Raw genomic sequence first — 72,089 nt, forward strand, 5'->3', positions numbered from 1 at the left:
TGAACTCTTCCCATTCTTTTCATCCTTTAGAGCTCAGCTCCTTTTTGACTCTTCAGGAACTGCCTCCAATCTTATACTTCCAACAAAACTGCCATTCACTACTGCCGTGTTTGGACTATATGTAAATTGACTCCTGCTGATTTCCACCAGTTTTATCTGAGCCATTTTAATGAAATAGAGCTAAGAACTCCTTGAAAATCAGATGGTGTGAAAGAAAGGTCTTATATTCTGAACTCTCATAAAAGGATTCAAAGCCTGATCTCTTTCACTTGTAGCTGCCTAAGTCTGGACAGGCAAACTCACCCCCCCCCCCCCAGCCAGTTTTCTCACCTTTAAGATATATATTATTCAGACTAGTTACGATGGAGTGATTTTAATATGAGAAAAGTAAAACACCAAAAACAATGCCTGTCACCTAATAAGTGCTGCATAAAGGGTTGGCCCTCATTACCACTGACAGCAAGCTCCACATGGAAGGGAATAGTCAATTGGTCCTCAAGGAGATCACCAATGCACCGGACAAATACCCAGCACTGTTTCTGGCATAGGCATATGTTCAAAAAATAATCTGTTGAGTTGGCGGCAGCCTTAATGACTACGATTATCATGAATATCCGCCCCCCCACCCTGAGAATCTTCTATTAAGTCTTACAGAAAAACTTAATGCCTCACAGAAAAACTAGAAAAAACTTCAAATGCAGCATCACTGAACACCCTCATCACTTAATGCTTCTGCTTCATCTCGGTTGTTTCTCTTTGCGAATTCTCTTCCCTAACAGAAGTTCGAATCCAGCACAAGCATGAACCAAACTGGCTGGTCAGAGGTGGGAGGGGGCGGGTGTGGAAGCCTGAGCGGGGCGTGGTCACCACGTCGCAGAGGCTGACTGCGCCTGCGTAGGCTGCGGCAAAGCTAACTGCTCTTGGGCTTTCGCTCATAGCTGGCTACTGCCTGCGTAAAAAGATCGTCTTTCTTATCAGCTCTCACTTTTGGTCCACACAGCTCCCGGGCATCAGGCTTCGGCTCTGTGCCAAGGTGCTAACACACCTCCGATCGTCTCTCCTATGGGTCGCTGACCTCCGCGTTCGCGTTCCTGTCTCCTGGAACCATGTCTCTGGTAAGCCAGAATGCGCGCCACGGCAGCGCAGAGACCACTGCAGATTACAGCGACGGCCAGGGTGAAATGCAGGCTACTAATGCCTCCGGGCCCCCCACCTCCATGCTAGTCTCCGAGGCTCCCCAGGGCCCTGAGATTCCAATCGATCCACAGGGGGCCAGCGCTCCCCAGGCTGCGCAGGACCCGAATGACCTCGAGGTTCTCATCGACGAGCAGTCCCGACGTTTGGGGGCGCTCAGGGTCCACGACCCTCTAGAAGACAGGTCGGTTGCTTTGGTGAATTTCATGCGCATGAAAAGTCAAAGTGAGGGGTCTATCCGGCAGTCAGACATGCTGGAGTTTCTCAGAGAATACTCAGACCAGTTCCCTGAGATTCTCAGACGAGCCTCAGTTCACCTGGATCGGGTCTTTGGGTTGAATCTGAGAGTTCTTGATCCTCAGACTGACACTTACAACCTAATCAGCAAACCAGGTCCCCAGAACACTGAACGGCTAGCAGAGACCCTGGACATGCCAAAAGCAGGTCTCCTGGCCTTGGTCCTAGGGCACATCCTCTTGAATGGCAACCGGGCAAGGGAGGCCTCCATATGGGACCTGACCTGCTGTTAAAGGTTGATGTGATGGATGAGCCTCAGAGGATCAACAACCTCTTTGAGAACGCAAGAAACCTCCTCACTACTGACTTTGTCCGTATGCGATTTTTGGAGTACTGGCCAGTATATGGCACTAATCCCCTTGAATTTGAATTCCTGTGGGGCTCTAGAGCCCACAGGGAAATCACAAAGACGGAAGCCCTAAAGTTTGCAGCAGAGGCCCATGATGAAGAACTCTGGAACTGGCCAGAAGAATATAACAAGGCTTTGGAAGCTGACAAAGCCAAAGAGAGAAGCCAGGCTGCTGGCTTAGAGTTCTGGTCAGAGGACACTATGAATGATAAAGCAAATGACTTGGTCCAGTGGGCCATTAATGTCACCGAGGAGTTGCTGCCTATACATCAGGATGAGCTATTGGCTCATACTGGTAAAGAGTTCGAGGATGTGTTCCCAAACATCCTCAGTAGAGCCACTCTCATCCTTGATCTGTGTTATGGGTTCTCTCTGATTGAGGTTGACACCAGTGAGCACATCTACCTCCTTGTCCAGCAGCCAGAATCAGAAGAGGAGCAAGTAATGCTAGAGAGCCTGGGCAGACCCACCCAAGAATATGTGATGCCAATCCTGGGTTTGATCTTCCTGATGGGCAACCGTGTCAAGGAGGCCAACATCTGGAACTTGCTCCGGAGATTTAGTGTGGATGTAGGGAGGAAGCATGCTATCACCTGTAAGCTTATGAGACAGCGTTACCTGGAATGCAGGCCACTCTCCTACTCTAATCTGGTTGAATATGAGCTGCTTTGGGGTCCTCGGGCTCACCTTGAAGTCACCAAAATGAAAGCCTTGGAATATATGGCTAGGCTCTACAGAAAGAGGCCACAGGACTGGCCAGAGCAATACAGGGAGGCCATGGAAGATGAAGAGGCCAGGGCCAGATCCGAGTCAACTGCCATGTTCTTCTTTGGCTCCATGTGAAGTCTGATGTTTCACATTAGTTGAGTGGCATCAATTAAAGGGGCTTTTGGGAAAGGGGCCCTAGTGTCCCACATCAGAAGTTGGGAGGGTTGGGGTAAAGCGTACACCTTGTGCTTACTGTGTTTCAATTCTAAGAGTGTTTCTTTCCTTCTAATATACGCTAATTATCTTCAAGATAAGTGTTTGTAAATGAAAATTGCTCAATTTCTCTTTCTGTCTTGTTTAGTATAAATGTTCAGCTAACTGTGTAAAATTATTGGTAATATTTACGTATTTGAAATAACCAGTAAAATAAGCTAAATAACAGTAACAATACACACACACATACACAAACACCCCCCCAAACACAAAGCCCCTCATTCGTGGTTGCCCTCCTTTTGAGTCTATTGTTGTGTTAACAAACAAACTAATAAAAACAAAAGACTGCCACTTACCTGTATTTAATTTGCTGTTGCAGAGTGCAGTAAAAATAAAGTATAATGAATTAGATGCCATGCTTATGTCCTCATTTCTTCTCTAAACATTCATCAGGTGCCCGTGTGCAGAGAACAATGCTGTGTGCCGGGGATATAAGGGTAAAGAAGCCCCATCTGGGCCTCAGAACTTCCATCTAAAACAGGAAAGTCATGGAAGTGAACCAGCAACTACATCGTTCTGTGGCAAGTGGTATAAGAACATGGAGTGGGTTGGGGTATACTATGAGAGTCGACATTTAACTACGGGCTACATGATGAGAGGGCAATGCAGTGCAAGGAAGGCTGGGGAAAGGTCAGGAGTATGAAGCAGGAAATGGGTGCGGGTATAGTCAAGCGAGGTGGTGGGGAGGCCGAGGTGGGGTGAAAGGCTGGGGACACATTTTGCTTTAATGGGATCTGCGGAGTGGGTGATACCTGAGACTGAGCTGAAGGACAAAAGGAGAACCTGGTGAAGGTATAGACTGTAGGTAAAATACCCATGGAAGTGGGGGGGTGAGAGTCACCCAGAAAGACAATGTTGAGTACAGAAGGGGAGTGGGAGAGAGAAATCTGTGGCAGGGGGTAACAAAGGTCCCATCTCCTGGGGGCGGCTCTTAGGAAATAGTAAAAGCCTTCTCAAATACAGCTGGTCTAGTATTCAGTCAGATTTAATCCACACCCCTTACCCCGCGCTAGCACTGTTTATTTCAACACCCAAGCTGTTAACGTAAAAGTTAACATTTTAGGTCTATTCATCCTGGTTCCTCTGACAGTTTCTAACCTGGCTCACACGCTTTCCTTAGAAAGCTTGCTGGTAAGTTTCTGAGAGGCATTCCTGGCACCGGGGTGGGTATCGTGCAAAAAAAAAAAAAAAAAAAAAAATCTCCTCTGACTAGGGAAAGACAGTGGTGCCTTCCAGTACTGAATGCTGTATGATGCTGTATGCGTTCTCATTTCCTGGCATCCTCAAGCTTTCTCCCCTTTGTATCCTTTTAATTATCAGAGGTTTCTCCGAAGTGCCACCTCCGAGCAGATGGTAGGGAATAAGCAGACATTTCTCACATTTTTCTTAGCCCCAGAAAGATAACAGTATAATTCAAACTCAGGAATTGGACAATGAGGGGAGAGATACATCCTTTTGGCCCCCAAGTCTGACCTGCGGTGGCGCAGGAACCCAATTAAGAGCAGTCGGCTAGAGAAAAAGACTGCGCAGGCGCACTCAGCGGTTGCCAGGGCGATATAAACCCCGCCGGGTCTCAGTAATCTCTGCTGTAGTAGCATTCCAAGAACTAAAGGCTTACAGGCAAGTGGTGGGAGTAGAGGGTGGGATTTCTGGTGACCAGAAAATTAATACCTGGAGATCCCGAGTTGATGGAATTCGGAGAAACGGGGTGAGGAGGGTTTGGGGAAGTGGGGGAGAGTATACAACTCAGAATTTGCAACCATAGTCCTACCGAGGCAATAAACTGCAAGGGTCTCTTCAGTTTTCTTAGACCCTAAATTGGTTTATGCTAGCAGAGTGAGGGAGAGAAGGGGAGCAAGTCGATCAAGGTGCCAAGTGTTTCTTGCTGTGACTTTTTGGATTGGTGCAGAGTCCTCAGCCACATCAGCTTTTCAGGGATCTCCAAGACAGAAACCTGACAAGGGAAAGTTGTGGCATCTGGATGGGCCAACAGTCCATATAAAGCTCCAATTGTTTTAGCACTAAATATGTGCCAGGAGCTGTGCTGGGTTTTTCACGTGCTTCACTCTCTAATCTTTCCCTCCTCTCTTCAAGAGCATTTAAATGTTTGCATTTGACACGAAGGCAGACTGAAGTTTCACTAATATTCCCAGGGTAACTAATACTCCCAATGTCACTCAGCCACCAGTGAGACCTGAGCTTCCAGTCCAAGAACCTATGTTCTCACTCAGATTTGCAGACTCTCAAGACTCATGTCCAGGGAGTGGAGGCAAAACAATATTCTCCAAAGGAGGAAGGAGGATGAGAGAGTGAGGCTGGAATTTCTCCAGGCTCATTCTTGTGCTATCACTAGGGCTGCACTGAGCTGCGGAGAAATAGACTCCACATTTCTGTGTACTCTCCCTATTCTGTCCCGTTATTCTTGCGCATTCTGCTCTCTGTAAGCCCCAGCCTTATCTACTGCTTTTCACCCAGACGAGTCAGCATTCCTGGACCATCAGAAGTCTTTAGTGGTTTTTTTTTTTTCAACTCTGAAGGAACAATAACTTGACAGAACTTCCCACTTGTCAGGAGCTGCTCAAAAGCACAAGAATAAAAGTAGAAAATAGCCCTGTCTCACAGCTGCCACATGCAACTTTCCAGAAGTGGTAAATATGCCGCACGCATGGCGGGTGTCGATGGTGAAGGAAAAGATGTAGTATCTCTGTGGTCACAGCTCTTTCTTTGCGGGCCAAGAGATAACCAGGAATTTTCCCTCTTTCAGGCACCAAGTTAGAACTGACACGAGTAGGAGAAACACTTAGCAGTGGAAATAGACAGTTGGTAAACAAGGCTTATAGAAGCCACTGCAAGAATCACCCCAATGGACATCAGCCAGCAGGCCTCAAAATCCCAACTCAAGTACCTTTGTCATTCATGCTAATTAATTTGAAGAAATGGGCCTTAGGAGAAAGCTAAATTGGTAAAGTGCTTGTTTTGCAGGTATGAGGACACAAATTTAATCCCCCAGCACCCATGTGAAAAAGCCATACTAGTAATATCAGTACTGGGGCGGAGGAAACAGGAGGATCCCTGGCACTGGTTGACCAGTCAGCCTAGCCTAATTGGTGAGCTCTAGGCTATAGATATCTTTATATTTACATATAAATATATTTGTGAAAATATTCATTTTCAGTATCTGAGGCCCAAGAGTAAATTCTTTTTTAGATTAAGGAAGCCTTTCCTGACATTTCAAAATATCCACCAGTTTCTGTATACACAAGCCATCCACAAGTAAGCATGCAATTAAAGGAAAATCTGAGCTGGACTGGCATGTGTGGATTTGAAGGCAATTATTTCAGGTCTCTGAACTGCTGCTCCTATGCCCTCTGATAGTGATGATCTAGAGCAGGGCTCCTTAAGCCCTTTCCATACACAATTGTTTATGACCCCAGAAATGTTCACATGACCACAATTATATAGGCATAGAAAATAGGTATGCACAAAACAAACATTTGTTGATAATAACTCACAAATTTCTTTTAAAATAAACTTATTGGTATACATATAATTTTACCAATATTTGTAATTTTTATGGTATACATAAAATTTACAATAAATTTTAAATTTATTGGTATGCATATAATTGACATACATATAAAGACAAAAGTAAATTTGGATACTAATAAGATAGAAATGTTTGTCTATTTTTACATAAAGAAATCCTGCTTGAGAGCTGGAGATGTGGATTAGTTGGTAGGGTGCCTATCTAGTATTCATGAAGGCTTGGGTTCTATCTGTAGCACCACATAAAACAGGACGTAGTGGTGGTGCCTATAATTCTGGCACTTTGAAGGTAGGAGGATTAGAAGTTCAAAAATACCCTTGGCTAATTAGTGAATTCAAGGTCAGCCTGTGCTACAGTGATTCTATCCCAAAAATAAAAATCTTGACCAAATATTTGATACTATAGGGCACAGAACATCTTCAATATTTTTCAGAGGTGGTCAATATTTTGATTTAATAGCTAGCCATCAATAGTCAGAATACCACTTTACATAAACACATAGTGCAAAGAGCCACAAAGAAGCATGTTGTAAGTTTTAAAGGGACGAAACAGGTGGCTCAGTCACTAAAGTACTTGCAATGCAAGCATGAGGACCCCAGTTCAGAACCTCAACATTCATATAAAAAAGCCAAGCACAGCAGCTTGCCAAAATCTCAGCATTGGACAGTTTGAGACGGGGATATCCTGGGGCTCACTGGCCAGCTAGTCTTGCCAAATTAATGAACTTCAGGATCAGTGAAAGAGCTTGTCTCAACAATAATGACACACTGGAAAGCAATAGAGGAAAACAACTGTTGTCAAACGCTGCCTCTCTGCCTACATGCACACATGTGCATACACACGCTCACATGTGTATACCAGAAACATGTATATAAATACACACAAGAAGTATGTCTATGGCCATTTCACAAAGTTTGGAATCCTGTCTTAATACCAAGCCAAATATCATTTAATGGTTTCATTTTTATAAAACTCAACTCAGAAATGCCAATGGCACCATTTAAATACAAACATTCTGCTGCTGGAGAAAAGGCACATTGGTTAAGAATATGTACTGGTCTTGCTAAGGACCAGAGTTCAACTCCCAGGACCCATGTCAGGAAACTCCATCTCCATGGGATCCAGTACCTCTTGCATCTGTACTTACATGCGCGCGCGTGCGCGCACACACACACACACACACACACACACACACACACACACACTCCAGAAAAAAAAGGTATTTTAAAAATAAAATAAAGCATTCTAACATAATAAAATCCAAAGATGCACAAGTCTGATACTTACTGCTGTGGGAACTCCTTCAGCCAGTAGGCTTTAAGATACAAGTCTACTTGGGTGTGTCTCTTATACTACAACTGCAGCCTTAAAGCTTCAGTGCACTCTCTGCTGCTGGATTCAGTTCCTGTTTTCCACTCATTCAGAGGACTGTGATCTGTGAGTTTCCCCTAAGTAAAGAACCCTTCATTATACTCAATTCTGAGCTAGTGTGGAATAATTTGATTCGTGTTCACTTACATCTGGGGCCCAAATGACTGGGGCTTACCTGCATGGCCAGCCACATATTTGGGGTCTGGGTGATGTATCCCTGCTTAGGGTTAGGAGGAAAGTAGATGAGAGCATGCCTGCTGCTCAGCACCCTGGCCTAGGAAAACTGCAAAATCGGGTCTGCTAGGTGTGCACTGGCAGGAGAGCATGGCAGATTCCCACAGCATACATGGAGATATTTTCAGGCTCCACAGCATGCTGCATGGCAGATTTAGCTTTTACTCAGATAAAAAGGGTTTATGTACTGCACGCTTTTTCCCAGAGTTAAAGTAGTGAGCTCAACTTCTATCTGGTGGTTCCAGAGCTGGTAGTAAAGGTACCTCCACCATATTAAAAGGCCGTGAGAGGCAGAACCAGCATCCAGGACCACTGCAACCAAACTGCTTATTATTTTTAAAGCATTCCTGGTCAAAAATGATACACAATAAAGACAGATTGAGACAGAAGTAAACCTCTAAACGGGTCATAGTGTGTTTAAAAAAATGTATGTAGGCTTGGGAGAGAGAAGAAAAAGTATAGAGTTATAAAAAGAAATAAATCATTTAAAAATAAAACAAAATTTTTAAAGAAACAGAATACAGACAGTCATAGATTAAAGGAGTAAATAAAAATAAGCTACATAAAGATGGAATATACACAGAGATGCTGACTGAGGTTTCTGTCCGACCCGGTCGTTCAGTCCCACAGAAACACACAGAGGTCTACTTTAATTATAAACTGGTTGGCCTATTAGCTCATGCTTCTTATTAACTCTTATAACTTGTATTATATTAGCTCATAATTTTTGGCTGTGTTAGCCATGTGGCTTGGTACCTTTTTCAGCGAAGCAGTCAAATCTTGCTTCCTCTGTGGCTGGATGATGACAGCAGACTGAATCTTTTCTCTTTCCAGGAATCTCCTCTTCTCCTTGTCCTGCCTCTACTTCCTGCCTGGTCGCCCAACCTATACTCCCTGCCTGGCTACTGGCCAATCAGCATTTATTTAAAATACAAGTGACAGGGTACAGACCATTGTCCCACAGCACAGAGAGTCTGGGTTATGCATATTATTGTGTTCTTTTTAATTTTTTGACATTTGATTTTGGTGACTGCTAAACTAAATACATATATACGTACACACACACACACTATATATATATATATATATATATATATATATATATATATATATAATCTTGACTTCAAAATTTGAAGGATAATGATATGTTACTTTGGAAAAGAGGTTCTGCTTTTGCTTCCACAGAAGATATGAACCTGTAGATTCCTTCCAGGATAATGTGGTTTGATGAACTAAAACCCCCTGAAAGGTCTCTATGAACCTCAAAATTACTTCACCCAGCAAAAAGCAGGAACTAGTCAGAGAGAACTATGACCAAATACCCAAATATTGTTTATAAATGTTTATTTACATTTAAAGGGGAATATGATATAGAGGTGAAGACTTTGCATTTGTATGGATCTTGGTTTATTTATACAAATTTAACATCAGTTTTGTAATATACCCATTTCTTCTCTTGATTAAGGTCTTGTGTTTGTGCATGTAATTTAAAACTCAAATGTATAATTAAGAAATACAGGTTACTAGATAATCATCAAGTTTGTAGTCATGTTAGTTAGGTTTTCTATATATACAGAGTTATAGTTTAGATGGTTAGTTATTATTCAAACCTTACAAAGACTAACAGAATATGGCATTTAAAATGTTTTAAAAACTTAGGACTTTTCATGACAATGAGACACATCTGCTCCTGAAAGTACCAATTACTTCAAGAGGATGATAGGCATCGAAGAGGCTCCTTATGGAGTTGATTAGCCATTTGGGCAAGAAACTGCCCTTGCCTGGATTGCCTGATGTTATACTGTATGAACTAGATATGCAGGACCCACAGAAAAATGACTGCTGAACTTACCTAAAGGTGAGATGATCCTTTGGGGTTCCTGCTTCATAAAAGAGTCTGCCAGACATTTTGCAGGACACAGAAGAAAGCAAGTGATAGACTTTGCCATTACAAGGCAGAACATATTTCAATTATCCTTCTTCATGGAAAAGTCTGTCAGATACCATGGGCCTGTAGGCTGAAGATTGGATGCCCCAATGGTACAGAAGAACTTTGGGTGACTGTCAGGGAGTGAGATATCTGTCAATTCTCAAGTTTTGGAAGTTGCTTACAATGCACTCCCTGTTAACTTAGGTAATATTATATCCTTCTGGAGTCCTTGATGTAGTTGAAGAATTTATAGTTATAGTTTTCCTTAGTTATGATAAAAGATAAAGTAGATATAAATTTTGTAACTGCAATTCTTGCTTGATAACTGTTTTGTTGTATGTAATTTTACTATGTGATGGGTGAAGCTCTGTTAACCAATTACCTTTAGAAGTGGAATCTAGTTAAGGCGTGGCTACCCGGAGCCCAGGAAGAAAACTGGGATGGACCAGGTGCGTGCTCCTTGGGCGATTTCCGCCGGATACAGTGGAACTCGGATTTCCCATTCTTGTGGCGTGAGTTTCCCCTTATAACAATTAAAAATATAATTGTTTATCTTTAAACTGGCCTGGTTATTTCCCAAATTGAGCAAACAGTTACAGTTGGTGCCCCGTTCGTGGGGCCGCTTGATTCTTTGGCGAATCTGGCCAGCCATGGCATAGAATTCCCACACAGCAGCCCTGTTTAGCCACTACTGGCTGATTTTGGGGTCTAGTTATTTCTGCACTCGTGGAAGCTCAGGCAGTGCAGGGACGCAGGAGGCTGAGGCAATGATGATAATCATACAGGTGGTAACAAAAGCATATAGGATGGGGGCAGGGTGCTGTCCTTATCTTTGCAGGAAAACACTCATCTTCAAAGATTTCAAGGGACCCTAGATGTTTGACTACTGACTGTTGGAACAATAACTACCCAATAAGGATCATCAAGAAAACCAAATATGTTCCATAAGCATAAATATTGACAATATATGTTTATATATGTATTAATGTATTTATATTTATAAATATATAGAGATGGTTTTGGAGTTGGACACTGGCTCAGTCCCTCTCTAATTCCAAGCCTGATGTTAAGAGAAAAGCCCAGAATTTCTGCCTCATATCAGGAGCCATGATATGGGACAGAAAGAAAAAAGAATTTAGAAAAATCTTTACTTTTTTTCATGTCTATTTCTGTCTTTATCATGCCCTTCATTGAATATATAAGTTTGTATATGTCTATATAAATAATGCTTAAGTTTTCCACAATACACAATGAATTTTTCTGCAGTAATCTTTGAAGTTTCCAAGAAGATGATGGGGCCCCACAACAACAACTCCACCTGATTGATATGACGTCATGAATCTGATAGCACTACTACAAGACCTGTTTGGGGTACCAGCTACACAAGATGGTTCCAACTTGGTTAGCTAAAGTAGTGCACATTTTTTACAACATTCTGACCAGACCTCTACAAAATACTCAGAGACTATTTGCAATCTTACCAGACATTAATCTTAAAATTTAAATCATCATTTCACTTTCACAGGATCCCGTAGAACGAATGTCGCCCCCATGACAGCTGGAAGTAATTCTACAAGAGGACATCTCTTCTCCCAGCAAAGTTTGTCCACAGGGTTAGGGACATCATTCAGGGGTTGATTATAAATGGTATGGGGTTGAGGGTTGGGATGAAATTTTATAAGCTCAGGGATCTTTTTTATTTTAAAAAGGGAAAAATAGATGATGGGATAATAGATTTGTTTGTGAGTTATTTATAGACAATTACATTTGTATAGATTCCTGTATATTGATACAAAGTTAAATAATATTATTGTATGCATACATGCTTCTACCTCTGTTTGAAACATTTTTTATATATTGATATATATATTTACAATATTGCAGTGTACATTTCTACCTCTGAGAAAGATACTTATACATTGCTTACATTTGGAGGTCTTTGTCCTCATTTATTGTCTTAGTCTTTAAGTTATATAGATCAATATTCATCTATGTTTGTCATACTTATAGTTAGACTAATCAGTTTCTTTAGATACATAGAGATTATATTCTACATAGATAGATAATCTTCAACCACTTCAAAAAATATAAGAAAATGGCATTTAAATAACTTAGAGTTTTGTTGAAGTGAGACATAATTGCTCCTGGCAGCACCTATCTTTTCCCGAGAGAATGTTGAGCACCCAACCTGGAGCTTGTTTTCTTCTTGGCAGAACTGGCCTTTGGGCAAAGAAATATCCATACCTCAGTCACTGACAAAGATACATAGTATCCATAAATGGATAAAACAAGACTGTCAAATCCTGCCAAGACTGGGTAAGATAGTGTTGAAAAGTTTCTTGCCTTTAAAAATGGTCTGTCAGTCATTTTAGGCCTTAGTCAAAGTTGGTTGCTTTGATGTTGCAAATGAGACTTTGGGTGATTGCCCAGGTAGCCAGTTGTCTCTGTCATTTGTTGCACATTTTGGAAGTTGCTTGATTGCACTTCCTGCCTACTCAAGTAATATTGTTTCCCTTCTCAGATCTTCAATGGGGTTAAAGGTTAGATAGTCGTAGGTACCTTCCTCATGATTTAGCCAAGCTTAATTCTGATGCAAGATTTAGACTCCTAAAAATAGAATGCTTGTAAAACTTTTGTTATGTGTTCCTTGCTTAATATTGCTTATATTATTTGTAATTTTATATTTAGTATCTGTTCCTGTTGTATATAGTTGTATTGGGTTTGGATCGATCGAGGTGATGGGGGAAGCTCTGTTAACCAATCACCTTTAGAAGTGGAATCTAGTTAAGGCGTGGCTACCTGGAGCACAGGAAGAAAACTGGGATGGACCAGGTGCACACTCTCTGGGTGATTCCTGCCAGACACAGTAGAACTTGGACTTCCCATTTTTGTGGCATGAGTTTCCCCTTACAACAATTAAAAATATAATTATTTATCTTTAAGCTGGCCTGGTTATTTCCCAAATTGAGCGAACAGTTACAACTATGTTAAAGTTAAAACTTTCCTTTTTATTTAGACAGAAAAGGGAAGGTGATGTGGGATTCCCCTCTGTATGCTGTAACTACCATTGGTTAAAAAAGAAGCAGCTTTGGGCTTATTGCAGCTCAGAATAGGACAAGGCAGATATTCTAAGTAGATAGAAGAAGACGGAGTAAGTGGAGTCAAAGAAATGCCATGTAGCTGCCAAAGGAGTCAGATGCCAGATGTTGGATGGAACCTTACCAGTAGGCTGCAAAAATGTAGCAACATATAGAAAAGCAGAAATGGGTTAATTTAAGATATAAGAGCTAGCTAGGAATACATTAGAGTCATTGGCCAAGCAGCATTGCAATTAATACAGTTTCAGTGTGATTATTTCAGGTCTTGATGGCCAGGAAATGAACAAGCAGTCTCCACCTACAACTTTCATACTGAGGAATAATTGCAGGAAGATATTAATATTAAAAATCTGAAATCGTATGGTGAAATATGAATACATAGTGCCAGAAACAGTTCAGATTCATTCTGTTTGCTTTTTAATTTCAGTCATCTAGGCTGGCCTCAAATTTTCTGCGTATCTGAAAGTGAACCTTCCTGTCTCCACCTTTGGTGTGCTTGGTTTACATATGTGTGACACCAAGTCTAATTTATGCAGTGCAGGAGAGCCAACCTAGAACTTCATGCATGCTAATCAAACACTCTACCAACTTAGGTAATCTGCAGCCCTGTGTTTGATTTTGAATTAATTTGTGCTGTTATGTGTTCAGAAACCTTTTACTGTTGTCAAACTTTTAGAAACCCACACATTCAATTACAGTTTAAAAATCTGGTATATGGAGTGACCCATAAACACCTTGTAGGTTCAGGCAAAGACACCCTAGTCTATTACCTTTGTCAGAGTTTCTATTGCTGTGAAGAGACACCATGATCATGGAAACTCTTACAAAGAAAAACATTTAATTTGGATGGCTTTCTTACAGTTCAGAGGCTTAGTCCATTATCATCATGACTGGGAGCATGGTGGCATGCAGGCAGACATGGTGCTGGAGAAAGAGCTAAGATTTCTACATCTGGATCAATGGAAACAGAGAGAGAGACACTGGGCCTAGCTTGGGAATTTGAAACCTCAACCCCCCTTCACACACATCACTTCCTCAATGGGACCACACCTACTCCAATAAGACCACACTTCCTAATAATGTCACTTCCTATGGGCCTATGGGGGTAATTTTTATTCAAACCACCACATTCCACTCCCTGGCCCCCATAGACTTGTAACCATAATCATAATACAATAATGCATTCAGTTCAATTTCAAAAGTCCCCATAGTCTATCAATTTCAACACTGTTTCAAAGTCCAAAGTTCAAAGTTTCTAATGAGATTCATGAAATCTCTTAACTGTAACCTCCTGTAAAATCTAAGTCAAAAAACAGATCACATACTTTCAATGCACAATGGCACAGAATATACATTACCATTCAAAAAAAGAGGAAAGAGAATATAATGAGGAAGTACTGGACAAAGAAAAACCAAAAACTAGCTGGGCAAACTCCAAACTCTGATGTTTGATGTCAAGTACTCTTCAGATCTCCAACTCCTTTCAGCCTTGTTGACTGCAACACACTTCTCTTTCTTGGGCCAGTTCCACTCCCAGTTAGTAGTTCTCCTCAAATGTTCATAGCAACAGTTTTGGTTTTTCTTCTTAGGGGAACTTATGACCCTACTTCCAGTTAAACAGTGTAAAAACCATTGGTCATGGTGGCATACAAGACTATTACAAACAATGAACGATGGTCAATGCATATTGTTAAGACAAACAACAAGCTGTGGACAATAATACATTATCGGTATTGCTTTATAAATGTGTAAAAGCAGGGCAGTTGTATGTATTTTGCGGGTGCTTTGAATAGTAGCTTAGCAGGCATAATAACAGTCCCTCACAGATGCCCCTGGCTTTATTTAAATGAACAAAACTTGACCACCATCTAAATCATAAGACTCCTAGTGGGCAGAATGATGGGCAATCATTAGCAGTAGGAGATGTAACACTGGAAGCAATAGGTGGAAGTGATATGAGAAAGGGGTCACAAACTGAACAATTTGGGATACATGTAGAAGTGGAAAAGGGCAATGAAATGGATTGTCTCCTCAGAGCTTCATCAATCCTGATGACAGCCTGATTTTAAGATTTTAGGACGATAGTCCTGTGAGACTGATTTTGTACTCCTGATCTCAGAAATAATAAGATTATCTATCTTCTTTGTTTTAATCCATTAAGTCGGTTGCTGTTACATCAGCAATGGGAAATGGTTTATCACAGGGTTAAAAGAATTTGAGTGATTTAAGTTTTTGCTCTTGCTCGAAATCAACACTTAGATGAATAAAATTCCATATTTAAAGCAGCAGAATCTGTCTATAATAATTAAACTCTAGGGTAATCTTGCAGCAGTGAAAACATAAAAGTACTATAATAACCAAGGTAATTAAGTGCAGAAAGGAATAAGCACACAGGTACTTACATGTAGGTTATGTTATGCTAAATAGGGCATATTAAATATAGAATAAAATGTTATGCCATAGCACATTGCAGTTTTATTTTTATGGCACTGAGGATAGAATCCAGAGCTTTGTGCATGCCAGACAAACACTCTACCCCTCAGCTATCACTAGAGCCTCAGTTTCTAAGAATGAATTAAAAAGAAAAAAAACTTGGATGGACAGTAAATGTCTTTCTCAAGTTAGTTTGTTGTTCTGATTGAGCTGAGACTTTGCAAGAGAAAATGCTTGATTTACTTTAAATTTCTTGGTTTTATAAGGTGGATTTGGCTTTAAGCATCTATCCTCTACTAAGAACTACATCCGTAGGCAAGTAGTTCTTTCCACATGCAGCTCGTAAATTTTCTGGGTTATTACTTTTATAAGGAAGCTGTTCATAACATCATCATCATACTCATCATCATCACCATCATTATTATTGAACACAGGTGGTTGTGAAGTATTTTCATTGAAAAAACTAATTTTTTTTCTTCCTTTTCTGTTGAATGAACCCAGTGGAACTATGGCAGAAGAACCAATGCTCTCCAGGCATTGCAGCTGATGTTTATATGGTGTGCTCTTAGCTCCTGGGTTACAGCATTTCTTTGTAAATGCAATGGCTGAGGCCTATGTTAAGAACAGCTTTACCACTATACATAGTGGCCTTTGTGGCAACGGTCCACCTTCCCTGGTCCTATAGGTTCTTTTTGCCCTCCCCTCTACCCTTCCCCACCTGCAGTACTGAATGGTGTTTTGTAGTACACTTCACCTCAGGGAACATGTGTCTGTTTGGCCAGCAGCACCTACCTTGCCCCACAAGGTTCCCTCACATCCTCATCCCATCAGTTTATGAAACAATGGGAAGAAGTAAAATGTCAGAGGAACCAAGGGGGCTGACTGCGTTCAGTTTTCTTTCTTTCTTTTTAAAAATTGTTCTCCCAAGTCCTCCAGTATCTGAGATTAGAACAACAGGTTGGCATAAGGTCTAGTCATGTGCTTCTCTTAGTGGAGTGCAATGCTTTGCCTCCATGAGACTGTTTAGATTCTGTAATCACACAGTGCACTGTCACTCAAATTCCAATTCCATGTATTTTTGTTACAAATGTCCTGGAAAAATATGAAATAGTAAAAGGTGATAATGCACAAAATATATAAAGCCATCCTATAATCTCCTTTTCTCATTAGATGCTTATTGTTGATTTTATATATTCATTTGCACTTCCTTAATTCTTCACAGTGAAATGACATTCATTCTTGTGAACTGAAGAAATAAAAAAGAAGGACATACCATGTTATTACCACTTCTTTTAAAGAGAGAGTGAGGAAAGAATCCTAACATTCTCAGTGTGGGTTTGTCACCATGATTCTAGAGGTAGTGAGACCTGGGAAAATGGAGCCAATAAATTATTTGGTCTAAGGTCTCAAGAAATAGTGAATTGTATCAGAGTCTTGGACAATTTATACTCTGAGGCTTTAGAAACGTCACATGAGTAAAGTTTTGATGAGTTCAAGCTGTATACAATCACAAGGACAAGCTGCACGTATGTGGCAAAAGCATGTTCTTCCACAGAGACATATAAAGGATAGTTTAAACATATAATTGAATAACAGTCCTATCTACTATACCTGGAAGGGGTACTGAAAACACAGTCCAAGAACAATTCTGTGTTTTTTGAAGAAATAGGTCACAAAACTCTTGACTTGTTTTCTTGGGGTGTTTGCACAAGCATTCAGATTTCTTATCACATGACTGCATTCTAGAACCACGTTCTGACATGGCTTAGATTAGGAAATAACTCCTTATGCTGTGGGTGAGAGCATGCCCACACCATTCCCATTTAGTGCTCTCTCTCTCTCTCTCTCTCTCTCTCTCTCTCTCTCTCTCGTCAGAAATAAGGTCTTAGCTACTGTTCCACAACTATGCCTACCTACCTGCTGCTACGCCATGATGATCATGGACTCATCCTCTGAAATTGTAAGCAAGCTCACAATTAAAAGTTTTCTTTTAAAAGTTGCCTTCGAGCCTAAACTAAGGCGACCCACCCAGAGCCGTGAGTGCCTGCCTACCGGGCAGGCCTCAGGGTCCCCTGTAAGGGAGCCGGGCACCTTCAGCTCTGGCGCCAGGCTTCCTGCGTGCTCCTGTTGGCCCTGGATCATTGGGCTACCGGCGGCCCTGTTTAGTTGCTGAGGAATCCCATCAGGACAGGTGAGTGTCTGCTATCCAGGGGCGGACTGTCCCGGAAGAGAGCACAAACCCCCTCCCCCAGCTCCTTCTGCAGGGCTGTCTTTCTTTCGCAGGACCCAGCACCCCCAGCACCCCTCCCCAACCCTGCCCTGCTGTATGCTAGGACCAGTGCTCAACTACAGTCTTAAGCTCCTAAACTAAGGCGACCCACCCAGAGCGGTGAGTGCCTGCCTATCAGGCAGGCCTCAGGGTCCCCTGTAAGGGAGCCGGGCACCTTCAGCTCTGGTGCCAGGCTTCCTGCGCGCTCCTGGATACCACCCCCCCCTTGCTCCATTCATCCTGTTGGCCCTGGATCATTGGGCTACCGGCGGCCCTGTTTAGTTGCTGAGGAATCCCATCAGGACGGTTGCTGAGGTTCCTGCTTCTACACTGAAGAGATATACCCAGAGAGTCAATCACAGCAAAGACTGGGCCAAGAGACCAGGCCTCTCCTGGCTCCATTTGAAGGAAGAGATGGGAAGGCGCCAATACAAGAATTCCTCCAACAATCTGAAAGGCAACATGACACCACCAGAAACCAGGGATCCCGAAATAAGAAGAATTGTACACCCTACTCCTGAAGAAATAGAAGAAATCGACTCAAAAGTGAACTATATGAAAATAATAGAGGACCTTAAACAGGAGGTGAAAAACTGCCATGAACAATTAGAGATTACAAACAAAAAGGTAGAGGAAATGAATAAATCGCTCAAAGACACGCAAGAAAACCAAGAGAAACAAGAAAAAGCAATCAAACAGGTTAGGGAAGCGGTTGAAGACATGAAGAATGAAATGGAAGCAATGAAGAAAGCACAAACGGAGGGAAGAATGGAGATGGAAAATCTGGGTAAACGAACAGGAATGACAGAAACAAGTACTAACAACAGATTACAAGAGATAGAAGAGAGAATATCAGACACTGAAGATACCATAGAAAAAATAAACACACTGATCAAAGAAAACAGCAAAACCAACAAATTCTCATCACAAAACATTCAGGAAATTTGGGACACAATAAAAAGACCAAACCTAAGAATAATTGGAGTAGAAGAAGGAGAAGAAGTGCAGCTCAACGGTACAGAAAATATACTTAATAAAATTATAGAAGAAAACTTTCCCAACCTGAAGAAAGAGGTACCTATGAAGGTTCAAGAAGCATACAGAACACCAAATAGGCTGGATCAAAAAAAAAAATCCCCTCGCCATATAATAATCAAAACACAAAATATACAGAATAAAGAAAGAATATTAAGAGCCTCAAAGGAAAAAGGCCAAATTATTTATAAAGGTAAACCTATCAGACTTACACCTGACTTCTCTATGGAAACGATGAAAGCCAGAGGGTCCTGGATAGATGTACTGCAAAAACTAAGAGATCATGGATGCAAGCCCAGACTACTATATCCAGCCAAGCTTTCGTTCACTATAAATGGAGAAAACAAAATTTTCCAGGATAAAAACAAATTTAAACAATACGTAGCCACAAATCCAGCCTTACAGAAAATTATAGAAGGAAAATCACTATCCAAGGAGTCCAACAATGCCCACAATAACTCAGTCATCTAGAGAACTTTCACCAGCGCATCTCAAAGAAGGGAAACACACAAACTCTACTACTAAAAAAGTGACCGGAGTTAACAACCACTGGTCATTAATATCACTTAATGTCAATGGGCTCAACTCACCAATAAAAAGGCACAGGCTAAGGGATTGGATACGAAAACAGGATCCAACATTCTGCTGTCTATAAGAAACACACCTGAACCACAAAGACAGGCACCTACTAAGAGTAAAGGGCTGGGAAAAGGCTTATCAAGCAAATGGACCTAAGAAACAAGCAGGTGTGGCCATACTAATTTCTAACAAAGTTGACTTCAAACTTAAATCAATCAGAAGAGATGGAGAGGGGCATTTTATACTCATAACAGGAAGAGTTCATCAGGATGAAGTCTCAATCCTGAATATCTATGCCCCTAATATAAAAGCGCCCACGTATGTAGAAGAAACATTACTAAAACTCAAGGCAGCCATCAAACCACACACACTAATAGTAGGAGACTTCAACACTCCTCTCTCACCAATGGACAGGTCAATCAAACAGAAACCTAACAGAGAAATTAGAGAATTAATGGAGGTAATGAAGCAAATGGACTTAACAGACATCTATAGATTATTCCACCCAAAGAGGAAAGGATATACCTTCTTCTCTGCAGCTCATGGAACCTTCTCGAAAATTGACCACATACTCGGTAACAAAGCTAACTTACACAGTTAAAAAAAATATTAGTAACCACCTGCGTCTTATCAGATCACCATGGATTAAAGTTAGAATTCAACAACAATGCTACCCCCAGAAAGCCTACAAACTCATGGAAACTGAACAGTCAACTACTGAACCATACCTGGATTAAGGAAGAAATAAAGAAAGAAATTAAAGTCTTCCTTGAATTCAATGAAAATAAAGAAACAACATACTCGAACTTATGGGACACCATGAAAGCAGTGCTAAGAGGAAAGTTCATCGCACTAAGTGCCCACTTAAAGAAAACAGAGAAAGCACATATTGGAGACTTAACAGCCCACCTGAAAGCTCTAGAAAAAAAAGAAGCAGACTCACCTAGGAGGAGTAGAAGATTGGAAATAATCAAACTGAGGGCTGAAATCAACAAAATAGAAACACAGAAAACAATCCAAAGAATCAATGAAACAAAAAGCTGGTTCCTGGAGAAAATCAACAAGATTGATAAACCCCTATCCAAACTAATCAAACGGCAGAGAGAGAATACGCAAATTAATAAGATCAGAAATGAAAAGGGGGACATAACCACAGACACAGAGGAAATTCAGAGAATCATCAGATCTTATTACAAAAGCCTGTATAACACAAAACTGGAAAATGTAAAAGAAATGGACACTTTTTTAGATAAATACCATATACGAAAGTTACACCAGGACCAGGTGAACAATCTAAACAGACCTGTTGGTCGCGAAGAATTAGAAGCTGTTATCAAAAACCTCCCTACCAAAAAAAGCCCAGGACCAGATGGTTTCAATGCGGAATTCTACCAGAACTTCCAAGGAGAGCTAATACCCATACTCCTTAATGTATTCCACAATATAGAAACAGAAGGGTCATTACCTAATTCCTTTTACAAAGCTACAGTTACTCTGATACCAAAACCACACAAAGACTCAACCAGGAAAGAGAACTACAGGCCAATCTCACTCATGAACATCGATGCAAAAATCCTCAACAAAATACTGGCAAACCGAATCCAAGAACACATTAGGAAAATTATCCATTATGATCAAGTAGGCTTCATTCCTGAGATGCAGGGCTGGTTCAACATACGAAAATCTATCAATGTAATCCAGCATATAAATAAACTGAAAGAAAATAACCATATGATCATCTCATTAGATGCTGAAAAAGCATTTGACAAAATTCAACATGCATTTATGTTAAAAGTCTTGGAGAGATTAGGGATACAAGGGTCATACCTAAATATAATAAAAGCTATATACAGCAAGCCGACAGCTAACATCAAATTAAACGAAGAGAAACTCAAAGCCATCCCGCTTAACTCAGGAACACGACAAGGATGTCTACTCTCTCCATACCTCTTCAATATAGTACTTGAAGTCCTAGCAATAGCAATAAGACAACATAATGGGATCAAGGGGATTCGAATTGGAAAGGAAGAAGTGAAACTTTCGTTATTTGCAGATGATATGATAGTGTACTTAAGCGACCCCCAAAACTCCACCAAAGAACTTTTACAGCTGATAAACAGCTTTAGTAATGTGGCAGGATACAAGATCAACTCCAAAAAATCAGTCGCCCTCTTATACACAAAGGATAGGGAAGCAGAGAGGGAAATCAGAGAAGCTTCACCATTCACGATAGCCACAAACAGCATAAAATATCTTGGGGTAAATCTAACCAAGGAAGTGAAAGATCTATTTGACAAGAACTTTAAGGCATTGAAGAGAGAAATTGAAGAGGATACCAAAAAATGGATGGATCTACCTTGCTCTTGGATTGGGAGGATCAACATAGTAAAAATGCCAATTCTACCAAAGGCAATTTATAGATTCAATGCAATCCCCATCAAGATCCCATCAAAATTCTTCACAGATCTGGAGAGGACAATAATCAACTTTATATGGAAAAACAAAAAACCCAGGATAGCCAAAACAATCCTATACAATAAAGGATCTTCTGGAGGCATTACCATCCCTGACTTCAAACTCTATTACAGAGCTACAGTAATGAAAACAGTGTGGTACTGGCATAAAAACAGAGAAGTCGACCAATGGAATCGTATAGAAGACCCGGATTTTAACCCACAAACCTATGAACAACTCATTTTAGATAAAGGAGCTAAAAGTATACAATGGAAGAAAGAAAGCATCTTCAACAAATGGTGCTGGCACAACTGGATGTCAACCTGTAGAAGAATGAAAATAGACCCACATCTTTCACCGTGCACAAAACTCAAGTCCAAATGGATTAAAGACCTCAATATCAGCCCGAACACACTGAAAAGGATAGAAGAGAAAGTGGGAAATACCCTAAAACAGATGGGCACAGGAGATCGCTTCCTATGTATAACCCCAGAAGCACAGACATTAAGAGCAACATTGAATAAATGGGACCTACTAAAACTGAGAAGCTTCTGCAAAGCAAAGGACACTGTCACTAAGACACAAAGGCAACCTACTGACTGGGAGAAGATCTTCACCAACCCCGCAACAGACAAAGGTCTGATCTCCAAATTATGTAGAGACCTCAAGAAACTAGACTTTAAAATGCTAATTAACCCAATTAAAAAATGGGGCACTGATCTGAACAGAGAATTCTCAACAGAAGAAGTTCAAATGGCCAAAAGACACTAAGGTCATGCCCAACTTCCTTAGCAATCAGGGAAATGCAAATCAAAACAACTTTGAGATATCATCTTACACCGGTGAGAATGGCTAAAGTCAAAAACACCAACGATAACCTTTGCTGGAGAGGTTGTGGAGGAAGGGGTACCCTCATCCATTGCTGGTGGGAATGCAATCTTGTGCAACCACTATGGAAGTCAGTGTTTTGGTTTCTTAGGAAATTCGGGATCAACCTACCCCTGGACCCAGCAATACCACTCTTGGGAATATACCCAAGAGATGCCCTATCATATGACAAAAGCATTTGTTCAACTATGTTCATAGCAGTATTATTTGTAATAGCCAGAACCTGGAAACAACCTAGATGCCCTTCAATGGAAGAATGGATGAAGAAAGTATGGAATATCTACACGCTAGAGTACTACGCTGCGGTAAAAAACAATGACTTCTCGAACTTTGCATGCAAATGGATGGAAATAGAAAACACTATCCTGAGTGAGGTATCCCAGACCCAAAAAGATGAACATGGGATGTACTCACTCATAATTGGTTTCTAGCCATAAATAAGGGTCACGGAGTCTACAATAGGTGAATCTAAAGAAGCTAAGTAAGAAGGGGAACCCAAGGAAAAACATATAGTTATCCTCTTGGCTAAGGGAAGTAGACAAAATTGCCGGGGAGAAAATTGGGATCTTGGGGTGGGGTGGGTTGGCTGTAAGGGGAGATGGGGAGAGAAAAGTTAGAAGGGAAGGAGGGGGGGGCTTGGGGAAACAGGAGGATTGGGATAAAGGAAGGTTGGACAGGGGAGCACGGAACCACAATTCTTAGTTAAGGGAACCACTTTAGGGTTGGCAAGAGACCTGACCCTAGAGGGGCTCCCAGGTGCCCAAGCTGAGGTCCCCAATTAGTTCCTTGGGCAGTTGAGAATAGGGAACCTGAAATGACCCTATCCTATAGCAATACTGACGAATATCTTGCATATCATCATAGAACCATCATCTGGTGATGGATGGAGATAGAGACAGAGACCAACACTGGAGCACTGGACTGAGCTCCCAAAGTCCCAATGAGGAGCAGAAGCAGGGAGAACATGAGCAAAGAAGTCGGGACCACGAGGGATGCACCCACCCACTGAGACAGTGGAGCTGATCTATTGAGAGCTCACCAAGACCAGCTGGACTGTGACTGAAAAAGCATGGGATAAAACTGGACTCTCTGAACATGGCGAACTATGAGGGCTGATGAGACGCAAAGGACAATGGCACAGGGGTTTGATCCTACGTAATGTGATGGCTTTGTGGGAGCCCAGCCAGTTTGGATGTTCACCTTCCTAGATATGGACGGAGGTGGGAGGTCCTAGGTCTTACCACAGGGCAGAAAACCCTGACTGCTCTTTGGACTGGAGAGGGAGGGGGAAAGGAGTGGGGGGAGGGGGAGAAGGGTGGGAGGATGGGGCGTAGGTGGGGAGGAGGGGGAGGGAAATGGGAGGCTGGGAGGAGGTGGAAACTCGTTTTTTTTCTCCTTTTCTCAATAAAAAAAGAAAAGAAAAAAAAGTTGCCTTCGAAATATTTGCATTATCATAGCAATAGAAAAATAAGGAAGACAGAAATTAGTACCAGTAATAGGGTGTTGCTATGAAAGACCTGATCATGCTATTAGGGCCTTTGGACTAGAAAAGTGCTTCAACACTGTCAGCGGGGCTTAATGGGCCATCCTAGTAGGAGCTTGGAAGACAGTAGTGCTGAGAACAATGTGAACTATGGAGGCCACGTTTGAGGTTTCAGGGGAGAAAAATATCAGCAATTAGGCTAAAGCCCTTTTTGTGATAGTTTTCAAAGAATATATACTTCCTGCTTTAGTCCTAAAAATAAGCAAAATTGAAAAATAATGGATTAATTTCCTTGACTGGGATTTCAAGACAGCCTAATACTGACTCTGTTGCATGGTTACTAGTGATCATTTTTATGTGGGTCTACAATGAAAAAGAGCAAACAAGGAAAAGCACAAAATGTATAATTTGAGAAAAAGAACACCAACAAACTTAAAGTTGGAGCTGGGGTTTGTTTTGAAGAAGATAGGAAAGACAAGATGAAAAATGGAATAAAGGGAGTTTCCACTGCACTAGGTTTCCACATTGCCCCCTGAATGCCCCTCAATTCCAATCATCTTTCCTGCATTCTTCCCCTCTATCCCCACCCTGTTCCTGATCTGATTCCTGGAATCTATAAGGGTGACTCTAGTGAGGACTTATAGTCATGGAGGACACAGAGCCTGAATCGGCCATCTCCTGTGATCAGGCAAGGCTTCCAGTGGTGAGGCTGGGATGCCAACCCAGCCACAAAACTTTAACCTACAGGCTGTTGTCCTTCCTGTAAGATGTCCTGGTGTAATGATGGGGCAGAACTTACAGAGTGGCCACTCAATGACTGGTCCAATTTGAGACCCACTCCATGAGAGGGTCCATAACTGATATTGCCTGGAGGTCCAGGCACCAGAGACTGAATAACCCAGAGACCTAGGAGAGAACCAAACTTGACTAGCAAAAAACAAAAACAATCAAACAAACAAAGCAAAACAAAAAAACACAGTGAAATAATACCTAATGATATTCTGCTATACTCATAGATTGATGCTTAGCCAAATTGTCATCAGAGAGGTTTCATTTGATGGAGCAATTGAAATGAGGAGATGCAGAAGACCACAGCCAAACAATAGGTAGAACTTGGGGAACCCCATAGAAGATGTGGAGGGAAGATTGTAGGAACCTGAGGGGTCAAGGACACTAAGAGAATAGGGCCCACAGAATCAACTAAGCAGGGCTCATAAGAGTTCACAGAAACTGATGCCACAATAGGGAGCCTGCATGGGTCTGAGCTAGGCCCTCTGCATATATTTTATGGTTGTATAGCTTGGTGTTACTGTGGGATTCTTAACAGTAGGAGTGGGGGAGTGTCTCTGACTCTTTTGCCTATTTTGCGGACCATTACTTCCTTTTGGGTTGCCTTCTCCAGCCTTGATATGTGATGGTATGTGGCTGGTTTTATTGTAACTTGTTATTTGTGTTTGATTGATATCCCTGGGAGGCCTGTACTTTTATGACGGGGAAAAAGAAAAGAAGTGGATTTGGGGGAGAGGGATGGTGAAGGTGGGGGAACTGGGAGGAATGGAAAGAGGGAAAACTGTGATCAGCATGCATTGTATGAGAAAAGAATGCATTTTAAAAATGAAATAAAGGGAATGGTGCTTTCAAGGCAAGACTCCACCTAACTAAATCCTGTAATTTGAGAAAGAAAAAGACCTGAGGAATTTTCTGCTAAAATGCAGCAACAAATCAAATCTTATACAAATATAATTAAAGCTGGGGCCCAGGCTTGATCCCAAGTCGGCAACAAAACTTGGCAGCATTGGCAACGTGATTCTGGCTTTAGAATGATAAAGAATACACAAGAAAAGAGCTTGTGGAATCTTTTTCCATAGTTAAGGAGAGTTGCTGAGGTCTCTGGCATGTAACAAAAAAGTTTCTGCATGGAAGGTCTGATGTGGGAGTGATTTCTTATTAATAAAGAAACTGCCTAGACCCATTTGATAGGCCAACCCTTAGGTAGGCGGAGTAAACAGAACGGAATGCTGGGAGAAAGAAGCTAAGTCAGGGAGTCGCCATGATTCTCCCACTCCAGACAGACGCAGGTTAAGATCTTTCCTGGTAAGCCAGCTCGTGGGCTACACAGATTAATAGAAATGGGTTAGATCAATATGTAAGAGCTAGCCAATAAAAAACTGAAACTAATGGGTCAGGCAGTGTTTAAAAGAATACAGTTTCTGTATAATTATTTCGGGTAAAGCTAGCCATGCGGGCGGCCGCGTGCCAGGGACGCAGCCCTGCCACTCGTAACACAACAAAGGTCGAAGATGTTGTTGAATGAAACTGTGAAAAGGAAGCCTGGATTACATTGGAGATCCCAGAATGTTGGTTATGCCAGAGCCTTGGGATGTCTGTCAGGGAGAGCTGCATATAGGGAGTAGAACCAACCCAGGAGAGAAAAGTATGTTATAGTCAGCAAAGCTGGAAATGGCAGAGCCATCTAAGCCTTTTGAGATGGAGCTACAGGGTTTGAAATTAGCCTCGCTGGGTTTTGGTCTTGTTTTGGTTCAGTATGTCTACATTGTGCCCTGGTTCCTCCCTTTTGGAATGGTAAAGTACATTCTGTACCATTGTAAGTTGGAAATATATAATTTGCGTTTTGATTTTACAGGATATAATTAAGAGATTGCCTTGAGTCTCAGGAGAGACTTTGTACTTGTACTTTTAAATAATCTTGAGACTGAAAGACTATGGGAACTTTTGAATGTGGACTAAATGCATTTGTATTATGATATGGTCATAATCGAATGGGGGCAGAAAATAGAATGTGTTATTATGGATAAGAATGGCTCCCACGGGCTCATATGTTTAAATGCTTGTTTCCCAGTTGGCAGAACCATTTGGAAAGGATTAGGAGGTGTGAGTTTGCTAGAGGAGGTATGTCATAAAAGGTGGGCTTTAAGGTTTCAAAATCCCATGGCTCGCTGCCTCATGACTGTGGATCAAAAAATCAGCTACTGCTCCATTACCTTCTTGCTTTCATGCTCCCTGTCATGTTGGTCACCAACTCTAAACCTCTGAAACTGTAAACACCAAATAAGTGCTTCTTTCTCTAAGTTTCCTTGGTGATGGTGTCTTATCACAACAATAGAAAAGTAACTAAGGCCACCTATTTAAGGAAATACTACCTGCAAACCTCCTATAACTGGAACCAGAAACTAACATCCATCACCATGAAGTCTAAAGAAGCCCCAAAATGAAGTAGACAAAATTGCCGGGGAGAAAATTGGGATCTTGGGGTGGGGTGGTTTGGGGGTAAGGGGAGATGGGGAGAGAAAAGTTAGAAGGGAAGGAGGTCGGGCCTTGGGAAAGCAGGAGGATTGGGATAAAGGAAGGTTGGACAGAGGAGCACGGAACCACAATTCTTAGTTAAGGGAACCACTTTAGGGTTGGCAAGAGACCTGACCCTAGAGGGGCTCCCAGGTGCCCAAGCTGAGGTCCCCAGTTAGTTCCTTGGGCAGTTGAGAATAGGGAACCTGAAATGACCCTATCCTATAGCAATACTGACGAATATCTTGCATATCATCATAGAACCTTCATCTGGTGATGGATGGAGATAGAGACAGAGACCCACACTGGAGCACTGGACTGAGCTCCCAAAGTCCCAATGAGGAGCAGAAGCAGGGAGAACATGAGCAAAGAAGTCGGGACCACGAGGGATGCACCCACCCACTGAGACAGTGGAGCTGATCTATTGAGAGCTCACCAAGACCAGCTGGACTGTGACTGAAAAAGCATGGGATAAAACTGGACTCTCTGAACATGGCGAACTATGAGGGCTGATGAGACGCAAAGGACAATGGCACAGGGGTTTGATTCTACGTAATGTGATGGCTTTGTGGGAGCCCAGCCAGTTTGGATGTTCACCTTCCTAGATATGGACGGAGGTGGGAGGTCCTAGGTCTTACCACAGGGCAGAAAACCCTGACTGCTCTTTGGACTGGAGAGGGAGGGGGAAAGGAGTGGGGGGAGGGGGAGAAGGGCCGGAGGAGGGGGCGTAGGGGGGGAGGAGGGGGAGGGAAATGGGAGGCTGGGAGGAGGTGGAAACTTGTTTTTTTTTTCTCCTTTTCTCAATAAAATAAATAAATAAATAAATAAATAAATAAATAAATAAATGAAGCCCCAAAATAAATAAACTTAAAGTCTGAGCAGGAGCACTTTATAATTTGCTGAGAGTTACTGAGAAGGAGAGAATTTTGAAAGCAAGAAGAGAGTGGTATCTTCAAAGTGTGGGAAAACAATCCTATATTTGGGAGCAGTGAGGCATGCCTATAACCCTAGTACTTGGGAGGCCAAATGCCTTCTGCAAGAGCAGGAAGTGCTATTAACTATTAAGCTATCACTGTAGACCCCTCTTCCCTTTGCTCCTTCTTTTTCTTTGTGATGCAGTTTGCAGCCTGGTTTGTATTATTAAGAATCCAGCAGAGAAAGGTATAACAACGATGAGTGAAAAGCCACCAGATATATCAAAGCATGGGTCCTGGTTTTGACAAGAATATATATAGTTCACACAAAACAACAAGAAGTAAGGTAGTGTATGTACTCACTGATAGAGATGGGTGGAAAGTTTTGAAAACATTTTGTAAAGATTGCTTACATCTACATTCTAGGTATCATCAACCAATATTTTTGCTATTCGAGGAGGTAGGTACAGTTTTACAGAAATAGGTTAAGGAGTGAACTGTGATGGACATAGTAGAGTGAGCCAGAGAGGTGTACTATCTTGTAGTTTTTATGAAATATATATATGACAATTCTAAGTGAAGGAGATGCAGCTATGGAAATTCATCTGTGGAACATATGTTCATTTATGTATTTGTTTGGTAGCAGGAACTGGTGCCTGGTATCCCTGCACAGCTGTAAGGAAAAGAGCCATGTTCTAGTGTGGTGTGGGTGGTCCTTCTGTATATGTGTTGCTTTTATTGGTTAATGATAATGAAGCTGTTTTCAGCCAATGGCTTAACAGAGTGTTGCCAGGCTGGAAAAGATAGTGAGAGTAGGCAAAGTCAGTGAGACGTCATGTAGCTGCCAGAGAGGAAAGATGCACACTGCCAGCTGGAACCTTGCAGGTAGGCCACAAGCCTCATGATAAAATATAAAATATTGGAAATGGGTTAATTCCAGATATAAAAACTAGCTAGCAATACACATAAGTGATTGGTCAAGCAGTGTTTTAAATAATATAGATTCTTTGTGATTATTTCGGGTTTGAACTGGCAGGAATGAACAAGCAGCTTCCTACAACAAATTGGCATGCAAACATGGCCAACTAGGCAAAAAAGAACCGAGTTTAGCACAATTTCTTGGTAGTCACAATTTTTTTCCTAGATGGACTCGTGGGGAGCAGGGGTGCCATGGCTGCTTTAAGAGGGTACAGTAAAACCAGAATGGCTTCTTTAAAAACGGTGGCTTCCTGGTCCGCCAGCACAAGTGGATCTGACTCTTTTGGGAGGTCCAATGATGGATCATTTAAATGGGGTTTGTGAGCAGAGTGCTACAACTTGCTTAATGGCAACATAGACTGGTTGTATACCTAAAAATGGGGCTGTGAACATGGCTCTCAGAGGCAGCAAACAGCTCCACCATGATGGACTGGGCAGGACAAGCAGCAAGTGCTGTATTTCCTCTAGCAATGGCACTGCTTAAGCTCATAAGAAGGACTTAGCATTTTACAACGCATTTCTGGTCAGAAAACAATTTCAGATACACAACAACAAATTCAGATGAAAAAGACCTCTAAATGGGTCACGGTGTTTGGATAAATGTATGTAGGCTTGGGAGAGAGAAGAAAAAGAACCCATGTAAAGATGGAAAATTCACAGAGAGTCTGGATTTTGTATATTATTGTGTTTTCTTTTAATTTTTTGACTGTGAAAGAGCTAAGTAAACAACACATATATTTTAAAGGTATTTTGATTCCAAATTTTGAGTCTAAGGATATGTTGCTTTCAAAAAGAGGTTCTTCTTTTGTTTCCACAGGGGATGAGAATCTGTGGAATCCTTCCAGACTAATGTGATTTGATGGACCAAGACCCCCTAAAAGGTTGCCTTGAACACCCCTCAAAAAATTACTTTGCCCAATAAACAGCAGGAAGTAGTTTGGATAGAGCTATACCCAAAATTCCTAAATGATTGTTTATAAATGTTTGTTTACATTTAAAAGGGAATATACTATAAAGATTTGCATTGGTACGGATCTCGGCTGTAGATGCAAATTTCAGGTCAATTTTGTTATATGTATATTTCTTCTCTTGATTAAGGTATTCTGATTGTGTAGTTCATTTAAAATGTAATGTATAATTAAGAAATATAGGTTAATAAATAATCATCTATAATAGTCAAGCTTGTAATCATGTTAGATTTTCTAGATGGACAGATAATGTATTTCAGATGGATAGGCATTCTTCAAACCTTCCTAAGACTACAGACTTTGGCATTAAAATGTTTTAAGAACTTAGGACTTTTCATGACAGTGAAACACATCTGTTCCTGGCAGTACCAAGCTGCTTCAAGAGGAAGATGGGCATTAAAGAGGCTCCTCATAGAGTTTGCTAGCCACTGGGCAATAAACTGTTCTTGCCTGGACTGCTTTGATGGTATGCTGTGCAAACTGGGTATGCAGAACCCATAGAAAAATGACTGCTGAACTTGCCTAAAGGTGAGACCATCCTTCAGGGTTCCTGCTTCATGAAAGAATCTGCCAAATATTCTGCAGAACACGGAGAAAGTGACTGACAAACTGCCACAATAGGCAGAACTGTCTTTGAAATTTTCAGCTTCATGGAAAAGTCTGCTGGATACTATGAGCCTGTAGGTTGACTATAGATGCTCCAATGATGCAAAAAAACTTTGGGTGACTGTCCAGACAGTGAGATGTCTCTGTCATTTCTAGAGTTTTGGCAGTTACTTACAATGTACTTCATGTTTACTTAGGTGGTATAGAAGGTCCTTCTGTATTTGTATTGATTTCATTGTTTGAATAAAGAAACTGCCTTGGCCTTTTGATAGGGCAACACTTAGGTAGGCAAAAAAGACAAAACTAAATGCTGGGAAGAAGGGCAGAGTGGAAGACACCATAAATCTCCTGCCTGAGACGGACATAGGTTAGAATCTTGCCGGTAAGCCACAGTCACGTGGTGATACACAGATTTAATAAAAAATGGGTTAATCCAGATGTGAGAGTTAGCCAATAAGAGGCTAGAGCTAATGGGCCAGGCAGTGATTTAATTAATACAATTTCTGTGTGATTATTTCGGGTGTAAGCTGCCCGAGGAGCTGGGACGACAAATAGCCCACTCCTCCTGTTACACTTAGGTAATATTATCTCCTTCTGGAGTCTTTGATGGAGTTGAGGAATTTATAGTTATAGTTTTCCTTGTATACATGATTTGTTCAGAGTTCTTCACAAAAGAGTGCTGAATTTTACTGAATGTTGTAAACAGATTGTCCCTTCATTTTCCTGGCTGCCCAGACCTGACACAGAAACTATTTTAATTACAACACTGCTTGGCCAATTGCTTAGGTATATTTTCCACCTAGCTCTTATATCTTAAATTAATCCATTTCTATTCATCTGTGTATCACAACAAGACTGGCTTACTGGAAAGGTTCTGGCAGCTTTCTCCTTCAACAGCTACATGGCATCTCCCAGACTCCACCTTTTTTCTCCCTGCATTCAGTTTAATTCCCCCCCCCCATTAGCTCTGTTCTGTTCTGCAATAGGCAAAAACAGATTCTTTATTAACCAATGGTAATAAAACATATTCAGAACATACAAAAGGGAATACCACACCAGAATGTTTTCCTACATTTATTGAGATTATCATATGACTGTGTCATTTGTGTTGTTGATGTGATACATGTATTGATTTACCTATATTGAACAATATTTATTCATGATGTATTTTTAACTTGCTATTTGGTTCAATCTGCTAGTATTTTATTGAGATTTTTGCATCTATGTTCTCTATAGCTTTTTTTCTTTTCTGTGTACTTTTCTGGCTTCAGCATCAAGATAATTCTGGCTTCATAAATTTAGCATTGAAGAATTTTCTCCCTTTCAGTTTTTGGAATAATTTGAGAATTGATATCACTTTAGTATGTCATTGCTTTTTCTTGTTAAGCTCATACTAGGCAGTCATGTTCCTGAGACTCTATTGTAGCAGGCTTTCTTGGACCACCAGCCCCCAAACCATGACACAGAGACTCATTAGTAATTATGAATACTCACCCTACTTAGTCTTGTTTTTAGCTAGTTTTTTTTTAAAAACTTAAATTGACCCATATCTACTAATCTATATCCTACCCCGAGGCTTGATTACCTCATCTATGTACTGTCTATCCTGCTTTCATGCTTCCTCTGAGTTTGCCTGGCCCCCTCATGACTAGCTAGCTGGCTTCCTATTGCCTGGCTGGTCTCCCAGCTGGCTGCCCTCCTTGCTGATTGGCCAGCTCCCCTTTCCTCTCTGCCCACAAACCCTGTCTATCCCTCATCTGCCTATCTATTGGCTGTTCAAATTTTTATTAGACCAATTGGGTATCTTGGGCAGGTAAGGTAACACAGCAAAACATCTTTACATAGTTAAACAAATATTCTATTTCATAACTCTCTATGGGTGCAGCTTCTGACAGTTTTAGGAGACATAGTCTCCCAGCAAGTTTACTGGATCCCCTGGCTCTTACAATTTTTCTGCTTTTTCTTCTGCAATGCTTGCTAAACCTAAGCTGCAGACATTGATTGTAGATGTAGCTGTTGGGACTGTGCTCCACAACTCTGCATTGTGATGTAGTTTTCTATAACGGCCTCTGTTTGAAAGAGAAGTATCCCTGATGAAGGGTGGTGACTACACATGTCTGTTGGTAGAAAGACAAATGTTGAGAATGTAGTTAATGATTATACTGGTTTAGTAAAGTGGTGGTTATATGTTTTCCTCCAAAATTCATGACTTTACTAGCTCTGGGTAATTGGCTAGGTTTCCAGGAGCAAGCATGATTTCCCTCTCATTGAGCATGTCTTCAGACAAATTAGAAAGCTGTTGGTTACCACCAACATATATGCATGTCACTACTGCATCATTAGAGTTATTGTGCCATCCTAGTCATTGATGTAGTTCATATGCATCAAAGTTGAGTAGGACTGTTGGTTTCTTCCTTCATCTGGAAGCCTGCAAAATGCATTCTGATATATGAAATTTATTCCTCTGGGAGAAGGTTTTCATATCATTTCCAACTCAGGGGTCTTGGGCCCCGATTTCTGAAATGAATGGTATCTATAGAAATACTCACCTTCCACCTCTGGCAGGCAACCAAGGGCAATAGCAATAGCCTGCAACATTTTAGGGGGTCACTTTGGACAAGGATGATTGACCATAACTCAAAAGAGGATTTCTGGTGCCTGGTGTTAGCATTTTTTGTTAGATAGTCTTTAGCTTTTGGACGAGCATTGCCATCCTAAATGGGAAATTTTCATTTAAGGTCTATATATGTATATTCATGTAGAGACTTGTATTACGTTGGGTTTTTAGGTAGATAGTTAATAGTATGATTCCTCATGACTTTTCAGACATCCTTACTGATATTTTACCACCTTTCTCCATCTTCTGTATTTATATCCCTTTCCTTTCCTATGTAGACCCCCTTTTTCATTTTCCCCATCATATCACTTGTACCATACTTTAAGTTTTTGATAGAAATCAACATAGAATCTTTTTAGTCTGGACTTTTTTTTTATTTAGAGACTGTTACTGATTCACTGTACTTCTTATTGGTTTATTTAGAGTCTATGACTTCATGGTTTAGTTTTGGTAGGTAATACATATCTAGAACTTTATCTATCCGACATTTTGCATTTTTTGGAATATAGTTATAATAAGAAGTACTGATCTTTTGTATTTCTGTATAAATTTCTTTTTTCATTATTAATTTTATTTATATTGTCACATTTTTCCTAGGCTAATGATTTATTAATTTCATCTTTTCACAGAAATACTTTGTTTCATTGATCTATTGTATATGTTTAGTCTCTATTTTATTTTTAAATGTATTTGTAAAAACATTAAATCATTTGTAATGTATAATTTTGGAATTATATGAGATAGTAAATAATCATTGATAATTTCAAAGTAAGATAAATTGTGAAAGCACTTATTACAAGTATAAGTTTATGTTGAGGTACTTTGGGTTTCCTTAAATATAATACAGTGAAGCTAAATATATCTGTGCTTGATAGTTTTTCTACAATGAAAAACTTAACATAAAGAAACATAACTCTAGGAATTGTGAAACAGTGTTTTCACAAATTTATTAATATCATAAGGAATGCTGACAAATAACAGACAGCTATACATTCACATTTTTTCTAGAAATTAAAACCACTAGGTTACAAATTCTAATAAATGCATGCAAATTAATTAGTAGGAATAGTAAAGTTAAAGGAAAAAGTCTCTATATACAAGATTTGTAAGGAAAATAAGATGTATTTTGGTAAGGAAATGTATACAAGGTATAAAAATATGTCTTTTTAAGGAAAAGGTGCAATTTTCTATTAAGATCTAATAAGAGAGGGAATAATAGGTGAAACTAAATGGATATAGAAAGTTATAAAAGGTTTACAGAAAGGGAATTTCATGTGTTATGGATTCAATAATGTACTAATGTAAATGCAGACTTTAATTTGGTTTTCTTGGATTGTTTGTCTGTTTGTTAAAGTTATTGTAAACGGTTTTTCTTTACTTTAAAAATACCTGACTAGGAAGCTAAACTTTTGTGTTTTATCACAATAATCTCCTTTATCATAAAGGATCCCAGATTTCTTTTTTTTTTCAGTTCAATTTAGGTTATTATATTCACAACTATCAATGTTTTCTCTGATATGATAATAACTCCAAATTCTTCTCTTGGTTTGTTAACTGTAAATAAATGATATTTTAACCTTTACCAAGAATAAGTATTGAATTTGAGGATTGAATTAGATAGGGGTAGGGGAATCACCGTTGAGTCCCTTCTTGTTGTGGGAGACCGCCTGTTGGTTCCTGGCTGCTCAGCCCCAAAATAACCAAATAGAAACTGTATTAATCGAATCACTGTTTAGCCCATTAGCTCTAGCTTCTTATTAGATAACTCTTACATATTAATTTAACTCATCTCCATTAATCTGGGCATCACCACAGGGTCATGGCCTACCAACAAAGTTTCAGTACATCTGTCTCCACTGGCAGCTCCATGACCTCTCTGACTCCGCCTTTTTTCTCCCAGCATCCAGCCTAGCTTTCCCTGCCTAAGTTCTACCTTGCTATAGACCAAGCCAGTTTCTTTATTCATTAATGGTAATCACAGCATCCAAAGGGAAATCCCACCTCACCTTCTAAAAATGTGGCTACTGTTCTTTAGAGCTCGAGGGTTATCACTCATCACTGTTTGAGGGAAAAACCCTATTCATTTTCTCCTGAGGAACTGGTAGGGAATGGACACACAGAACAGCATATGGAACCCAAATTTCTTATTTTTAAATGAGATGAGGCTTTTAAAATTTTGTTTTGCTTGCATTTGACAATTTGCTTTCCTAAAAATCAAAGCTTAAGTGGGTCTTTTTTATACAAAAGTGACCCTAAGATTTATCAGTGTCCCCCAATCTTGGATTAGTTTCTTCCACCTTGTGAAAAGACAAGTACTAAAATAATTCACTTTTTTATATGTGCTCAATTACATCATAAGTATTACTAAATTTTAAAAAGCTAGCCTATTCCCCTTTGCCCCCTAAGCCTAAGACCTGCCTCTGTTCCCCTCTTCAGGTCCAGTCTCCTATGGAAGGTACCTGTGTCTGGCGGAGCCAGTGTGAGACAGATAATAATTCCCTATTCCCTAACACCCAAAACTTAAAGTTCTTCTATCCATTTGTTTGTTACTATATTATGCAAACCCAGATGATCCCCCTCATGACAGAGATTGTGCAGGCACATAATCCAGGCAGAGAAACAGACAACAGAATACTTTGAGAATGAACTAAGAAGCATGCCATATCGTGAAACCTTAATGTCAGAACATGGTCCAAGAATGGAATCATGTGAGGAGATTTCTGAGCGCTTTTGTGAAAACTCCAGAAAACCAAGACAAGAGTCTTTTGACCTCAGTTTCTTCAAAAAGATGGAACTTTTTTCAGTCTATGTTTTCTTGTCCCTCCCAAGTGTAGCAGATAGAAGCAAGTTTACTACAGATTATCTATTACAACTGGCTATTGCTTATACCTCAATTTGTTTTTACCTCAAAGGAAAAACTTTTTTTTCTCATGCAGCTTATCTTTGTGATTGTATGCTTTATTCATATGACTCAACTTAACCCACAGAGTATAAATTGTCTGATGCTCTGGATAAAGCTGGCTATTTCATGACACTTTAGTCTACCTCATTTATCAGCTCCACTCTCCCAAGCCCCACCACCTTTACAGCAGTAAACATTTAAAGACAGAATAACCTGCATTATAGTTATTGTTCCTTTTTTATTTTTTTATCTAGCTGCTCTCTCATCAGACCTCATCTTTTAAAATTTTTTCCTCTCTTGTTTTTTTTTAATTTTATTTTATTAAGCTAGACATTTTTTCTCTGCTCCCCTCCCTTCCTCTCCTCTCCCCTTGAATCCTCTTCCATGGCCCCCATGCTCCCAATTTACTCAGGAGATCTTGTCTTTTTCTATTTTCCATGTAGATTAGATCCATGTATGTCTCTCTTAGGGTCCTCACTGTTTTCTAGGTTCTCTGAGATTGTGATTTGTAGACTGGTTTTGTTTGTTTTATGTTTAAAAACTACTTATGAGTGAGTACATATGATATCTGTCTTTCTGGGTCTGTGTTACCTCACTATGTGTTACCTCACTGTGTTACCTCAATATAATGTTTTCTAGAACCATCCATTTGCCTGCAAATTTCAAGATGTCAATTTTTTCGGCTGTGTAGTACTCCATTGTATAAATGTACCACATTTTCCTTATCCATTCTTCACTTGAGGGACATTTAGGTTGTTTCCAGGTTCTGGTTGTGACAAACAATGCTGCTATAAACATAGCTGAGCACATGTTCTAGTGGCATAATTGAGAATCCTTTGGGTATATACTCAAAAGTGGTATTGCTGAGTCTTGAGGAAGGTTGTTTCCTAATTTTCTGAGAAATCACCATACTGAAATCCAAAGGGGCTGTACCAGCTTGCATTCACAAACCCCACATCAGACAGAGGACTGATGTCCAAAATATACAAGGAACTCAAGAAATTGGTCATCAAAAGAACAAATAATCCAATTTAAAAAAATGGAGTACAGAGCTAAACAGAGAACTCCCAATAGAGGAATCTAAAATGGCTGAAAGAGACTTAAGGAAATATTCAACATCCTTAGCCATTAGAGAAATGCAAATTAAAACAACTGTTAGATTCTATCTTACACCTGTAAGAATGGCCAAGATCAAAAACACTGATGACAGTTTATGCTGGAGAGGTTGTGGCATAAAGGGAACACACCTGCATCTTGTTAAATTTTATTTTTGTTTATACTCTCCATTTGTCTACATGCGCATCTGAGAAGACTCGAATTCTTCCAGTTTTGGGTAATAACTTCTATTAGAAACTGAAAAGTAGTTAGTTACAAGAGAAAGCTTCCTAAAAATCTGAAATTTTAAAGAGAGATAGTTTCCTGTTTGCTCAATTAAATGTTCATAGACATATGTCAATACTCTTGTTATGATGCATCTAGTATAATACTGTCAGTTGTAATCTCAGTTGCTACTTTAAGCATTGTTTTGGTACAGAAAGAAAACTCAAATTTCATTGTAAAATTAACTTTCATCAAATACATTTTCCTTCAAAACAGGCCCTTGACATGTGGCATATGGCCCAAACTGACCTGGAACTTTAAATCCTTCTGTGTCTGCCTAGTGCTAAGACAGGCATTTGCCTCCATGCTTGACTTGAATCAGACGTATCTTTGTTTATATTTATGGTTTTTTGAGATAGGATCTTACTATGTAACCACTAATCTAGACTGGAACTCACTATCTATACCATGCTGGCCTTGGATTTACAGTAATACTTCTGATTCTGATGCCAAAGTACTGGGATTACAAGCATATGTCACAAACCCTGGCACTTAAGCATTTTGTTATCTATAAACAGCTTTTATTTCACTGTGGTTTGTATCTGAAAATATTTGTATTCAACCATCACCTAGACTGTTTCATGACTATATTGCTTGCATACCTGTGAGTTCATACCATTGAAATGAGTAAGGATTTTTAAAACTCTGAAGTATAAATCGACAAGTTCATGAAACTGCTAGCCTTAGATGAAGCAAACAAAAGAATTAATCACATAGGACTGACTCAATTGATAAAAGATGCTTATAGCTTTGTTTGAAACGTTGGTAGCTATATAATGAGACTTTTTCTAAATATAAGGAGCCTTTCTCATTTTCTTTTAAGTATCTATACTTATACCAGCTTAGTAGTTTATACTTTTGCAAATATCAATGAAATATTTATCTTTCCTCTGCACCTGGCCCTTCCAAATTTTAGAAATTCATACTTAATATTCTTATTTTCATTGCAATATAATTATTTTCAAAAGTTCAATAAGATTCTATCCTTCTAACACAATATAATTTAAAATGTTATATAACCAAAGTTTTTATTAGAATGTCAGATTTAAATAATTAAAGATGACTTTATGGATTCAATGTTTACCATCTTCTCTTAGGAAAAGTGCTCTGGTTTGCAGTCATACAGAAAAGTAGGAAAAATCAAATTAACTAGCAGAACCAAAAAATATACAATATTTTAGAGACCTTGGGAAGAGAGTCACTCAAACCAAAGCTATTGCTAATGAAATCCATTAGCGGATGCTTGGCTTGAAGCTCTAACCTTGAGAGGCTTTTAGAAGTCTAGTATTATATTGCATATAAAATTTTCCAGGAAATGAAACTGAAAAGGCCTCTGGGTCCAATTGTCATTCTCTCTCTGCATATGTATTTTTAGGTCAATTCTAGTATGATCAAACTTACCTTTTAAACAAGAATATTTTGGTCATTTTTGATCAAAAGAGCAGGGTAATTTTAGTAAAAATTTTGCCTCATTTGGAAAACTTCAGCACCTCCCATGAGTTCTTAATTATGCTTTCCTTCCATTTCTGATTGTGACTCTCCAAAACAATATTTTTATTTCCTTCCATTTCCTGAATTGGCATTAGCCAACCTCTTTACCAAAATCCTGCAAGCTAAAATTGAACAGCTTAATATAATCTACAGAGAAATTCTGCAATAGACCAGAAACCAGTAGACTTTGTACGTGCTATTTCATATTGTATGAAGGGTACATAACACTGAATCTCCTCACCAAATGCATTCAATTTGAGAAACCAGTCCATTGGTATACCCTGTCTTATGGCATCAGCTAAAGATACAGGACTCAAGTCTAAATATCCCTCTGACTAACCTCTGGAATAAAACATGGGTTTCCATTAATAATCTTGGTTTAAGTTAATTTTAGATGTTCCACTCAATAAATACCCGACTTCTTCTCCCACTACCTTCCCTGTAATTTTCAATGTGAGTGAAGCAAGGGCTCACACATACCAGGCAAGTGCTCCTCCACTGTGCTGTATCTGCAGACTCCAGCTAATCCTCTTTACTATAAAGTGCCAAGAGGTGCTCTTTAGTGAAACAGGGATACGTATGTTTCTACACTTAAGAAATGGACTTATATTCCACAACAAAAAGAGAGACTAGTGAAGATTCTCTGTTTAATTAAACAGAAGTCAGAAGTCAAGCTCCTTTAAGAATGGTTACACCTATCCTTGCACATACCTTCCAAGAGCCAAGTTTAACCAAGTATTAATCCTCTTAGTATTTTTCTCTCTTATCTACACACATATTCCTACCTGGTCCTAGAATCTAGGACCTAGATGACACATTACCACTTTCAATTTAGTATGTGGAATTGAGTGCTATGTCTTCTCCTTATACAAAAATCATCACAGAACACCTCATAAAATCATGAAGCATCCTAAATTAATAGATGTCAGATTTCTTATATCATTTTTATTTTAGTTTGTGGTGTGTGTGTGTGTGTGTGTGTGTGTGTGTGGTTGTTGTTTCTCTTGTTTTGTTCTGGTATTGAATTCAGGTCATGAGGTTTGAGAAGCATGCACTTTTACCCATTTAAGCCATCTCACTGACCCTGATAGAACATTGCAACACACACACACACACACACACACACACACACACACACACACGGGTGGGACAGAGACAGACACAGAGAGAGTGAGTAGGAGTAGTATTTTAACAAGGAGAAGAGCAGGTTCTTATGACAGGGAACAGCTAATAACTGTGCCTTTACTAATCAAAAGACAAAGGCATGCATCTATTGCTAAAACTCAAATCAATCAAAATGTCAGACACTAAACAAGGAAATTTAAGCCAGAAAGCTTTGAGGTTTCATTAGTGTCCTTTTCCAAGAACACTGAAAATGAGAGAGGCAGTTTGCACTCTTTCATATTCCAGAGTGGTTTAGGTGTACTCTGTGATGAGACTACTGATCAGCAATCATTAAGATAACTAAATTGACTTGCTCAGTCACCATCAAAGATAATTCCTCCTGCAGCAGATGGGAACAAATACAGAGATCCCCAGCCAGACATTATGCAGTCAGTGAGAGACCTTGAAACACTCTGTCCTAAATGGGATGTCTCTATCAAATTCCTTCCATCTGGGTGCGGGGAACCCTGCAGGAGAGGAGGCAGAGTGTAAGAGTTAGAGGAATGGAGGACACCAAGAACAAGATCCTCTAAATCAACTGAGCAAAGTTCATATGAACTCACAGAAACTGAAGCAGCAAGCACAGAGCCTACATGGATTTCCACCATGTCCTCTGTTTATATTATGGCTTCCAATTTAGTGTTTTTATGGAAATTCTGAGTGTATGAGGAAAAGTACTTCAAAAACCAAGGCATTAAATTCATTAGAAAATTTGCTGCTGACCATTTCAATCAGGAAGTCCTGCCCATATTCCCGAGTGCCAATAAGAACTAGACTTTGCAATTTGCTAAATTGAAAATGGAGGTGGAAAGAATGGACTTCACCAGAAGATTCAAGAGGAAGACATGGTGCTACTAACTGCTGGAAGGAAACACAAGAAAACATTCTCCTTGTTGGGAAAGTTACCAATGGAATGCACAGAATTTTTGGAAATGAGAGGACTATTACTCCATAACCCAGCACTGTTTTCTTCTTTTTTGGTGGTGAATTTCCCACTCTTCCTTGCCAAGGAAGAAAGTCCCACGGAGCTGGAGTCAGCCCATTTACTGCTCCTCACCCCAGTAACATTCACCTTCTTTATACTGAGCCTGAAAAGATGTGTCGCCAACATTATGACTTGCTTTAAAATGGCAGAGAGAGAGGAGGCAGTTCTATCCAAATGAATGCTGCACAGCACAGTTACAGGGCTACAGTCTGGTGGTACTTCAAACGAAACATGGGAAATTGCTTTCCCATTTGCTCCAGACATTAGACTATGGGACACCTCATGGAGGAATTGCCTTAGGGATAGACAGATTGATATGCCTTGTTGCTGGAATGCTACGCATCAGAGATGACACAGACTTCCCCAAATCCTACCATGGACATGACCTCATGAGCAATGACCCACATCCTCTGCAGCCTGAAGAACTGAAGCCCTACTACATCCAGATCTCAAGGCCAAAAGATACAGTGCAAAAAGAGAGTGCAACAGTCACACTTTCCAAAAACTTCAGCTCCTAATTCTTGTCTCCTTTGCTTCGCCAAATCTAAATTAAGATTCAGATCTACCACAGACTTTAGAATCGGGGCTGTGCAGCAGCACTCACTGGTCACCACGGTGAAAGACAGAAATTGCTCCATTGTGATTCTTCTTTAACATGTACCACTAGTTCTGTCTGTGGCTGGAATTTTTGTGCAGGTTTTTAATTAGAAAATGTAAAACAAAACTAAAAAAACCCTTTATAAGTTTCGCATATATGCATCAAGTAACATAGGAGTTTGGGATGTCATTAGAACAAGCTATGCTCAGAAATGTAAGGTTATACCTAGAAGGGAATATTTAAAGGGTCATGTCTTGACATCCTAATTAAGGCAATCACACTTAATAACAGGCACTCCACCTACAACTGATGTTGTCTCATTCTTCCCCTACCAAAGCAAACGGGACGGAATGAAGTCAGGAGTCGGGGTTTGAACCAAGGCCCGAGATGGTGAGCTGCCTCTGCTCTCCAGCTATGAGCCTCCTTGTCCGAATTCCAGGATTCTTGCTCAGCCATCCAAGTTTCCAGAACCACAATCAGTTTTGAGTGTCAGTGTCCAGACCCATAATGGTTTAATCTGCCCAGTGGCCTGTTGCTATGGCAATTCTGCAAGAGATTTATTCAGTAGATGAAATGAAAGGCAGCAGGAAACTTGGGCGGGGGCTTAGGCACATAGGAAAGGGGGTCCAATTATAATTTGAATGTCTTAATTGCACTAATTGGTACATGTGGGATTAAAAACGCACAAACACAGACCAGAACAACAGGGGACATGTTTGGGACCAGCAAGTTGCAAAAGGTCCTTTCATTGGCGAAAATGCCACAAAGTAACGGGGAAGGTGAGGGAGGGGCCAAGAAATTAGGACTCAGGGTGAATTGTGTGACTGCCCTGTCTGTCCCGTTGAATGGTCTTTAGCACTGCAGATTCCAGTTGCTGCTTGGGGCCGGTTGAGAGGGACTCATTCAGAATGGTTGCCCTGAGAAGGGAAGAGGTGACCTTTCCTGGCTTGGAGGCCTAGGACACAGGGCACAGAGATGACACAAGGGCCCACAGCTTGGAGCCCAGGTTGCGAGGGTTTTCAGCATTCACTGGCCGTGCCCCTCACATCGCTGCAGCCAGGACCTGCCTTGTTTGTCTCCTTTTCGCCAATATTTTGGACTCTTTAATCAGCTTAGGTGTCTAATGGCTCAGTCATGGCTTAATTGGCCCTCAACTCTGGTTGCTATGGTGATGCAGACAGGAGCTCTTCTCACTAAGTTAAAATAGGAGAGAACCAAGGTGGAGGGAGGCAGAAAACGACACAGGCCAAGACTGAAGATGAGAACACGTTAATTACACTAACTAACATTCTTCGGTGATTAAAAGCCCATAAGCACAGTCCGCAGGGCCAGGACGAGGGGACCTGGAGGCTTACCTGGGCACAAAAGCATCCAGCACAGAGGAAATCGATCCATAAGACACGGCCAAGAAGAAATCCAGAGAATGACAGAGACTCTGTATCTCTGGTGGGGATCTCTGGTGAGCGGTTCAGAAAGACACGGGCATAGGGGTTGGGTCAAGACCCTCACCTGAGGACTCCATGACTGACTCCTCAATTATCAGCCATGCTGTCACCCGGGGAAACTGAGGCTCAGGAGTGAAGAGACTGGAATTCAATGCATGCTGCAAAAAAAGCAGAACTGCATGGACTACTGGGTTCTGGACCACCCAGAACTCTGGCTCCCATCAAGCCTCCAGTTGAAGCCAGCATGGTCCTGCCCCTCATTTCACAGAATACTGAAGCCCTGAGGGGGAGTGGCCTGTTCATAGTCACAGAGTCCAACATGGCAGGACACAGCTGTCCTTGCACTTAATGCAGACTCAGACAATGGCACATGGCCAAGGGCGACCGTGGGAACACGGAAGGATCGCTGGGTTTTATAGACAGTCTGCGTGACTTGAAAGGCAGGATGAGAATTCTCCCAGGGACTTTGAGTTCTGGAAGCAGATAATGCTCCTTCAGAGGGAGGTGAGAAGCCAAGGAAAGGGAGGAAGGACCTCCTTCCTGCCCACTCCTGGGAGTTCGCTGTGAACTAGCTCCTTCCTGAGCAGTGTCTGGAAAGGATTTCCAGAGACTTTTCCCTGGGACATCTTGCCTGGGGACACCTGGTGTTAATTTGAAGGGTTCTGATAGCCTTTCTGCAATAGGGTACAGGGCAAAGGCATATTCCACTGTGAGGGGATCACATCCCAAACACTGACCTCTAGGCTGCAGGCAAAGCTGGAAGTGAATCCCGGGTGTCAAGATGAGGAGATCTGGGCCGTGTGTATGGGGTGCACAGCTGCAGTTAGAGCACCTTCCACATGCCCACCCTTCTCAAGCAATGATCCCTGGAACATGCACTCACTTAGGTGTTAGCGGACATGGTGGGAGCAAGGCAATCTGTGCGCTTTCCTAAGGACTGAGGACCCTGCTCCTGACCAGAGACAAAGGTTGTGTGGCTCTAACCAGGATGCTTTTCTTCTCTTCTTTCCCTCTGGGTGTGTTTTATTCAATTAGCTAACAAAGCACAGGTTTCCTTCCAGCATTCCCATACATGCTTTGCTTTGGTTGACTCTCGTCTGGCCTTGCACACTCAGAACACTCGTAGCCCTGACTCTCATTTCCACAGCTGTGCCCTTTTGCCCCCAATCTGCCTGCATTTCACTTTAATATCTCATGTTCTCCCCACCCCTCAATCAAACCCTATTTTAATTTTGAGACAGGGACTCGTGTTGTCCAAGATGACCCTTAATTCACTGTGTAGCCAGGGATGACTTTGAAGTCCTGGTCCTCTGTTGTCCACTTCTCAAGTTCTGGGATTACTGGTATTAGCCACCACATCCTAATCTTGGAGGCTCTGAAAGGACAGCTGGAGAGAATGGCGGCTGCACTCAAGGGCAGCACAGAATGACTCAAAACCAATAGTGAAGAATTAGGGGAATCTGTGACTCACCAGCTGGTTGTAGAAGGGCCGGCGAAGTTTGCAGGATTACTTTAACACTGATCTTTGGATTTTTGGAGTTGCTGGACTCTTGGCAGCTGGGTCAGAGTGAGACTTTCTGAGTGGACCAAGAAAATGTTTTAGCAAAGAGCAGACATGACTCAGGAAGCCTCCACCGTGCCAGGCCAAGCAGAGGTATCAGGAGCACTGAGGTGGTTGGTAGAGTGGAATCCTAAGTAGACACCTGGAGGAGGTTTGGGCTGGAGAGGGAATGAAAGTGAAATGGGAAGTGAAGATAAAGGAGACAGGGAAGAGGAAAGGAGGAGAGGGCAGACGGACCAGAGAGGAAAGACGAAAAGATGAAGAAGCAATTGAGAAGAAGCAGAAAGAGTCGAAGGGAGACAGAGAACTGACAGGAAGATGAACCTTTTCCACCACTGCGTGTTGGTCTAATAAATGTCAGACAGGCTCTTGAGACATGGCTCCATTGGTAAAGTGCTTACTGCACAAGGTTGAGGACTTGAATTCAGTCTCCAGCACCCAAATAAGAGCTGGACCTGCTGATGGCATCTTTGACTCTGCACTGGGGAAGCAGGGTCAAGAGGATCCCCAGGGCTGTTCAGTGAGAGACCCAGTCTCGAACAATAATGGAGAAAGTGACTGTGGAAGACACCAGAGATATCACACACACACACACACACACACACACACACACACACACACTACACACGCACAAACAGAAAGAGAGAGGGTATGGTGGGGACCTACAGTACTGCCTTCCCCGTGAGAAGCTATAGCTGATGGACAACACACCCATGTGGTCACACACCTCCACAGTGTACCACTCTCACGGGAGTACCAAAGGTATCAGTTGAGAGAGGATGACACCCCACCTGTGTGTGTGCTTGCCCAATAGTTGCCTAGACCGGTGACTGGAGCTGACCTCCTCTTGTCCCCTTGTGCACAGCTGTGTAGCCTTGATCCTCACCACCTACAAGAAGCACAGCTGCATCCTGACCCATAGGAGGAACTTCCATGCCCAGTGACAACACGTACTCTTCCCTTCTAATCTGCACAGGGGAAGACATTGACAGCATCAGTGCTGGCTCCTTTGCAGATGTATTTTCATGTGGGCATGGGGGGGGGTGGCCCGCTAGTCCTTTAAGATCCAAACTCACATTCTCAACCAAGCCTCATGTCCCAGCAGGAAGTCTGTGGCAGCCTGCCCTTTTCCCGAGTGCCTTCAGCTGTCTGTCACACAGGGCTTGGGGACTTTGCTTCTCCTGGGACCCTCAGTGTGATCTGGTGCACTATATGCCTCTAGGAAGGACAGTTCCTGACACAGGTTTTATTTTGTCACCTGACTGGTCTCTGGGGATTGATTCATAGAGGAACCTGTCCCAGAGATGCACAGGTGTGTGCTCAGTCAGCTCCCAGAATGAGACTCATGGAAGGTCCTCTGTTCTGCAGGGTACCCAACAGCTTGCTAGCAGACAAGGGGAGAACTTGGTGGAAGAACACAAGCCCCTCCTCTGTCACCTAGAGGAACTGCAATTCCATTTTAGAGCTGCACATCCACCAGGAAACTGCAAATGAAAGCAGCCTCTGCTGTGGGGTCACAGGGTGTGTGCGCACACCATTACCGAGAGGCTGAGTGTGGGAGTCGGGCTCGTGCCCCAGGCCTGTCTCTGTAGAAAGCAGGGATCTGTTTTTTCGGGAAAAGTCTTGCTGCATCCTGCAGCAGTGGCCAGTGATAGTGCACAGTGGAGAAAGCCAGGAAAAGCAATTTTACGAGGTTCACAGACACAGCTAAAAAAGATTGCTGCTGGAGAGGCATCTGCACATGCACAGAGACAATGGACAATGTGTCCCTGGGGGCCAACAAAACTTTATCAGCTCTCTCATAATTAAGCATCGGATACGTGTTAGCTAGCCCTGATCTTTGCATAGAATTCCTTTCCCCGTTCCTGTCTCTCTGCTGCTGTTTCCCCAAGGAAGTTGCTCCTGGAACACTTTGCTCTGCAACAGAAATCTTGCCTTTTACAAATATCCAAGTAATTGAGGACACAGGATTTAAATGAATACAAAAATGAAAAGTGAATGCTGGTCATATTTTTATTCATATAAAACCAAATAACAGCCCAGAAAATTTTCACACCTTGGAAATTAAAAGCAAATTCAAAACTGCAATCAGGTTCTATATAAAAGTATTGACAAAACACTTTCCAAGACCTATCTGATGATGATAAAAAGCCTTAAAGAAGTTATTAGGATTTTCCACCAATGGAAGAAATGCAATTTTGTATTCAAAATGATGGAATAAATGTATAATAATCAGTAGAGTACTATTATAAAAGCAAAAATATGTATCTTTAAGGATTGTTGCTGGATATGGAGAACCAGAAATCAGGTGTGTTTTATGTTGTAATTGGGCAAATAAATTTTATTTTTAATAATTGGGATTATGGGATTTCTTAATGATTGTCTATGTAAGACTTACAAAATTCAATTTTGCTCTTTTCTTGTATTAACTTCCTGAGCTGCATTTAATGTGTCCATAAGTTAGATATGATGGTGCCTAACGGGCTTAGAGCTGAATTAATGTGTATAAGTGGAAAATTAACCATGAAACAGATGTCCAGAAGCATGTGGCAGGGAATTTTATAAAATGTGTAATGGTTAGTGCTAACTGTCAACTTCACATGATCTAGATCCCACTAAGAGACCTGTCTCCAGGAACAGCTATGAGAGATTTTCTCTATTAGGTTAATTGAAGTGAGAGGACCTGACCAATGTGGACATAGGCATTCCGTGGCCTGAGATTCTATACTGAATAAAAAGAAAAGAATGTGAACGCAAACATTCATAGCCCTCTGTTTCCTAAGTTCAGATGCAATGTGACTAGTCAGCCTCCTGTTCTTACTACCATGCCTTCCCTGCCTCATGTCACATCCTTTCTGCCATGATAAACTGTGTCCCTCTGGAACTGTAAGCCAAAATTAAACCCCTTTCCCTTTAAGTTGCTTTTGGCAGGGTATTTTATCGCAGCAAGGGGAAGTAACTAAGACAATATGGCTATGATGGGAATGTCCCATCTCTAACTTTAAGAAACCAAGTGTTTTACACTCTGTATGCTTTGAAGCAGAAGTATTTTATGCTTTCCTGAATATATTTGCCAAGCCCTGATTCTGCTCTTCTAGATCTTTTGTACATATAGGCCAGCACAGGGAGACAGAATGTCTCTATTACACAAAGAGATCATCCAAGGGTATCTCTAGGTCTTGGAGTTCTAGGGATCCAGTTCCTTTTTTAAAGTTCCTGAAGACATGGTGGTGACAGACCTGCCAGCCTTCATCCTTGCACTATTCCTTCCCTGATATTCATTTCACTCGACATGACTCAAGGGGTAGAGTACACAGGAGAGAATGTGTGTTTCTATTTATAATGTGATGACACTGTCATAAATACTGCATATATATTATTGCATGTTTCAGTATTGCTGTGTGAATATTGGTACCATGACAGAAATGCTTTAACTTTCATTGAGGAGCTTGAACTGTGTGGAGTATTAATATGGAAAATTTCACCTATACTGTGTCAAATCTCTGTGCTCTCCATTTATAGTACTTGAACTTATTTCATAAAATTCTTCTGTTGGCTTTTAAAATATAGTCCATATATGTTCATGTGCTGGGGAGGTTTGTGTCATCTTGACACAAGCTATAGTCGTATGGAAACAGGGAACCTTGAATGCAAAATATGCTTCCAAATAATTGGCCTGTAGGCAAATCTGTGGGGGCATTTTTCAAATTAACGATTAATGTGGGAAGACACAGATCACTGTGGGCTGTACCATTCCTGGGCAAGTAGTCCTGGATTGTCTAAGAAACCAGGCTGAGCAAACCAGGGAAAACAAGCTGATAAGCAGCAGCCCTCCATGATCTCTGCTTCAGCTCCCACTTCTGTGTTCCTGACTTGGCTTCTGGGGGTAATGAACTATGATTTATAAGCTAAAATTCACCCTGTCCTCCATAAGTTGCTTTTGGTCATGGTGCTTTACACACACATCAACATAAAGCAAGCTACAACACTTTCTTTCTCCACTTCTGGTTCTTTCATCATTGATGTATACTAAACATGAAGAATGTCAAAATCAAAATGCAAGAAAGTCCCAAACATATCTATGTGAGTTTTTTAACCCTTTTTAGTCCATCACTCCTGTGTTTCCATTCCCAGATATTGATCTATATAATATCTGTTAATCTTAGGAATTTTATAGAACCACACAGCATGTTTTCTTTATTGTTACTTCAATAACATGGTATAGTACTTTTAAACTTCATCCATGCTATTGAATGCATCTGAGATTCTGAGTATTTTATGGTTGAGAGCTAATTATTATATTAATACATACATTTTGCTTTTTCTATTTTTTGTTGATGGATAATTGAGTTATCTCTCAATTTGGGGTCCTATGAATCAAGGTTCTATGAATACATGTACATGTCTTATATAGATATATATTTTTTGTTTAAGTCAATTCATGACAGAATAACAAAAAAGATATATTAGGTAGCATAAACAATAGAAATTTATTTATAACCATCCTAAAGACTAGGTTATAAAGGTACTGTCAGTTCAATGTTAGATGCAGTGTCACAATGAGGGTCATAGACAGCCTCTTTCACTGTGATTTTGCATGGTGGGAGTAGTGAAATCTCTTTTATAAGAACACTGCAATAGTTTGGATGTTGAACATGCCCCCAATAGTCATGCACCAAAGGCTTGGTTCTTTGGTGCTACTGAGAGGTAATTGAGCCTTTAGAAGTTGACCTAGTGGGATAGAGGTTGCGATGCTGAAGGAGATTGAGGTCCTGGCTTTTTTCTCTAAGTTTGGGTCCTGGCCATGAGGTGAACAGTTTTGCAATGCCTTTTGCTTCCACTATGGTGTGTCTCTTTACCACAGACCTTTTCATGGGGACCACTTTATCATGTACTAGAACTTCTCAAACTGCGAGCCACAGTAAAGCTGCATGATAAAGCTATTGCATTCATGAAGTCACGTCAGCTACTGCTATTAGAGAACAAGAGCTGCATGCACATGACTGAGCCCTTCAACATTTCATTTTGGACTGAGGAGAGGCTCATGAAACTCCACTTGTCTCTGAGTTATTGGCAGTTAATGGTTGTTGGGAGAGGGAATGTCATTTTCTTTAGTGGTGCTGCCATTAATAAGTAGCATTTGCTTCAGTAAATAACCACTCACCCACACTTGGTAAAAAAAAATAATTAAATTCAGTGAGTTACAGCCACAAAAAAAGAAGAGATGAAAGTGGAAGAGGGACTTGTTGGGAAGAAAGTTTTCATAAGGGACAAGAGGGTAATGGAAGAGTACTGCGGGGGTGAAAACAACAACAAAAATAATTATATAAACATATGAAACTGTCAAACAATAAAAAGAAGTACTTACTGAAATTAAACCCAAATACCATCTTGCCTATCGAACAGTGATTGATGAAAGCAATAAACAGTATTGCTAAAAAAATAAAGCCTTTATCTTTATAAGTTAATTAGTGCCAGTATTTTGATATAGTAGCAGAAAGTCAACACTGATACCAATCACATTCATGATGGGGCTGCCTCCAACACCCAATTACTCCCTAAATGCTCAGCCTCCTACAAGAATCACTGTGAAGGTTAGTGTTTAAGCATAAATTTTAAGGCGATATACATTCAGTTCATAGCATTTTTTTTGTTTCCTTTTGGTAAATAACTAGGGATGGGATAGATAGAACATATGATGGTAGGTATGTGTTCCAGTTTATACAAATCTTGCCAACAGCATTCACAGTCTTGCATTGTTTTAAATCCTCACCAACAGTGCATAAACATTTTAGCTGTATATCTTTGCCAAGGGTTCATATGGTAACACTTCTTTTTTTCATTTTAATCTACTTGGTATATTTATGATACTGCTAGAGGAAAAATATTTTAAATCTTAAACCCTTCAGTTCATGATTTTCCACCAGCTCTTAGCATTTGTCAACATTTTCAAGAAACCTTGACTTTGGCAAATGTCACAGACAGGTTCTTCTACATTTCTATCTACAAATTTATGTTTCTAGCATTTACAAGTTAGTTTTAGATCCAACTCCAATTGTTATAGGAAGTAACAGGTTTGATTTTTCTTTTAAAGGAAGTTCCTCAACTCTTTGGTCTAAAATTAATCGACTATACTGTACATTTATATTTCTGCTCCCTTTTTTTCTGTTCCAGTGAATACTGACTGGTATATCTATATGCTAGTAACATACTATTATATTACTATAGTTTGGTTAGTGTACTCAGAGGGAAGAAAGCCCACACATCACTATCTCTGTTCATATTGCTCAGAAGAAAACACAGGCGATAAAAAGCAAATTGGTATTATATAATCTATGCAGAAGAAATAGGAACAAGTTTGGAGTTCATTCACCCTCTTTTCTATGTATACCATGAATTACAATCAGAACACATCTCCAGCTCATCAGTTGATGAGCCTACTATCCTAAAGCCAGGGGATCTGATTGTAGAAGCAGTGGGTGGTAATTTTCAGAGCTTGTTTTCTTTCTGGTTGAGTTTCAATTAAAGTTTATAGGAACTAAAATTTGAATTTCAAATAACTATCACATGCAATGAAATATTGTTCCTTGATTTGTTTCAGTTATTTGAAAATGAAAAAATTAGCTAAACTTGGTACCACACAGCAGTAATGCCAGCACTCAGTTGATGAAGAAAAAAAATATCAGGAATTCAAGGTAATTGTCAGCTACATATATAAAAAAAAACCCTGAAGGATCGTCTAAGCTTCATAAGACCCCCATATAACCAAAAACAAACAAACAAACAAAACACAGAAAAAATGAGTCTTAGCAACAAGAATGTACTTAAAAATAGCTAGGCCAGTTTGGGCCCATGGCTTGTAGTCTGTTAGTATGTATGCAAAGTTGTCTGTGAATCATTAACAATACCATATCATCTAGATTTCTATAAATGTACCAGAACCATATAATTGTTAGCTATATAACTTTGTCATTTTGTCATCATTTTAGCTATTCTATTATTTTATGTTTCCATGTAAGCTTAATAATTAGTTTTTCAATTCCTTTAAAAAGCCTGATGGTATTTTTCTCGTCATATATCTATAGGATTGAGGATACATCTTAAGTATCCTGAACAAGGATAACACCAATAGACATGCTTGTTGAAAGGAGAGTGGGCCTGCTTTTTGACCCGGCTGCCCCGCAAGCTTAACCCCTGAAATAACCACACAGAAATTGTATTAATTAAATGACTGCCTGGCCCATTAGCTCTAACTCTTGTTGGCTGACTCTCACATCTTGACTAACCCATTTCTATTATATCTGTGTATCACCACGTAACTGTGGCTTACCGGCAAGATTCTAACCTATGTCCATCTCAGGCAGAAGATTCATGACATCTCCCTGTCTGTCCTTCTTCCCAGCATTCAGTTCTGTTTACTCTGCGTACCTAAGTGCTGCCCTATCAAAAGGCCAAGACAGTTTCTTTATTCAACCAATTAAAGTAACACATATACAAAAGAACCTTCTATACCACATGCTAACAAGAAAAGGAAATTTTTTTATGGAACCTCAGCCCTAGACAAAGAACTTTAGGTAACTAAGAAATTCTAAGAATAGGAAGGAGAAATAATCTTTCCCAGAAAGGAGCCTTCTAATTAGTTATCTAATACCCAATGATCATCCTGAAATTACATACATGCACGTAACTCTATACAGACTGAACAGATTGTATATGTATATATTAACATATAATATATTAACACATATATGTGAACATATTATATACTTGTGTGTGTGAGAGTGAGTGAGTTTAACAATGAAAGAAATAAAGACCATGAACTTGAGAGAGAATTGGAGGGAAGAAAGAGAAGGTAGAAAATGATATCATTATATTTTAATATTTGAAAATTAAAAATTAGAAAAGAATATAGAGTCTTTCAATCCATAAACATATCACTCTATTTTTGTAAGTATTTTTCTTACCTTGGAAATAATTTCTCTACTTTTCAGTCTAGTAGTCTAGTTAAAGGATTAGTAAAAGTTCTAATAGGAATGCGATCTGTGGCACATACATTTCTGCCCCAACTACTTGGTTATAGTATCACAGTGCACAAATAGACACACAGCACAGGAACAAATAGGCATGGCTGTGTTCTTAGAGAATTATATTAACAAAAATGGGGCATGAGCTGGTTGCCCTACAGGCTCTAGTTTGACAACCAACTCTTTGATGCAGTACATCTGTTATACTTATTCTCATTGTTTTAAATGTGTTTATCATCTTCAAAGACATTTAATTTAATTTTACAGTTATGTACTATATACAAATATATTACTTCACCATTGACTTTGCTATAATCAACAACTGTTTTAGTAAAATGTCACTTCATTAGTAGCTTCATTCTATACAATGATGCCGTCTAAAAGTGACAATGTTAATTAGTCCTTTCCAACCTTTATGTATTTTATTTCTTATCTCAGTAACTGGGGCGTACAATGCAATGTTTCCAGTACTGGTATGAGAGTAGCCATCCTTGCCTTGCTGCTATCATAAGCAAGAAGTGTCCAATGTTTCACCTTTAACTATGGAATTAGCCTAATATATATATATATATATATATATATATATATATATATATATATATACTTGTTATCAGATGAAAGGCATTTTCTTCTATTTCTGTTTTTGTTGTTATGCTTAAATAAATAAATGGTTGTTAAACTTCCTGTAACTTGTATTACAATAATATTGGAGAAGAGAATCTGGTTTTTATTCAGGTTAGAGCTCAGGAACACTAGCCTATCCAAAGTCTAAGATTTGGCAAGAACATAGATGCTTGTTTTCTTTCACATCTTACCACCCTACAAATGGGCTCCAGTACAATAACAGTAGAAAAACAGCTGGAAGAATGGCAAAATGCAGACTCTAGCTGACAAAGAATAAGGAAATCCAAACACAGCAGATGATACATAAAACACGAGAAGAAAGTAAAGCTTTTGATACATGCAGCTACAGCATACACTGAATATAGGCTGGAACTTAATCAGATTGGTACAAAAATCTCACATTTAATGGTTTATTTTCCTCAGGTCTAGTTACCCAAAATATCATGTCTAGTTTTGAAGAAAAAGAGGAAGCATTTTGATGTCACACATAGTTTGAAGAGACAAAGCAAGCTTTAAGATTACATCTGATATTATGTATTTTTAATTATCTAATAATCACTATAAAATAATTATAATTAATATGTTAAGGGCGCTAATGGAAAAAGTAGACAAATTACAAGAACAGATGGGCACTGTAAGTAGAGAGATGGAAATTCTAAGAAGGAATTAAAAGAAATGTAATAGAAATTCTGAACACTGTAAGAGAATTGACTTGCCTTTGATGGACACACAAGTATACCTGACACAACCACGAAAAAATTATTATTCTTCAAACCATAGACATACAAGCCTCTCAAACTTAAATTTAAGAAGGAAAAAAATAAAAGAAAAAAACAGAAGAGGACATTTGAGTACTGTGTGATAATATAAAAAACAACACAGCATATGCATAGTTTGAATACCAGAAGGAGAACAGAGTGAGAACAGTACAGAAGGAATATTTGAATAAAACTAGAGAATGTGTCAAAATGAACGACTGACTCCAAGCAATAGCCATCAGCAACTCAGAGAAGAACAAGAAGGATTTTAAAAGGAAAAAGAGTATTTAGATATATCACATTTAAATTGCAGACAACAAGACAGAAAGGAAATCTTAAAATAATCTAAAGAGATTAAAAACGTATTCCATATGGATGAAAGAGATTAGAATTATAGTGGAAAGCTTGTCAGTAAACACATAAGCAAAGGGTAAAAAACTAAATTTTTGGAAGAAAAAAATAAACTTAGAATTTGATATCCATCAAAATTATCCTTCAAAAGTGAAATAAAAGATTTTTCAGACAAATAAAAATGATTCATTGCCACCAGACATGTCTCAAAAACTATTAGTTCAAGTTCTTCATAAGAAATATATAGGTCAGAATATCGAATCCTCTGTCCACTCACTTTCTCTCCCCTCAACTCCTCTCTTCTCCAGATTCGCCCATCTTCCATCTCCCCTCAGAAAAGAGCAGGCCTCCCAGGGAGATAAACCAAACACAGCATAATAAGCTACAATAAGACCAGGCACATATTATCACATCAAGGCTGAAAAAGGCATCCCGGTCGGAGAAAAAAAGGACACACACGTGAAAGTCAGAACATAGTTTACAAGAATTGATTCTCTGCTTTCACCTCTTATGTCTTACAACTTGAAGTCACGTCATCAGGCTTCAACAGTCAAGTGTTTCTTCCCTCTAGGACATTTCCTGTGTGAAAAAAGCTTATTTTCCTCCTTTCCGAAGCCGGTAGGTCTTCATCTAGGGTGGGGCCTTGTGAAATTTCCTCAGTTCATGTCCACTGGTACTGTCATAATGTAAGTCTTATTAGGCTTGTTGTGATTTTATGCATGCAACTTCCTTGTCATGTTTAGAAGACATTGTCTTGTAGCAGTTGTCCTTGTTCCCTGGCTCTTATACTCTTCCCCCTCCTCTTCAGGGATTTTCCCTGAGCCTTGGGTTGCACTACATATGTATGTTTTGGAACTGGGCACGCACAATCACTTATTATCTGCACGTTTACTTGTTGGGGATCTCAGGAACAGTCTCTGTCTGCTATTAACAGAAGCTTCTTTAATGAAGGGTGAGAGCTATACTTACATTTTTAATGATATGTCCCCCATCAGGCATTTGATTAATTAGTTTTCAGATGGTGGCATGGTTTGGGTGACTTTAGGAGGTGTGACCTTGCTGGGGGAAGTATATCACTAGAGACAGACTTTGAGGTATCAAAAACCATACAACATCCCCAGTGTAGTCTCTCTGTTTCATGATTACAGTTGAAGATGTGTGCCTTCAACTTCCTGTGCATGCTGCCATGCCTGTTGCCTGCTGTTAGATTCCCTGGCATGATAGTCTCTTATCCCTCTGGAACTGCAAGGCCAGATAAATCTTTCCTTCTATAGGTTCCTTTGTCATATTGTTTATCACAGCAATGAAAAAGTAGCTGTTATAAAGAAGTTTTAAGGGTAAGTATTTAGTAGATAGCGAGAAATTCTATTTGTTTAGGAAAATGATAGTTGTAAATTCTCTTTTAGGGTCTATGACCTCTCAATGTCAGCAGTCGGATAGGTTGCAGGACCAGGTATGAATTCCTCTAATTTAGCAGTCCTTAAGTTCAATTAGACAGCTGTTTGTAACTCCCAAAAATAATGATGCCACTATTGCACTATTGAAGACGTGTAGATGGGCTGTAGCTGGATAGAACTATTGATTACTTTGCTCTATTGGCAGCTTGAATAGCACCTTTCAATACTGTAAGAATTAGTCTGCAGGAAGGTGACTTTTAGGTCAGCTCCTGTTTGATTTCTTCAGGTTCTTTGTCCAAAGTGTATGATATCTTCAGCAACAGTGTCTTCTCATCAAGTTCTGAGAGGCAATTAAGAGCAATGGCAACAGCCTGTATTGTTTTGGTAATCACTGAGATGATCCCCTCCAGCCCAGCAGCTCAAAGGGACGTTTCCCACACCAGACATTAAGGTTTTGCTAATCTATGGTTCTCAGAAGCACCATTATCATCCAGTGTGGTGTAACTCCATAATATATGTATATACATATTTATTTTTATGTACTTAGGATTTGTTTTTATGAATATGAGTATTCCTCTCTCTCTCTCTCTCTCTCTCTCTCTCTCTCTCTCTCTGTGTGTGTGTGTGTGTGTGTGTGTGTGTGATACCTGAAACTGAAGTGAACTCCAGTCCTCTGGTAGAGGAACAAGTACTCTTAAGTGCTGAGCCATCTCTACAACCCTTGTCTGTCTGTCTGTCTGTCTGTCTGTCTGTCTATTCATCTACCTATCTATTAGGCGATCTTATAAAATCATATGACTCCTTGTGATTGTTTCAAATATCCCTAGCATTTAGTCTCTCCTTTCTTCCTCTCTCTCCATGTAGTAATGGGGGCTGCGGGGCTACGTCCCCAGCACCCCGGCTGCCTGCTCGGCTAGCTTATGCCCCAAAATAATTACACAGACACTGTATTCTTTTAATCACTGCTTGGCCCATTCTCTTCTAGGCTAATTCTCACATATTAATTTAGCCCATTTCTAATCATCTGTGTGTAGCACCCCAAGGTGCGCTTACCGGGGAGATTCTAGCCTAGTCCATCCTGGGTCGGAGCTTCATGGCATGTGTCTGCCCGGGAGCGGGGCATGGTGTCTCTCCCAGGCGTCAGCTCCCGAGAGGACAGTGGTCGAGTCTGCGCTCACTTCCTCTTCCTCCCAGCGTTCTGTCCTGTTTACTCCTCCCACCTATCCTCTAACCAATAAAATGGGCCAGGGCAGTTCCTTTATTAGCCAATGACCTTCCTCCATCATTTACCCTTTTTCGGTTTAAACAAAAAAAAAAAAAAGCTTTAACTTTACCATAGCAAAATTACATATAACAAAACAGTTATCAAGTAAAAGTTACAATAATCTTTATCATAACTAAGGAAAACTATAACTATAACTAACTATTCTTAACTCCATCAAAGACTCCAGAAAGATATAATATTACCTAAGTAAACAAGAACTAAGAAACTGCAAACTCTAGAAATGACAAAGACATCTCGCTGCCTGGACAGTCACCCAAAGTTCTTTTGTACCGTTGGGGCATCCATCTTCAGCCTTTAGGCCCATGCTATCCAGCAGACATTTCCATAAAGCAGGAAAATTCAAAGTCAGTTTAGTCACTATCTGTTGTGTCCTGCAGAATGTCTTGCAGACTCTTTCATGAATCAGGAACCCCGAAAGATCATCTCACCTTAGGCAAGTTCAGTAGTCCTCTCTCTGTGGGTTCTCTGTGTCCAGTGTATGCAATAGTCCAGGCAAGAGCAGTTTCTTGCCCAAATGGCTATCAAACTCCATAAGGTGCCTCTTCGAAGCCCACCTTCCTCTTGAAGTAGATTGGTGCTTCCAGGAGCAGAGTGTCTCATTGTCATGAAAAGTCCTCAGTTATTAAAACATTTAAAATGCCATATTCTATAATCTTTGAAAAATACGAAGAATGCCTATCTAAAATATATCTCTATATATCTAGAAAATCTAACTAACATGACTACAAGCTTTACTATTATCAATGATTATCCATTAACAACCTATATTTCTTAATTATACAGTACATATTTAAATGAACTACACAATCACAATGCCTTAATCAAAATCAGAAACACTTATACATATAACAAAATTGACCTTAAATCTCTATCAATAAAGCAAAATCTATATTAATGCAAATTATTCATATCTATATCATATCCCCCTTTAAATGTAAAAGAACATTTATAAACATTTTTTGGGAATATGGCGCAGTTATGTCTCTCCAAACTGCTTCCTGCTGAATGGGGGCGTTGTTAATTAGGTCTTTCATGGTATAACCTGTGAGCTAGTTTCATCTCAGTTGGCAGTTGAGCGAAGCAATTTTCTGAAGATGTTCACTGCAACCCTTCAGGAGGGTGTGGTCCATCATACCAAATTGGAATAGAAGAAATGAACAGCGTCTCATCCTCTGTGAAAACAAAATAAGAAACTCCTTTCCAAAGTATCATATCCTTAGATCCAAACTCAAAATATCTATGTTGGATTAGTTCAGAAGCATTTATAAACAAATATCTTTTAGTAGCTTTTGCTCTTTCCTCAGCATTCAAATATTTCAAAGAGAGCATAATAGCATACAGTATCAAAATTCTCTGTCTGTTTTCCATCTTTGTACAGCTTTGTTTTAACCTCTATTTCGTTTATTTTTTCTTTTAACTTTTTGCTTTTTGAGACAGGTTCTCTGTATCTTTGACCTGAAGTAACTCTATAGACCAGGCTGTCCTTGAGCTCTCATAGACCCGCCTGTCTCTGCCTTCCAGGCATTGGGATTAAAGGTGTAAGCTACTACACCTTGAACTCACAGAGATCTGTTTGCCTCTGCCTTCTATGCACTGGGATTAAAGGCGTGTGCTACCACACACAACAACTCTCTTCCTTTTTTTGTTTTTTACTTTAAGAACTTCAACTTTTAGTCTGCATATATTTTTAACACACTTTAAACCATTCAGAAATTTTCTCTGTCTTTGAATCTCTCTTTACTGTATATCTCTCTTTTTCTGACCACACGAGTCTTTAATTTACCAAGCAATATCAGTAGGATTAAAGGCTTGGCTTTGCCAGCTAGATCCAGTCCATTCCTTAGCTTTCCAGCCTCATGGCTGAGGTACTGGCTGTAGCCAGCAAGCAAGCTTCAGCAGCCTGTGCTTGCAAACCACACAAACCGCCTGCGTAAAAGAGTCAGAGTTTGCCCTGGCAGGACAGCCCAGAAAGCCGGCATTCTTAAACAGCGCAGCTTTTTTCCTGCTACGGCTGAAAGCCGAAAAGCATGCGTTCAGCTTTTCGTCAACACTGTTTAAGTGTTTCGTGGCAGGACCTCTTAAAGAGCTGCAGGCTTTGCAGCTAAAGCTGAGTCAGGAAGCTTCTCTTAGATGAGGCGCTTGCTTGCCTCTAGCAAGCAGAGTAGAACCGAGAAATTGCTGCTACCAAGAAACCAGGCACAATGCTTTCATTTTGTTCTAGAATTACTTCCCAAGCTGTCTCAGGCTTTATGTGGAAGCAGTTGTCCACGTGGGCACCATATGTAGTAATAGGAGCAGCGGGGCTGCGTCCCCAGCACCCCGGCTGCCTGCTCGGCTAGCTTATGCCCCAAAATAATTACACAGACACTGTATTCTTTTAATCACTGCTTGGCCCATTCTCTTCTAGGCTAATTCTCACATATTAATTTAGCCCATTTCTAATCATCTGTGTGTAGCACCCCAAGGTGCGCTTACCGGGGAGATTCTAGCCTAGTCCATCCTGGGTCGGAGCTTCATGGCATGTGTCTGCCCGGGAGCGGGGCATGGTGTCTCTCCCAGGCGTCAGCTCCCGAGAGGACAGTGGTCGAGTCTGCGCTCACTTCCTCTTCCTCCCAGCGTTCTGTCCTGTTTACTCCTCCCACCTATCCTCTAACCAATAAAATGGGCCAGGGCAGTTCCTTTATTAGCCAATGACCTTCCTCCATCATTTACCCTTTTTCGGTTTAAACAAAAAAAAAAAGCTTTAACTTTAACATAGCAAAATTACATATAACAAAACAATAAAATAAAATGGGCCAGGGCAGTTCCTTTATTAGTCAATGACCTTCCTCCATCATCTCCATATGACCTTCCTACCCCGTTAAAGTTCCCACATTTTTCATCTCCTTCATAACACCTGTATTTTACGATTCCCCTCTTTGCATTAGCAGACAAAGCATTTCTTAACTGAGTCTAGGAAATTATTACCCCAATCCAAACATAAATAGAAATATTACAATAAAAAACTTTAAACCAACTTTTCTTATGAATATGAATACAAAAATCTTCAATAAAACATTAGCATTCAGCAGAAATAGGAAGGAGATGAAAGAGAAATGGGATGTGTGTGAAAAGAACAAAATGCATTATATACATGCATTAAATACATATACTAAAAAAATAAAGATAAAATTTAAAACATTAGCCAATTAAACACAATGACCAGCAAAAATAATTCTATACAATGGAAAATTGGGATTTATTCTAGATATACAAGACTGTTTTAACATTCAAAACTTAACAAATATAATTGAATACTGAGCAGGCTAGAGAATAAAATCACATTCATTATCAATTGAAACCGAAAAATTCATTTGACAAAAATAATATTTATTTGTGGCAAAACTCATGAAACTAGGAATAGATTGACATTCTCAACTTCAAAAGGACAGCAATAAAAAGGCTAAAGTTAATATATTTAGTAAATAAACCCTCTTATTACCTTTTAATATCTACAGGGAGATTTACTCTTTCTTCCTGATATTTGTGAGTTATTTTTCTTCTCATTTTCCTTCACGATTCTTGCTAGATGCCTGGCAATACTAATGTTTTTATTAATTTATTTATTTATTAAAGATTTCTGCCTCCTCTCCTCCACCGCCTCCCATATCCCTCCCCCTCCCCAATCAAGTCCCCCTCCCTTATCAGCCCGAAGAGCAGTCCGGGTTCCCTGCCTTGTGGGAATTCCAAGGACCTCCCACCTCCTTCCATGTCTAGTAAGGTGAGCATTCAAACTGCCTAGGCTCCCACAAAGCCAATACGTGCAGTAGGATCAAAACCCAGTGTCATTGATCTTGACTTAAACCCTTTTTTATTTAAAACTTTTTACATTTTACATATTAACCCCAGTTCCCCCTCTCTCCCTTTCTCTTGTTCCCACCTACCCCCTTTCCAATCCCCATCCACTCCTCAGAGTCTGGCATACCAAGTTGAGGCAGGATCAAAGTGTTCCTCCCCTATATCTAGGCTGAGCAAGGTATCCCTGCAAAGAGAATGGGCTCCAAACAGCCAATTCATGCATCTGGGATAAGTCCTGGCCCCATTGCCAGCCCCCTTTCCCAACATATCAAGCCATATAACTGTCATCTACGTTCAGAGGGTCTAGTTCAGTCCCATGAAGGTTCCCAGTTGTCCGTTCAGAGTCTGTGAGCTCCCACTAGGTTGTGTAAACTGTTTTTTATTTGGGTATCCCCATCATGCTCTTGACCTCCCCTTGCTCAAATAAATCCCTCCTCTCTCTCTTTAACTATGTTCCTGGAGCTACGCCTGGTGCTTGGCTGTGGATCTCTGTATCTGCTTCCATCAGTTACCGAATGTAGGTTCTATGATGACAATTAGAGTAGTCACTAATCTGATTATAGGGGAAGGACAATTCAGGCATCCTCTCCACTATTGCTAGGAGTCTTATCTGGGGTCATCCTTGTAGATTCCTGGTAATTTCCCTAGTACCAGGTTTCTCCCTAAACCCATAATGACTCCTTCTATCAAGATATCTCTTTCATTGCTTTCCTCCTTCATCCCTCCACCATGGTTTTTATTGTGTCTTTTCCATTCTAATTTAATAATTTGTTATTTCTACACTCGTTCTTAAATTTTGTGAGACAGGGTCTCATTTAGCTTCTATCGGCTTCAAGTTTACTATGTATCTGAGGTTAGTCTTGCACTCCTTGCTATCCTGTTCTACTCCACAAGTAGTGGAGTTACAGGTATGTACCATGGCACCTGACTTAAATTTTTCATTATTCTTTCAACTAATATGCTTTTGTTACTTTCTTACTATGAAAAGTTAGTCCATTGATTTTTAAATATTCTTGTTTGCTAATACATGCAATGATTTCCATTTAAAACTTATTCTAATAGCATCTAACAAACATTTGACATGGTGTAGTTTTATTATACTTCTGCTCTATAAAAGATACTGTTAAAAGAATGAAAAAAGAGGGGTGGGAAGATGGTTCGTGGAGAAAAAGTGATTGCCACAGAAGTGTAAGGACATGAGCTCATAACTGCAGAACCCGCATAAATATGTACACAGTGATGCATTTTATAACCACAGTGTTCCTATGGTTAGATGAAGGGCAAGATGGGAAAATACTAGGAAGTTCACAGGTCAGCTAGCCTGGCATTCACAGCAGTAAACAACAAGAGACCCTATCTCAATCAAAATAGAAGGGAGGACAGATACTCAACGCTACCTTTTGACCTTTACATGCACACCATGGCACACATGCACTAGTATTTACACACACAGATACACACACACAAACACTGAAACTTGAAAAAAATGAAAAGAAAAGTCATATACGAGGAGAAAAATTTAAAGACATATATATTGAGTATCTATTATCTAAAATATACAAAGAATTTTTAAAATCAAGAGTGTAAGTTCCGGTGTCTGGCCTCCATCTTTGGAGGCCCTGCCCCTGTGCCTGCCAAACCTTGACCCCTCCCAGAGGAGTGTCCACCAAACCTTGACCACTCCCCCAGTCTATTTAAACTGCTCCCCAGAGAGTTCCTTCATGGTCTTCCCTCTCACCTACCAAGTGGTCATGTTTGCAGCTTCCCAGTTCCCCTCGAGGCCACCCAAGAGTGCAGGAATCCCATTAAACCTGGATATCCTTTAATTTGGCTTGTTGTGATTTGGCTTGATTGGGATTTTTGCATCGGCAGAGAGCTTACATTGGGAAATATCCCTAACATCTGGAGGTCCCACTGAGATAGGGTGGCCTTTCCCCGTGGCCTGCGGCCACACATCAAAAGCACCCTAGTCCACAATCTGAACTCTCCACACCAGGCTAAAACCGGCTTCCGGACTACAGTGGCTGCATCTTGGTGAGTCCCTTTTTCTTGTCTATGCTATAAGGTTTTGGGGGACCCATTCATACTTACTTTCGTCCCTTATTGGACTCTTGTGGAAGACGCGGACCTGTGCCAAGAGGCCAGTCTCAGTGGCTAGGCTGAGCCTAGCTGAGGTGGATTTTGTTTGTTTTAGGGATGCCTAGAATTCAATTTTCACAACCCCATTTAGGCCTAAGAGCTATTTTGGTGGACATGCTGTAATAAACTTAGGCCATGCAATTGGGCATAGACTTTAAAATGGGTACTTATAGTTCAAAGCCAGATCTGCTGTCGCCCCTGGGATGCCTCTTAAAGTCTACCATCCTCTAGGACCTAGAAAATTTTTGTCACCATAGGGACAAATGGACAGAGCTTACATATGTCCATGTTTTTGGGCTCTGTGCTCTCGCCCTTCCCTCAGTAGCCAGTGTTTGCAGCACTGGTCTTGTTCGCTAGGGCTGCGATGCCTTCAAATTCCCAGTCATCTGGGAACTGGGACCCTGATAATTCCAGCTGGACCACGCAGCCACAGGCACTGGCCCCTCCCCAACTCCCTCAAATCCACACTACCCACCCTGCTCCTGTGGAGCAACATTTTCCACATTCCTCTCCGTCCACGTCCACGTCTACCCCCTCCCTTCTCTACACGGAAATTCAAGGTCAACTTTCACCTTACCCACCTTCCTCCCCTCTTCCCCTTCTACTTCAGTTCTCCACCCTTGGACCCCTTCTACACACTGGGCTAGCCCCTCCTAATCCTTCCTAGTCTTCTCCCATACCAGATCTCACCATAACTCTGCCCTTCTCTGCCCTTTCTGGGAAATGGTGGGAGCAGATGGCATAATAAAAGTTCATGTTCCCCTTTCTCTTCCAGATCTTTCTCAGATAGAAAAGCGGCTGGGTTCCTTTTCTACTAATCCTTCTGCTTATAGTAAAGAGTTTCATTACAGTGGCAAAACATTATGGTTTGTTACCTCCTTCAGGGTATGGAAATGGTCTCAAAAAAAAGTAGTTAATTTTGAAAATCTAGCCATTCCAGCTCAGGCCCTAGTAGTTGCCCTAAGGCCATGGGAAGGAAGACAAGGGAAGCCAACCTCAAGGCTCTACCCTGGTGGAGCCCAGCCTAAGTCAACCTCACAGACAAACTGTTACAAGTGGGGCCTAAATGCCCATATGATGATATTGCACTAAACCTCCTACAAGGCCATGTCCTATCTGCCAGAAACCTGAACGTTGGAAATCACAATGGCACCACATGCACTCGTCCTCTATGCCACGTCATGAAGGTCCAATCTCACCAATATCAACAAGTGAAAGTGTGCCAGCCTTTGAACTTCTCAGTCTTGCAGAGGATTGACACTGCCCAGACTTGGTATATCCCATAACCCTATCTGAGCCTAGGGTAAAGCTGCATGTAGCAGGTAAGTCCATTACTTTTCTTTTGGACACAGGAGCTACCTATTCTGTTCTAACATCTCACTCAGGTCTTACGTTCCCTCACCAATTTCAGTTATGAGGGTAGACAGGACCCCCACTTAAAACTTTGCCATTGCCCTACATTCTTGCAGGACAATTTTTCTCTCATTCTTTCTTAGTGATACCTGCTTGCCCAGCACCTTCACTGGGTCGAGATATCCTTAGCTAACTCCTAGGTCTCTCAAACCTCGATAGTCAGGACCTCACAGGACACAGGCCTTCTCACCTCCCTCAAGGAACAGATGCCTGGCATCTTCCGTATGACAGTACACTGGATGCCTTTCCAGCCACACCTCTCGCTGAGTGTGGACCCATCAACACCCAGCTCTCCCCTTCCCCACATTGCCCTATGCCCGCAGGAAGTAGCCAGACTTGAGTCAATGCCCCTTTTGTTCCAAAGAGAGCCTAAATGTTAGTCAAAATATCACCTCAGCTTCCTGTCATGACGTTATACAAACAGTCTGGAATGTAAATCCCGGTCTCTGACCTCCATCTTTGGAGGCTTCAACCCTGTGCCTGCCAAACCTTGACCCCCTCCCCAGAGGAGAGTCAAGGCAGCCCAGCAAACCTTGATCCCTCCCCGGAGGAATGTCAAGGCACCCGCCAAGCCTTGGCCCCTCCCCCGGAGGAGGGACAAGGCAGCCTGCCAAACCTTGACCACTCCCCCGTCTATTTAAACTGCTCCCCAGAGAGTCTCTTTGTGGACTTCCCTGTCCCTCCTCCCCGTGGTCACATTTGCAGCTTTCCAGTTTTCCTCGAGGCCACCCAAGAGTGCAGGAATCCCATTAAACCTGGATATCCTTTAATTTGGCTTGTTGTGATTTGGCTTGATTGGGATTTTTGTGTCGGCAGAAAGCTTTCATTAGGAAATATTCCTAACAAAGAGTAATAAATAAACCAATTTAAAAATTAGATATATACCTAAACAGACACTTTCTCAAAGAAAAGATACTTAAAATCATATGTCACTGTGGGTTTATTTTTTTTAAAGAGAGAGAGAGAGAGAGAAGAGAGAGAGAGATACACTGGTCAAAATTCAGAACATTAAAACCAGTGGTAGGGCTTGAAGATAGCTTAGGAGTTAAAAACTTCTCTGCTGTAATGGAATGCCAGAGTTCTGTTCCCAGACCCCAAATCTGGGACTGTAACTCTAGCTCCAGGATAATTAACACTCTTTTCTGGCCTCTGTGGGCAACTGCACAGACATAAATAGATACACATACACAAACATACACACAGACCTACACACACACAAATAAAAATTTAAAAGTACATCTTTAAAACCAAATTGTGGCTATTAATAGACTATAAAACATTGGAACTTCCATTTTTGATAGGAATACAAACTGAAGCTCCACTTTTAAAGACATTTTGTGCATTTATTACAAAATTAACAATATGTGCTCTTATGAAAAAATATAGGAATCACATTACTTAGTGTTTACCTAAATGACTTAAGAGTTTCTGTCCCCACAAATCCATATACACGAATGAATGTTTATGGTAGCTTTGTTCATAACAACCAAGAATATACAAACTGTGATTCATTCATATAATTTATTCCATAAAAGGAAATTAGCTATCAAGATGCAAAATTATCTGAAAAATACCAAATAGATGTAAATAGAATAATGCTACTCTAAAAAGACTATATACGGTGGTTGTAAGTTGCTCCACAAGAGAAAAAGAGATAAATAGGATATAAGGAATGTTAGAACACTAGAACTATTTTTGGACCACACTGTAATGTATGACACATATGAATCCCTATGTATTGTGTAATACAAAGAACAAATACTAATGTAAATGATGGACTCTAGAAAAAAACAGCATCAATATTGATTCATTAGTTCTAAACAAGTGGAATGAGGATACAGATGAACAGGAAAAGTCCTGGCAATACAACTGTGAGAACATGAGTTCAGATTCTCTATAGCCACCTAAAGGCAGACATGAAAATGTTCCTATAATCTGAGGGCTCCTTATAGGAAGGTAGGATGTGAAACATTAGACTAACTGAAAGTCTGTGGACCAAATGGCCTGGCATACACAGTTTCAAGCAACAACACAAGACTCTATCTCAAACAAAGTAGAAGTTAAGTACTGACATACAAGATTACCTTCTGACCCCCACATATGTACTGTGGCATTTGTGTGTCCTCATACACATTTATGTGTGTATACAAATACACATACATCATACACATATACACAAATATTTTAAAAATAAACACTAAATATCAAGAAGAGAAAACCCCACACCTAACATAGTTGTGAAAGATTGAAAGATTCCTATAATATTGGGAATAAGATACATATGCTTCTTGAATTACTTTTCTTGTCACTGTGACCAAACAAACAGGTCACTGTGAACTGACGAAAAACCACCTGTGGTAAGGAAACTTTTTTTAGGCTCATCATCTGAGAGGATAAAGTCCATCGTGCCAGGAAAGGTATGGTGATGGGAACTTCAGATGGCTGGGTTTCTTACAGCCTACTCACATTCCATCAGCAGAGATTGAGGGATGCCTGTGCTCTACTCAATTCTTTATTTTACACAATCTAAGATCTTATCCCATGAAATGACCCTACTGACAGTGAGCTAGATCTTTCCTGCTCAGTTAAACCTCTCTGAAAATGCCATCACAGACTTTCACAGAGGTATGACTCCTAGGTGATTCCATATTGATAGTCAAGATCAAATATCAGAAATTCATTCTTGCGACTTGACATCTGATTACAACACTTTTAAACTACAACATTTCACTTATAGTCCTCAAAGGGAAAATATATATAATCTTCAAGAGTCCCCAAATTCTTAACTATATAACATTATAAAAATGAACAAAGATCAAATTCTCATCTAAGAATCAACCCAATATCTTAACTATGAGTCACTTTCAAAAACAAGCTACACACTTATAATATACTTTGACACAGAGAAAACATTCTTGTTCCAAAATAGAGAAATGGAGACATCACAAGTAAAGATTCAGCCAAAACAAGACAGAAACCAAGCAGGGAAAACATCAGATCTCATGATTCCATGTCCATAATTTGGTTTTCTTGATAACATCATGTGAGTTCTAACAGCCTTGTGTAGCCCCTATCTTTTAGCCTGACACCTCTAACACATGTAACCACTTGCCTGGACATGCTCCATAGTGTTTCACAGCTTTCTTCGGTAAACAAATGATAATTCTGACATCTCCAACACTCCGGGGTTCATCATTGCAATTTGGGCTTCACCTATATGGTTTCATATCAGCACCCCTAGAGACTCTTTGTGAGGACTCCAATCCTGTTAAACATTGATTGGTCTTAGTTTTCTGGATCCTCAGTTCAACCTTCCATGATCTTGTACCTTGCATTTTGCATGCTTGCAGAATTAGCACTAGGTAGACAATACTCTAAATATATACACACAGTGGAAAATTATTTAACCTTATGAAGCATGATTAATAAAAGCTCGGGGTCAGTAATTGGGGTTCAACCTGACAATCCGCAAAGTAAAACAGCCAACCATTGGCTCTTACCTCAGTCTCAGTCTAAAAATGGAGATCCTGCCTCCTGGAATCTCAGAAGGAGACTATCTCTGAGAGCCGTCTTCCCTGTCTTATATTCCTCTCTGGGACTAGGATTAAAGGTATGTACCACTTCAGCAGAGGAAGTTCAAATGGCCAAAAGACACTTAAGGTCATGCTCAACCTCCGTAGCGATCAGGGAAATGCAAATCAAAACAACTTTGAGATATCATCTTACACCTGTCAGAATGGCTAAAATCAAAAACTCCAATGATAGCCTTTGCTGGAGAGGCTGTGGAGGAAGGGGTACCCTCATCCATTGCTGGTGGGAATGCAATCTTGTGCAACCACTTTGGAAATTGGTGTTTCGGTTTCTCAGGAAATTCGGGATCAACCTACCCCTGGACCCAGCAATACCACTCCTGGGAATATACCCAAGAGATGCCCGATCATATGACAAGAACATTTGCTCAACTATGTTCATAGCAGTATTATTTGTAATAGCCAGAACCTGGAAACAACCTAGATGCCCTTCAAAGGAAGAATGGATGAAGAAAGTATGGAATATATACACACTAGAGTACTACACTGCGGTAAAAAACAATGACTTCTCAAATTTTGCATGCAAATGGATGGAAATAGAAAACACTATCCTGAGTGAGGTAACCCAGACCCAAAAAGATGAATATGGGATGTACTCACTCATAATTGGTTTCTAGCCATAAACAAGGGTCACGGAGTCTACAATTGGTGATCCCAAAGAAGCTAAGTAGGAAGGTGAACCAAAGGAAAAACATATAGTTGTCCTCTTGGCTATGGGAAGTAGACAAAATGGCCGGGGAGAAAATTGAGATCTTGGGGGTGGGGTGTGATGGGGGTAAGGGGAGATGGGGAGAGAAAAGGGAGAAGGGGAGGATGGGGGGAACTTGGGGAAAAGGGATGATTGGGATAAAGGAAGGTTGGATAGGGGAGCACGGAAGCACAATTCTTAGTTAAGGGAGCCACCTTAGAGTTGGCAAGAGACTTGAACCTAGAGTGGCTCCCAGATGCCCAAGCCAAGGTCCCCAGTTAGTTCCTTGGGCCGCTGAGGATAGGGGACCTGAAATGACCCTATTCTATAGCAATACTGACGAATATCTTGCATATCATCATAGAACCTTCATCTGGTGATGGATGGAGATAGAGACAGAGACCCATACTGGAGCACTGGACTGAGCTCCCAAGGTCCCAATGAGGAGCAGAAGGAGGGAGAACATGAGCAAAGAAGTCGGGACCACGAGGGGTGCACTCACCCACTGAGACAGTGGAGCTGATCTATTGGGAGCTCACCAAGGCCAGCTGGACTGTGACTGAAAAAGCATGGGATAAAACTGGACTCTCTGAGCATGGCGAACAATGAGGGCTGATGAGAAGCCAAGGACAATGGCACGGGGTTTTGAACCTACGTAATGTGCTGGCTTTGTGGGAGCCTAGCCAGTTTGGATGTTCACCTTCCTAGAAATGGACGGAGAGGGGAGGACCTAGGACTTACCACAGGGCAGGGAACCCTGACTGCTCATTGGACTGGAGAGGGATGGGGTGAGGAGTGGGGGGAGGGGGAGAAGGGTGGGAGGAGGGGAAGAAGGGTGGGAGGAGGGGGAGGGAAATGGGAGGCTGGGAGGAGGTGGAAACTTGTTTTTTTTTTCTCCTTTTCTCAATAAAAAAATGGAAAAAAAAAAGGTATGTACCACTGTCATTAAAGGCATGCACTGCTCAGTTTCTTTCTTTCTTTCTTTCTTTCTTTCTTTGGTTTTTTGAGACAGGGTTTCTCTGTGGCTTTGGAGCCTGTCCTGGAACTAGCTCTGTAGACCAGGCTTGTCTCGAACTCACAGAGATCCGCCTGCCTCTGCCTCCCGAGTGCTGGGATTAAAGGCGTGCGCCACCATCGCCTGGCTTCACTGCTCAGTTTCTATGGCAACTAGTGTGACTAGTGTTATTAAAGGTAACTGAACCAGCTACCTAGACTGAAGTCGGCTTGAAACAGCACGCTCCACAGGAGCGGAAGTGGATCCAGTCCAGGGACATTGGTGGACCTGGGACAGAGAAGACCTGAGACAGTGAACTCCAGAGAAGCAGGTACAGAGGAACAACCACTGAGTGAGTGAACCAGAGCCAGAGACTGCTGAAGGTCTGGACGTGAATCTAGGACATTCAAGGGAGTAGACATAAGCCAGGATCCCTGTGGGTGTTGGCATGAATCTGGAACCTCCAAGGGAGTAGGCAAGAACCAGAGATCTCTGCAGGTCCAGGCGTAAGTCTGTGACCCCAGAGGGAGTAGGCCTGAGCCAGGACCTCTCTGGGTTCTAGTGTTCATCTGGAACATCAAAGGGAATAGGCAGGAACCAGAAACCTCTGTGGTCGAAGCATGAGTCTGGGAGCTCTGAGGGAGTAAGCCTGAGCCAGGTCCTCTGCGGGTCTGGGCACACCTGAGCCTGGAAACTCCAGGGGAGTAGATCGGAGCCAGAGACCTTTGCAGAACTAACCCCAAGCCAGGGACCTCTGCAGGAACAGATCCAGACCAGGGGCATTTACAGAAACAGGTCTGAGCTGACAACCTAGGCTAGAGCAGGCCTGAGACAGCAAACTCCAAGGGAGTGGAGCAAAGCCTGGGAGTGGTGAGCAACCTCCAGGAACACGGAGTGATTCACGGGGTAACTAGAACTGATGCACTGATTGTACCATGAAGAACAACCATCTGAGCCTTGGATTCACTGGCATCTAGAAGATTAATCAACAGAATCACAGACAGCCCCAACCACACCTATTAGAGGAAAAGATGAGTAGAAAAAATAAAAATATACACAACACCACAAAGAGCAACATGGCACCAGTAAAACCTAAAGACCCTATAACAGCAAGACTTGAACAACCAAATATAGATGAAGTAGAAGAAAATTACCTAAAAAATAACTTTAGGAGAAAGTTTGACACTCTTAAAGAGAAAATGAGAAATTCCCTCAAAGAAATGGAGGAAAAACAAAAAAAAAATGGAAGGCATCAGTAAATCCCTTAAAGAAAACCAAGAAAAAGCAATTAAACACATTAAAGAAACGCATCAAGACTTGAAAACTGAATTAGTGACAATAAAGAAAACACAGCGGAGGGAATCATAGAAACAGAAATCATGAGGAAACGATCAAGAACCACAAATTCAAGCATTAACAGCAGAATACAAAAGATGGAAGAGAGAATCTCAAGCGCTAAAGATAGAATAGAAGAAATAGACTCATCAGTCAAAGAAAACATTGAATCTAACAAAAACTTAACACAAAATATCCAGAAAATATGGGACACCATGAAAAGGCCAAAACTAAGAATAATAGGTATAGACGAAGGAGAAGAAGTTCAACTCAAAAGCACAGAAGATGAATTTAACAAAATCGTAGAAGAAAACTTTCCCAACCTAAAGAAAGATATACCTATGAAGATACAAGAAGCTTAAAGAACACCTAATAGACTGGATCCAAAATAAAGTGCCCTTGACACATAATAACCAAAACACTAAACACACAGAGTAAAGAAAGAATATTAAGAGCTGTAAAAGAAAAAGGCTAAGTAACATATGAAGGCAGACCTATCAGAATTACAGCTGACTTTTCAATGAAGACAATGAAACCCAGAAGGGCGTGGTCAAGTGTTATGCAGACATTAAGAGATCATGGATGCCAGCCCAGACTACT

General features: G+C 40.6%; 1 protein-coding gene and 1 long non-coding RNA gene across 2 annotated transcripts; one reads left to right on the plus strand and one right to left on the minus strand.

Moving 5' to 3' along the window:
* Positions 1–1,074: 1,074 nt before the first annotated feature.
* On the plus strand, positions 1,075–3,166 carry LOC121442893 (melanoma-associated antigen E2-like). Its single transcript, XM_041644536.1, is given in 2 exon segments — positions 1,075–1,706; positions 1,709–3,166. Coding segments are annotated over 2 exon segments (1,575 nt in total). The 5' UTR covers positions 1,075–1,106; the 3' UTR covers positions 2,684–3,166.
* A 41,226-nt stretch (positions 3,167–44,392) lies between these two features.
* Positions 44,393–45,941, minus strand: LOC121442847. Its single transcript, XR_005973601.1, has 3 exons — positions 45,846–45,941; positions 44,965–45,070; positions 44,393–44,445 (listed from the first exon to the last, which is right to left on the minus strand). It is a non-coding gene; the product is annotated as an uncharacterized LOC121442847 (long non-coding RNA).
* Between the last annotated feature and the right edge of the window lie 26,148 nt (positions 45,942–72,089).

This window comes from Microtus oregoni, unplaced genomic scaffold (genome assembly GCF_018167655.1).
Source record: "Microtus oregoni isolate MIOR12 unplaced genomic scaffold, Mior012 000097F_ref0000449, whole genome shotgun sequence".
Lineage (NCBI taxonomy): Eukaryota > Metazoa > Chordata > Mammalia > Rodentia > Cricetidae > Microtus > Microtus oregoni.